General features: G+C 50.4%; 2 protein-coding genes and 1 pseudogene across 2 annotated transcripts in view; all 3 read left to right on the top strand.

The window, feature by feature from the left end:
- The first annotated feature begins 13,870 nt into the window (after positions 1–13,870).
- Positions 13,871–51,412, top strand: Acvr1b (activin A receptor type 1B). The gene is made up of 9 exons (XM_059246956.1): positions 13,871–14,011; positions 33,957–34,196; positions 34,819–35,067; positions 38,349–38,579; positions 41,758–41,925; positions 42,818–42,974; positions 44,433–44,557; positions 48,778–48,908; positions 50,388–51,412. The coding sequence occupies exons 1-9, from the start codon at positions 13,921–13,923 to the stop codon at positions 50,511–50,513; spliced, it is 1,518 nt and encodes a 505-aa protein (XP_059102939.1). The 5' UTR covers positions 13,871–13,920; the 3' UTR covers positions 50,514–51,412.
- Positions 51,413–57,523: 6,111 nt separating this feature from the next.
- On the top strand, positions 57,524–57,958 carry LOC131896351 (peptidyl-prolyl cis-trans isomerase NIMA-interacting 4-like; annotated as a pseudogene).
- Positions 57,959–64,445: 6,487 nt separating this feature from the next.
- The window catches only part of Tamalin (trafficking regulator and scaffold protein tamalin), an 8,370-nt gene continuing 2,625 nt past the window's right edge, over positions 64,446–70,190 (top strand). Inside the window, exons 1-4 of the mRNA XM_059247463.1 lie at positions 64,446–65,229; positions 67,484–67,533; positions 69,479–69,533; positions 69,637–69,739. Of these exons, the coding sequence (XP_059103446.1) occupies positions 64,972–65,229; positions 67,484–67,533; positions 69,479–69,533; positions 69,637–69,739 (466 nt within the window). The 5' untranslated portion in view covers positions 64,446–64,971. The remainder of the gene's footprint in view (positions 65,230–67,483; positions 67,534–69,478; positions 69,534–69,636; positions 69,740–70,190) is intronic.

Genomic DNA, 70,190 nt, shown 5'->3' with positions numbered 1-70,190 from the left:
TTGCACTCTGAGTCTTATGGATGGTAAGTATGAACTCTACCACTGAGCTCTACCCCAGCCCCTGTTAAATACTTTTCTACAGGCCTTTGTTGGGAGGGGTTATACCTTATAGGAACAGTTCTCTCCCTGTGAACATTGACTTGTCTACAGCTTTGGGAGCACGTCTGCTCACAGTATTTCTTCGGGGTGAATTCCCCAAAGTTGCAGGGCCAAGAAGCAAGAGGAGGGGCTGGAGCGATAGCCCAGAGGTTTGGAGCACTGGATGCTCCTCCAGAGGACCTGGGTTCAAGCCAAGCATCTACCTGGTGGCTCACAGTTGTCTGTAGCTCCTACTCCAGGGGTTCTGACACCAGCAGCCTCCACAGGCTCCTGCACTACACTCATGCACATCTATCCATATGCAGGCATGCACACCGACATGCAATTTAAAATCATAAATAAAAATTTTAAAAAGCATGTGGGGAGCCTTGGGAACAATTGTTAGGTGTGAAATTAAGAGGTCCAGATTTTATGAAATTCGTAGAGATTCCTGCTGTATTGCTACTCTACTCCTCCTGAAAGAGGAAGGAAGGAAGGAAGGAAGGAAGGAAGGAAGGAAGGGAGGGAGGAAGGAAGGAAGGAAGAGAGGGGTCGGGGGACCGCCTTGCTTTCAGGAGTGGAATTTTAACAGGAGGAGATGGGCTGGTTTTTTTGTCCTCTTAGACAAGTGGTTCTCAACCTGTGGTTCACGACCCCCTTGGGGCTCAAACAACCCTTTTATAAGGGTCGCATATTAGATATTCTGCATAACAGATATTTATATTTCAAGTCATAACAGTAGCAAAATTGCAGTTATGAAGTAGCACAAAATAGTTTTATGGTTGGGGGTCACCACAACATGTACTAAAGGGTCACAGCGTTAGGAAGGTTGAGAACCACTGACGTAGACTGTCCTCTGAATGGAGAATTAGATGGCATGCACCTGTTCTGGAGACCAGCTCCTGGGTGTGTCCCGTGTCCCATTCCCACCTCCCCGCTTCACCTTGCTTCCATGCGGTCCCCAGCGTTTCTAGGCCATGGCACACTTCAAAGGATGACGCTTCTGTTTTACTGGCTGCATGACTCCGGAAGTCACTTGTGTGTCTGAGGCCTCAGTTTGCCCATCTGTCCCACAAAGCCAAGTGTACACGCTCTGCAGACACGTCCTTGTCTTCTAGGGGAAGAGGGCAGCAGATTAAGTCTGTCTGAAACCCTGCTCCAAGCCCACCAGGAGGCAAGGGTGTTCAGCACCAGCCCTGTCTTTGAAATGAGGAGAGAAGGTGGCAGAGAAAGCCAGGTGTGGGGCACTTACCTGCAATCCCAGCACTCAGGAAATGGAGACTGAAGAGTAAGAGTTCAAGGCCTTACTTAGCTACATAGTGAGCTAGAGGCCAGCCTGGGCTATGGGAGACCCCTTGTCAAGAAAAGCAAAATGGAGGAGAAGGAGGAGGGGAAGGAGGAGGGGGGCTGGAGGGGAAAAGAAATGGAGGCAGAGAAGTTTGAATCAAGGGATTTTGTTCCCTGAGTCACAGCTGCTCACTTCGGGACCCACTGAGCACGGGGCAGCAGGTGGGGTGCGTGGGAACCTCCACAGACAGGCGGCCCCCAGTGGCTGGCTGCATTCTGGAGCTGTGAGAGCTAGCCCCCTATTGTAGTGGCTGGAACAGCAGTGGTGGGATTCTTTGGATTTCATCAACAAGCCCTTTCTCCCCCAGAGCGAGGCAGCCTCTGCAGGTTCCCATGACAACAGCACGCCTGGGAAGGACCAGCTTGGGGAAAAACCAGATTTTACTGTAAGGAAAAAACCTGGCCTGAAGCCACAGGCAGGGCAAGCTGGGACAGGGGCTGTGCAGCAGGACTGGGTCCTGGGATAAGGACCAGAGAAGTGAACACTGGCTCTATGCAAGGTGCTCTGGCCCCCTAGAGAACACTAACCGTGCTGTGGACACTACCTACGTGAGCCTCACGACAATCCTGTGGGGTTGGTGCCTCTGTTACTCCTGCCTTACGGGTGGGAAGACCGAGGTATTGTAAAGTTTAAAACCTGCAGCCTGACTTCAGGACTAGCGTTCTTGGCCTCTCAGAAGGCACAACTGTCATTTCTACAGTCTCTGGCAACTGATAGAGGACAATTTCCTTCTATCCTCACATACATTTTGCAAAAATAAAAATCATTATTTCACCAAGCCTGGTGGTGCACTCCTTCAGTCCCAGCACTTGGAAGGTAGAGGCAGCAGATCTCTGAGTTCAAGGCCAACCATGGCTACAGTGAGACCCTGCCTTGAAAGAAAAAAATATAGAAATTGTATCTATATTACAGATTAGGAGCTTAAATGATGGGCCCCAAATTGCATAGCTCACAAATTATAGATCTGGGGTTTGAACCATGTCTGTCTACATCGGGAGGCCATGGTCCTCCTCTACCATGTTCCCTAAAAATATTTCTTCACTTTTACACTTTCCCATGAATATATTAACCCAAAAGCCTGGGCAGAAACCACGGCTGACTGAGATAGCTCTCGGGGCATGAGCAGGTATAGTTCTGGACCTTAATCTCTGTGCCAATTCTTTCCAACCCATATGCACTAGTACGTTTGCACACGTTTGTACACGTTTGTACACACATGTTCCCACAGGCATAAATGCAGGCCCTGGCAGGCTGACACTGTCCCAGCCAGCCAGGGGCGGATCTACCTACCCCACATAGGCGGGCAACTGTGCCTGCCCACGCCTGCCCGCTTGCTCCACCTGGGAGAGGCTATTCCCAGGCCTGACTCCCCACCCCAACTCATTCTGTGTAATCAGGCTGGGACTTCCCAGGGGAGGGGAAACTTCCGGAGGTGTGTGAAGCCACTTGAACTTTTTGGCTTCTTCTTTCCAAACAGAGCGAGCATTCTAAATATCAGAGTTAGAGGCGGAGGCTACTTGGGGTAGGGAAGGTTGTCATCCTCAAAGGACATTTCCCGTACTGTTCTACCAGTATTCAGTGTGTTTTATTACTTGTACTTTGATTTTACTAGTTTGGGAATGGGGCCCTGTGACTTTTCTGGGTCCCCTACTCCTATGCAGTGCTCTTGGCTCAAACGGTCTATCGCGTCTCCAGCAGATTAGCGAATTAAGTCCTTGAGTCGGATGGTGACATTTGTGGAAGGTAGTCACTCTATGGGGTTGAGCCTCCTGGCATCACCCTAGAAGGCAGGAAATTAAGACAAGTGCTTATGTTTTGTTTTCCTCCTGGGGCGCGTTGAGGATAGAAACCAAGGACTCTTGCACGCGCAGGACAAGCTCTTTTCTCCGGAGCTGTGTTCCCAGTGATCTGAAGAGACCTCTACAGAAGAGTGGAGAGGGCAGGGGAAGGAGGTGGGGGCTGGCAGAGAGGAGGTAGGGAGGTCAGAGTGCGGGACTAAGGCCAAATCCCCTGGCTCTCCTGAGTCCTGGGCCTCCCAGCCAGCTCTCTGCCGGCCCTGTAGTAAGAGCAGGCTAGAGTGGCGGGTATGCATGCGGGCGGGCGGGCGGGATGACGGCGGCGGCGCAGCACTCAGTCTGCGAAGTCCAGACTTCTGTCTCTCCCACCCCCTGGGAATTTCATAAATAAACCCCTGGACCTGTTCCAAGAAGAATTTCAAAGCTTCTCGGCGTGTGGTGTGTTTCCAGAAACACAACAATTTTACATGGTGCCTGGTGTGCAGAGTTCTAAGTGACTGGTGGGGAGGAGCGGCGGCCGGGCGTGCCAAAGAGGAGGTGGGCCTGTCGGGTCGGACCGGGTCGAGTTGGGCCTGAGTGGGCTGGTGAAGTCAAGGGTGCGGAGCGATTTGCGCCCGAACTTTGCAGCTGGCGGTGGTAACCTGGCTTCCCAGACACCCAGCCTGCCCCGGGCTCAGATTGCCCAGCCTCCCCTCCCCCAGCCCGGAGCTTTGGCAGGGTTCTCCACCAGGTTTTTGAAAAGTGATGGGGTCCTAAAATAGTATAAAGTCTCTCTCTCTCTCTCTCTCTCTCTCTCTCTCTCTCTCTCTCTCTCTCTCTCTCTCTCTCTCTCTCTCTCTCTCTCTCTCCACAGAATGACGATCAGAAAGAGAGAGAGCGAGGAGTAGAGAGGACTCCAGGATGATGATGATGGGGGGTGGGGGTAGGGGGTAAGAACCATGAGAAAGAGAAAACAGGAAATAGCCCGTGTCTGCCGTATGTGTCAACGCGACAGGGCCAATCGTCATGTATCTGAGAGGGCAGCTGGGATCATGGCACCAAAGTTTGGCTAGAGGACCTAAGTTTTCCCACCTGGGTTATGAGCTGAAAAGCCTACTCATTCCCAGGACCTAGGCCCAAGGCCCGTCTCACACACTTTCGGTGTGTACGCAAGGAGGAAAAAAATGACAGCCTGCACGTGGATCACTAGACTATGAAATGGCCGTGATAAGGGAAATGGCTTCGAATGACAAAGCTGATAATAAATGTCACCACAAAGCTCAGAGAGCATCAGCCAACGAGACCCGAACCATGGGAGAGAGGAGGCAATGGCTGCTGCCCTGGTCAGGGTGCGAGGGACCTGGAGAAGACACACACACAGAGGAGGAGTCGGTCCTGAGCTGCTAGAATTATGGGACCTGGTGTGCCTGCTGGGTCACAGGCTTCACGGACAAAGACATTGAAATGAGGAGACGTGCAAATCTCAGAGGACCTCACTAGGAAAGGTACCACCCGCCTGGAGGGTGAGGTTGGAGGGGGTGTGTACGCAGACACACCCGTGAGCACGCCCAGGGAGCCTCCCTTTCTGTCTCCTTCACCTCAGCCTTTGCTCACTCCACACTGCTTTCCCAGCTCAGCCTGGCCCAGCGTGGCTTCCAGGCACCTGCCACCATCCAAGTCACTCAGTCTTCTTGCCTTCTTAGTTCAGACACTCGCAAGCTCAGCCAGTCTCTACGCTGCATTTCCTTGGGCCCCGATCGCCAGCCCTGGTACCATCTGCTGTGGTCAGAAGCCTGACCATACAACACCCCCCACCCCTCCCCCACCCCCGCGTGCACACGCCCCTGGATAAACAGGAATTGCTGGCGAGCATGATAGACTCTAGACCGACAGGTGAGCGGGAACCTTCATGTGAGGGATCTTAGGGTTGTGGGAGGGTAGGGAGGAGAAACCAGGACAACAGGAAAACTGATAGACTAGTGTTCGCTGAGTGACCTTGGGCTGGGGGCTCAGTTCCTCTTCTCTACAGGGAGCTGAATGATATCACTACTCGGTGGTTGTGAAAATGATACATGATCTGGGAAATCTCCCTAGGCAAGCTGGTGTTCAGAGACTGTGTCAGAGGTCAGTCTAGATGAGTAGTAAGTTCTCATTGCTAGAGGTATTAACTGCCAATTTGGGCAAGACACTTGTCTCTACTGGGCCTCAGTTTCTCCACCCTAAAATAACAGGATGAAAGCCAGGCATGGTGACGCATGCCTTTAGTCCCAGCACTTGGGAGGCAGAGACAGTCAAGATCCCTGAGTTTGAGGTCAGCCTGGTCTACGTAGGGAGTTCTAGGACAGCCAGCTACGCAGAGAAACCTTGTCTCACCGGAAAACTTAAAAAAGAAAATAACAAGATCAGACACAATGATTTAAAATTCCCTTCCAGATTTAGAGCTTCGTGGTTTTGAGCAACAAAGAAGCCTGTGTGTTCTGGAAAAGAAGCTGACAAAGTGCATGATGGTTTCTAGAGACATGGGTATGCGGTAGTGTGGCCAGAGCACTGAGGAAGGATGACCAGGAAATAAAGAGGCTGTGGTAGCAACAGGTCCACAGGGCTGTGAGGCTCTGGCCTGGAATGTCATGAGGGCATGTGAACAAGGGCACCAGGCAGACAGGAAGAAACTGTGAGGTTCACAACAACAGGGGAATGGCCAGGAGAGCAATCCTGTTTGGCCACTGGGCATGCTCAGGTAGAAACTCAAGTATGAATCATCACGGCTGAGGGCACAGGGCCTGTTTACCAAAGAGGCACTGGGGTGGAACAAGGTCAGGGTGAGAGTTGAAGACAGAAAGCCCGCCTCTAAAGTCATGTGGTAGGCCTCTGGGTGGAGAGGGAGCAAGGAGAGCCTGGAAAGGCATATTCTTCAGGAATGCCACAGCTCAGCTCCTTCCTGTGGGACCACTTGTGCACAAACTTAGGCTGCTGATGCCAAGTGGGGTCTTTAGGCATTTGGGGTAAATAACAGTCCCTCTGGCGGTCTCCATCCTCAGCCACCAGGTATATTACATGCAAGTTCTCTGTATTGTCCGATGAGCCCTCCCTCTGCTCACCTCTCCATCCACCCCACATGCTCTCATCCTCCAGCTCCACCCTTTCTGGCTCTAAGGGACTCATCTGTCCCTACCTTAGGCTGATGAACACTTCCAGAAAAAAATAGTACCATCCGAAAGGGTCCCTTAGGGTTCCTCTTTATGTTTTGTGATTCTTGCTAGACTCCCGGTGCCATTTGGACATCCTTTCTGGTTTTCTGAATCCCTGGATATCCCTCTCATTTTTTTTCCCATGAGAGTGAATTTTTACATACCATTACCACTTTCTCCAAGCACACTCTCTATCATAAGCCATTCATCTATATGAGCAAATTACCTCCAGATGATGGTACCTTGACTGAGAACATAAAGTCTCGTGTGCTTACACACTCACTCTCTTTGCCCACCTCCTTTCTTCTGTCTCTGAGACAGTACTCTTCTCCTCCAGGCCAAAGCTGGCCTCTGTACCTTCGCATGTGGAGCTGATGTTCTTCATCTCTTCTGGGTTCTGGCTGTGTCTTTCACTCCTTCATCTTCCTGTGTGTTTGAACTCTCCTTGGCTCCTTCACTAGAGGTAAGCTAAAACCTCTCTGCTCTTGGGAAAGCAACAGAACCAGGTAAGATCACTCCTTTCACTTTGTGTATCTGACACCTTTCCCCCTCTTGTCCAGTCTGGAAGTCATTCTTTTTAAATTGAATTATTTAGTTCATTTATATTTATTATAACCATGCTTATATCTGGATTTATTTTTACTTATTATGTTCTTTCTATTTGTTGCAATTTCTAGTGTACTTTTCATTGACTTGCTTACTTTCTTCTTGTATTTTTCCCTCCTATTTCCTCTTCTCTTAACCTGGAAGTTATACAATCCATCTTCTCTACTAGTGAATACCTAACTGTGGAAAGTATGCAATGAAGTCAGCAATGACTTACATTTTTCATTTGACTCGTTTTAAGAAGGCATTTTTCTATGAATATATAGTTCTAAGTTGATTTACTTTTCTCTAAGTCCTATTTGATTATGTCTTTTTGACTCTATATTTATTGTAATACTCACTATGAGAATCCCCTATAGTTAAGGGTTGATTTCCTCTAAAGATGATTTATTTCTCTTTTTTTTTTCAATACTACCGTGCATGGTCTAGGTTACTTGAATTTAAATAGTGAGTGGTTCCCCAGCTGTCCAGGTAGGGTAGATTTTGAATGAAAACATACCATGGTGCTGGCTTGCATCTATGAATTCTCCTGGAAGTTTTTGGCCCCCACTTCCACCCAATACCAAAGTTCAAGTCAGGCAAATGTTCTGTGGTGTGGCAAAGGAATGAATTATTTATAGTTGGTTCTTACACTAACTGTGTTACCTTCTGTGGGCCGGGGCTTGTGCAGAGGGTTGCTCATCGGGAGGGACCCAGGCTTCATCTCCTACAAAAACCACACTTCCAGTTATCGGTGTACAAACTCTCCCGAGGTGGAAGGCAGTCACCTGGCTTCCTCCCTGTCTACTTAGGTGTTTGTTTATGCCGCCGGGTGTTGCTGTACTTTTCCTACAAAGCTTATTTCTATTCACCACACATAGAAAAAGCAATGACAAGCTAGAGGAGAGACTCCAGCCAAGCCTAGCTTGGTGAGCTAATGGATTTAACGGGGGTTACTTAAAGGAGCATAGGCCACTCAAAGGCAGATACATCGCGGAACGGTTCCACCCCAGCCTAGAAGACAACTCACAACTTCTGTGAGCGTCCCCACACAACCTGCAGCAACTTCACCACAGAGTCTCCTCTCACCCAGAAATTGTTTAGCGTCTATATAACCTCAGGCAGGGGCCTTGTGCTCCTCACAAATTTTGCTTCTTGGGTCCTGGGAGGCTCCCTCTTCCAGGAGGGACTGTTTCAATTCAGTGGAAGCAGCTAGAGATGGACCCCAAGGCATTCTGGGCAAGTGCTCTACCACTGAGGCACAGACCATCTTCTTCTCGGTTTGTCCGTTCAGTATTTTTCACTTCCTTGCTAGTTTATTGAGTATTTGTAATTGTTTTTCATAGCCAAGTTCTTTCAAAGTGAAAAATGACACGGAAGTCTCCTTAAACCTCTGCCACCCATTCACAGGATGCCCTTCCTCTCCATCCTCCACCGAGTTGGCTCAGGCAGAAGTCACCAATGGGCTTACACACTCAAACTGAAGAGACTCTGTCCTTACATTGTTCCATACTAGACCCTCGAGGCCTGTTAGAAGCCTCTCCTGCCTGTGTCTGTGATTCTGTTCTCTCCAGACCATTTTCCCGCTCCTGTGACTCTCTCTCTCTCTCTCTCTCTCTCTCTCTCTCTCTCTCTCTCTCTCTCTCTCTCTCTCTCTGCTATGTTGCTGTGTTCCTGGCACTCCTGTGCTCCCTTGAGCTGTTTGAACTTGGATGCTGTGCTCCTGGTGTCTGAATCCGCCTCTCTGTGCCTCCAGGTACATGATGCCTATCAAAGTCAGGATGCCCGATAGGGATTTCATTTCTCTTCTCCCATACCCACTCTCCCTAATCTAGGTACCAGTTATCTGTGTCAAATCGACCAGGAATTCTGTCAGACCATCCTCTCCTTCGCTTCCCACATCCATCAGTCTTGATTCCACCTCTCTAAATTAGTCTCTTAAATGCATTTCACGTTTCCCCTTCCAGTGTTACCGCCTGGGATCCGCTCTCCTGCCTCTCCTGTTTCGCCTGCTGAAACTTCCTCCTCTTTGGTTTCCTTGTCAATCTTGCCATGCTCCAATATTCTTCTGTATCGAATTTTAGTTTATTTGGATTAGCAAAGTGATCTTAAAGAAAAAAAAAAGTCATGTATTTTATGTGCATGTATGAGTGTTTGCAGGTATATACGTGCACCACACGTGTGCTCAGTACCTAAAAAGCCGGGAGAGGGCACCAGAGCCCCCATGACTACATTATAAGTGGTTGTGAGATGCCTGATGTGGGTGCTGGGAACTGAACCCAGGTCATCTGCAAGAACAGCACAGGTGCTTCTAACCTCTGAGTCACTCCCCAGCCCTGTTCCACACAGCCCCGTCTGGCTGGGAAGCACTGGCTATCCAAGAACCAACTGTAGTGTGGCCTCTTCCTGGTCACTCCCAGCTCTGCAGCTGCTCCCTGCAGAGCTGACCCGCCCGAAGCCTCAGCACGCCCCGCTGACTCTGCGGCCTGCGCCACAGTGTCCACAAGCCATTGTTGTCTTTCTTCCATGCTTGTCTGCATAAGAGGACAAGTTTCATGGATGCAAGGAGCCAAGACTTAACCATGTACATATGTTGTGTCTGGTGTACAGTATAGGTGCTCTGTAAATGCCCACGCTGCTCGTCAAGGTAAACTGGGATGAGTCCCCTCAACGGTGACTGGGTGAATTGTGACCAAGATGGAAGCTGTAACACTGGGTGATCTAGTCACTGGAGCACAGGGAAGAAGGTTTTTTTCCCCTAGGAGTTCTGAGGGATTGATTGGCTGTCAAAGAGACACAGTAGTAGAGACAAGAAGTTCCTAGACTATGGAAGGGTCTATCCTGCAGTTTGAGGAACTTCAGTGTGGCTGCATGGGTTGTTGGGACAAGACGGGGAAAGATCAATAAACAGTACTAAGTGACAGTTAGATAAGAGATGTTCCAGTGTGCCGCTGAGCAAGAAAGTGACCGCAGATAATGAGAATTTCGTTATTTCAAAAAAGCCAGGGAAAAAGCATTTGAAGGGTTCTACTGTAAAGATGTGATCCACGTCTGAGAAGATCTGTTTACCCTGACTTGACCATTACACAGCATGTACATGTACAGAAAAGTCACGATACCACGAACTACAAGCACTTTTTATAAACCAAAAGAAAGCGAAGACACTTCACTTTTCTTTAGGCATGGTGACGTGATGAGCCCGAGGAGGAGGCATCCTTGGGCCCAGCCACAGGGAGAAGCAAAGGATCATGGGTATGAGCTGGACATTCTGTCACCCTGAAGCCCAGGGCCTTAGAGGGAAGGTAGGTGTGTCATCTAGGAAAGCTGACTGGACAAGACGTCCCACACCCTCACAAAGGGGTGTGAGAAATAGAATTATCCTTTCTCCCCACCCCAGCAAATCTCATTTTTCATCTTCAGCTTGGTTCTGAGGGTTAGTCCTTGGGAAAGCATAAAATGTTGTGGTTTTGGACAAAGTGCAAGAGCAGTGGGCCGTGGCGTTAACAACTAATTATGTGCAAGCTCGGGCAAGTTGTACCTTCTCTAAGGTTCAGTCGCCTCACCTGCAAATGGGGCACACTCGGACACAGACACGCCTCAACCACTCCACAGGACGGTAGCAAAGGCTGTGATACCATCAGCTCTTACACTGTTTCCTGTGTTTGAGAGTCAGCGTTCAGTGCTTTACATACAGTACCCTAACCAATCCTCAGCACACAAATGAGTGAACTGAGGTTTAGGGAGGTAAAACCCCTGGTCACTGTCAGGTTTATCAGACAAGCACGTGATGGGTGGGCTGACCTGGGGACTGACCTAGCATTCAGGTCATCGCTCTGTATGCTTAGGCTGACTTTACCGTCTAGAAGTAAAGCAACTACAGGCTCCCTCTGTGACCACGGGTCTTGAGGTCACCATGGTAGCAAGGCATAAGGGAGGGTGATCTCAGAGTGGCATTCCTGAGGATTGAGTGTCCCCCTCCCAACTGCAGAAGTACTGACTGCACAGATCAACTAGGATTGCCCCCTCAATGTATGAATGTGAGCTTACGAGGAAGTCAGATCTAATGCGACCGAGTTAGGATTACCTGGCCTGCCAGCATGGCAGAGCACACCTGTCATCTCCACACACCTAGGCAGAGGCAGGGGGATCAGGAGTTCAAGGCCATATTCCTATAGATAGTGAAGTCACAGGCAGACTGGGCTACAGGAGAATCTGTTTCAAAATAAATAAAAGGGAAAGAAGGAAGGAAGAATGGAAGGAAGGAAGGGAGGGAGGGAGGGAGGAAGGAAGGAAGAGCTTGAGTTCATACTGGATCAGGGAGGGCCCTGAGTTGATGATGATTGCTAGTCTGATGAGAGATTTTTTTTATTTATTTCTTTACCTTGTGTGTGCTGCATGCACATGTGTGAAGGTGTTGACCTCTGGTCAACAGTGGGCATCTTCTTCTATTGATCTCCACCTTATTTATTTATTTGGGGGTAAAGGTGTACATGCCCTAGTGCATGTACAGAGGTCAGAAAGCAACTTGTGGGGGTCTCTTCCCTCCTTCAACTATGCAAATTCCACAGATGGAACTTGGCTTGTCATCATGCTTGGTGACAAGCACCTTGACCCATGGAGCTGTCTTGCTGGTTCAGCTAGACTGGTTGGCTAGCAAGACTCTGGGGATCTGCCTGTCCCTGCACTCCTAGTGCCTGGGCTACAGACTGGAGCTGTATACTTGGCTTTTATATGGGGGTTGGGGATCTGAACTTAGGCCTCGTGGTAGCGCGGCAAATGCTTTACCATCTGAACCATCTCCCCAGATCTGGATGCAGAGAACCAGACTGGGAGAGAAGGCTTCCATGTAAAGACGGAGGCAGGGACTGGAGTCATGCTGCCAGGTGCTGATGAGCACCAAGAATTCTGGGAACTACCAGAAGCTCAAAGAGGCAGGGGAGGAGTCATTTCTGAAGAGTTTGATGGACCGTGGCCCAGTCAACACCATGGTTTTGGATTGCTAGGCTTCAGAATGGAGGGAGAGAATACGTTTGTTATTTAAAGCCAACTTTGGTCTAGTGGCCTTTAGTTCCATGCCCACTATGGCTGGGGACCCACAGGAGGATGGAACACAGTTGGGGAGGTCAATTAGATAGACTTGGGGAAGCAGGCTACTTCTGAGGGAGCAGATGAGGGTAAAAAGAATAAGAATAATGGTGTTTACTCATCCAGCTACTTACTAGCCCCAGTGTGACTTTACTTGTACTTGTGTGTGTTGTACCCGGGGAGTGAGGTCTGCAGTCCTGTTTTTCCTCAGGTCCTTTGTGATGGAGACAGTTTATAAGGCAAGATGAGGATTACACATCAGAACAGCTCTCTCCCTCCTGACCATCTTCTCTACCCCTAGGTCTCACACATGAGACTACGCCTTAGAAAGGTTAAAAGGTGGCCTGTTTTCCCAGTGGGTTAGTAGAAGCAGAATCCAGACCCCAGAGTCTCTTGACTCTCTGTGCCTTACCCTCTTAATGACGACAAAGTGAACTCTTCAGAAAGATATGGGATCATTTACTTTACCGTTTATAAGCACTTTCCCCTTTTTTTTTTTTTTCTGTTTTTTTGTTTTTTTGTTTTTCGAGACAGGGTTTCTCTGTGTAGTTTTGGTGCGGGTCCTGGATCTCCCTCTGTAGACCAGGCTGGCCTCGAACTCACAGAGATTTGCCTGGCTCTGCCTCCCCTGTGCTGGGATTAAAGGCGTGTGCCACCACTGCCCGGGGCTTTCCCCTAAATTCGAAAGCAATGTTTATCTGGAAAGTACTTAGAAATTACTGGAATATTTAAAAGAAAAGTAAAAAATTATTTCAGCCTGGCACTGTGGCACACACCTTTAGTCTTAGGTGGCAGAAGGAAGCGGTTCTTAGTGAGTTTGAGGCCAGCCTGTGCTACATAGTGAGTCTTTGGGCAGCTAGGGCTACATAGTGAGACCCTGTCTCAAACAAACAAACAAACAAACAAACAAACACAAACAAAACAACAATAAAAACAACAAAAACCCCTAGTGGTAATATTGAGTAATATCTTTTCCTTTTTCTCCTACGAAAACATATCATCCACAAAATTTTAATATCGTAAAGTTTGGTGTTTCGTGTTTCCATTTAACATGGAATACCATTCTCTCATGCCTCGAGTTTTGTAAAAAGATTTTTAATTACTGGTGTTCCCTCACACGGGTGAGCCATAGTTTATCTAAGCTTCTACTACTGCTTCTCTAGTTTCCAGCTTTCCCAACGATAAATAAGCAAAGGAACATTCTGCGTAAATATTTAGCCTCATTATTTCCTGAAGACAGACAGGGTAAATGCCGGGCCAATGCGATGCCTACGGTGAGGCGTTTGATAGGTACCGTCGCGCTGTGCATCCGAAGGGTTCTACCTGCGACAGCACCCTCCCCCAGGCTCTCGGCTGCGCCAAGCCTAGCTACGTTTCCAAAAGACGATCGCACAGGTAGGTGGTTGTGTCTCCGGGAGGGCTGCACCGGGGCGTCTCGCGGGCGCGGGCGCGGGTTCGGGTTCCGAGACCCTGGCGACCGAGGGTCCGGGCTGGGATGGAGGGCGGAGGCCAGCGCCGGCTCCGCCACCGCGCGGCAGCGGGCGGGAGGAGGCCGCGGGACCCCGCCTCCCCGGCCCTCCGCTCGGCTCGGGCTCCGCACCGGCGCGCGAGGTTGGCCGAGGCGAGAACCTCCGCCCCTTTAACAGGGACACTCCCCTTTAAGGCGGGCGCCCGCGCGCACCCGGCCCCGCCCTTTCGGGGGCGCGCGCGGCGGCCGCCGCACCGGCTCCCGGGAGCTCACGTGCCGGCGCGGAGCGAGGGAGCCGGGGGCGCGCGTGCGGGCGGGCGGGCGGAGGGCGGGAGGAGGGAGGCGCCGGGGGCGCGCGCGCGCGCTGGGCGCTGGGCTGCAGCGGCGGTTACTATGGCGGAGTCGGCCGGAGCCTCCTCCTTCTTCCCCCTTGTTGTCCTCCTGCTCGCCGGCAGCGGCGGGTCTGGGCCCCGGGGGAGCCAGGGTGAGTCCCGGGCTGGGGGGTGACGGGGGACGGCGCGGGATGCAGAGGGCCAGGCGAGGCCTCGCGCCCGCCGTGGGGCTCGGGCGCGCCCCCTCCCCAGCCGCTCAACATGGCCGGGCGGGGGGCGCGGAGGGCCGGGGCGGCCGGGGGTCAGCCTTGGGGACCCGCGCGCTCTTCCAGGCGGAGCCCGACCGGGGCGCTCCGGGGGGTCGCGCTTCCAGCACCCTCTCGGCTCCCTCGGCTCCCAGCCCCAGGCTCCCTGGAGATGTGGAGGTCCCCGGCTCCTGCCCTTCAGCACGTCCGTGCAGGGGGGGTTATTCCCTGCCAGCAGATGCTCCTGGGGGCGCCTTTCCTCCCGCCAAGATTGTGGGGTTCGGCGAGGGGGGAGCTTGTTTCTCCGAGGTGACCTGATGCCGAGAGCTCACGCGTACCCTAGGCTACAAGGGTAGGGGGGGGTCTCTAACCTTCCCATCAGCTTGGGGCGCCCCTCCCCTCCCTCCCCTGCCACCCTGATGTTCAAGGCACCGGAGTCACAGTTCCCCTTCCTTCGCTCACTCCCTTGGTTCTGCAGGGCAACCCCCCCCCCCCACCACCACCACCTCGGATATGCATGCCTGTAAAGCTGTTTGGAGGAAATGGGGCGAGCAGGCCCCTAAACCTTTTTGGAGCTTGGCCTCAGAACCACGCCAACCCTGGGAAACCTAGTTTCCCAGCTGTTAATCTGAATCTAGGTGTATTTGTGTTTGCTTTGCTCCTGGCCTCCCCCACCCCGCCCCAGGGGGCCCATTCAGTTAATCACTTTGAGAATGCTTTTCAGGTGAAATCCTGGAACATCTTCCAACCCCCCACCCCACCCCAGTTATTTAAAGACCCCACCACTGGGCCATCTCCCTCGTCCCTGGTTAGTACTTCTGCCGTGGCACACAGTCCCTCCCAGCACCCCCCCCCCCACACACACACCTCCCTTACCTTCCTACCCTCGGGGCCTTGTGCTGGCCAGGCTCACCCCCACCTTTCCCACTACTGAGGTGGAGACAAGTCTCTGGGACACTCCACTGGCTGTGTTGTTTATGAGGCATTTGGGGCTGGGAAGAGCACACGAAACCCTAAAATATTTCATTTGATAGTATCCTCAAATGTGTCTTGGCATTGGGGTTGCAGATGAAGGTTATAGTTGGCAGTGCCATGGAAGCGATTATTGACCCACAGATGGATATGGTGAGGCAGTTAGGATTGGACTGCTCCCATTGTACAAAGCCTGATGCTTTGCCTCTCAGCGGCCCCCAACCTTCCAGCAATGGGAGATCGTGTGTGTGTGTGGGGGGGGGGTCACACACACACACACACACACACACACACACACACACACCACGATTCTCAGGTGGGTCTTGGTTTAGTAACCCAGACCCTCAGGAGAAGACACCATGCTACTTTGGAGTCTCAAAAACAAGTTCATTATCTCCTGCTTGGACGTATTCTCTCCCACAGTGCTGGGGCTTGTGCATCGGGTCTTTGTTCACTGGCTAATGCTTCTGTTAGGCTGTGCTGTGTCCTCTGGGGTTGCTGCTCCGTCATAGGTAACTGTGTGGTGGAGCCTGAGAAACGAGTTGGAGGGTACGAACACTGGTGGGGAGAGAATGGTTTTCATAAATCAGAGTGTTTGCTGGGCCTGATGGGCCATGCGTCTGGAACGTGTACGGTGCTGTTTCTCTAGTTGGAGAGTAAAAACAAGGAGTCTGTCATGTTATGTGTATAAATAAATCTTTAAGTCCCTCCAGTGGAATTCATACCCTGCCTCTGACATCTCCAAGATTTTGAAGCAGTGGTTCCCTACTGATTTGGTGTATCTGTCTGTGGGTTTTTCTTGTTGCTAACGTAGTTAAGAATGTTTAATTGGTAATCCAACTGGTTCTGAATGCAGTAGAATTCAGTTGGTTGTTTTTGTTTTGTACCCTCCCTAAAATGGATGTTTGTTAGGGTGAGTGGGTATGATAGGGAACTGGGTCCTTTTTTTTTTTTTTTTTTTTTTTTTTTTGGTAAATGGGAAATTCAGTTGTGTGTCCAGTAAACATTCTCCAAGGCCTTTAAACTTCTTGGCCAGACACTGTAGTTTTTTCCGGGACACGTTGAGTTGCCAATAGTGCATGCTACAGAGACCACTGTTGCAAAAGTCTTAAAGTAAAACGTCACTTCTGGGAAAGTAGAGGCTGGGATAACAAGTTGATTTTTTCCCCTCCCCTGCATTTCCTATACAGTGCTGCTCTGTGTGGGCTGGGGAAGTGACAGCCAGGCAGTTCTCATGCCTGGGGTGTGGACACCATGTGAGGGCAGCAAGAGATAGGTGTTCTATTAATTAATGAAAGCTGGGGCTTTGTACCAAGCCAGTGATAAGGACAATGATGTCACCCTGAAACAGCATCCATTTGCTAGGTGTATGTGTTTTAAGACCTGTCTTAGGAATTTTCACATTAGTATTATAAAATGTAAAATTAAGTTAGTAGCAGAACATGACATTCATTTTTTAAAGGCAGAAAGCGGCAAGAGAGGCGTTTGAGGTTCTGATAGGAACATTTTGCATTTCTGCGAACAGCCTAAAAATGTAATCCCAATCCAAGCCTTGTAACTTTGTTGAGTGGGCATGGATTTGAAGTGCAGTGGAAGAGATCTTCTGTGGAGGGAAAGGGAGCCTCTGATTAGCTTGTTCAAACAGCTCCTGGGGCAGATGTGATAAAGCACATTAAAATGGTTACTCTGGTTAAAGGTTAGAACCAGATGGAGGGAGGAGGCTGGTGCTCAGAGAACTTTGTTTCCTTACAGGTTGTCCTTGAACAAGTAACTTCACCTGTTACTGCCTCAACTTTTCCCCTGGAAATAAGAAAATACTGTGTGTCACTCTTATTGGGACGTTTGTGAGGCTCTGACTTACTGATAGCCAGTTGGCAGGGAGGTATTTTTAGACACTGTTTCTGACTTTGGTGAATAAGCAATGTTGGGTTACTTTTTATCTTATGGGGCAGAATAACATACTTTGATTGATAGACACACCACATGTCAGTGTGGCTCATTTCTTATTTTGCTTTTTGGTAGCCAGGGTTCATATTTCCTCTAGTTGATTTCTGCCTGTGGCAGGCTTTTTCCTCATAGGCCAGGCGGCATACCTGGGCTAGTCAAAGACAGGCCGAGGGAGTGACCTGCTTTAGGCTTTATTGGTTGGCAATGTTATGCAACTCTGGGTGTGTTTATGGTACTATGTAAATGTTACATAAGAACATGGAGACTGAGAGGTGGCCGGGATGGTGGCTGTGAATACAGGAAGGTTAGACTGAGGACTCCAGCCAGAAGGACCTTGGGAGTCTGCAGGCAGTAGGGGAAGAAGCTGTGCTTCATTTTCCTCCCAAACTCCTTTCAGATGATTGTGCCTTTCAGGGGGACTGCTGTGTTATAAATAGGTTTATTCTCCACCGGTGAGCTAATTGTAACCTTGCTACCAAAATATGATTCAGTAAAGAGGAGCGGGAGAGGAGGGACACACTGCTGCTTCCAGCGTGTCCTGTTGAGGCTGCATGTTGCATTTTGGAACATGAGTTGAATTGCGTTGCAGCCTGTTCTAAGTACCCAGGAGTACAGGGTGTCGTGGGGGAATGGCATTCTCTCTCAGCTCATGACACTTTAGATCCTCTTTATTTTTGAAGGTTAAATTAGAATACTGATATGGTTATTGTATTTTAATTTTAAAATCTGTTTCTGAAGTTTGCCTTGGAACAGCAGTCAACAATAATTCTGAGATCCTGCCTCTTTGTGCTGAGTTCTTGTGTTGTCTGTTATGAGGGCATTATTTCCTTTTCCTCTCCATAGTTACACAGAGTCTTGGCCATCCTCCTCATCAGGCCTACGGTGCTGGCTGAGCTGCAGGTATCCCCAGCCATCAGCCCCACCTAGACTCGGGATGCGCACAGCCTTGGAGCATCTGCTCTCTGGCACTTGGCTTCTGCAGTCTGACTTGAATTTCTCAGTTTGCTCCATGACTGGGTTTGAGTACCTGCTCTCTGTTTCTGCTCATCTCAGTGTTCCCACCCATGCATGGCTTCCCTGAGCCTGGACTCGAGAGGTGCCGTCTCCATCCACTCTTGTCTACCGTGTCCCTTCCGGCTTCCGTCCAGGATAAGTGGGACATGGAGCAAGCTCCTTCCCTTCTCTACACCTGCCAGAGTTTGGTTCAGCAGTGACGTTTTCCACTCCAGCAGGTCTTACTCTCCCTCCAGATTGCAGAGGTAGTATCACTTGAGGCCATGTAGTCGTCTTTTCTTTTTTTTTCTCTTTGAGACAGGGTTTCTCTGTGTAGCCCTGGCTATCTTGAAACTTGCTCCATAGACCAGGCTAGATCTGCCTGCCTCTGCCTCCCGAGTCTGTAATGGTCTCTTCTTCCTCCTCCTCCTCTTCTTTCTATTCAGTCTCAACCTCGAATTTGTCCTACTGAATATTGTGGATTTAACATAATAAAAGTAACAAATATCACATCGCCTCTAATATCTGCATAGTTACATATAGGAGATTTCTTTATTCATTCAGTTGGGTGTGTGCCTAGAACTGCTTTTGGCATGAGGAAATAACACAGAATAAGATGAACAAAAGTTCCCATATCCCTACTGTTGTGGAACTTAAAATCACTGTGGCTTAAACTAAAAATAATTAAGTAGATACAATTACTGGCTGAGTGTTGTGAGGAAGATGGACTAGAGTGTGCCCAGAGTGGCCCTTCCATCCTCTGCTTCACTGTGTGCTCTGTAAAGCCGGCCTGAGACTGCTTGGGAGTTAGGGTCTATAAAGTGGCCAGGGAAGTAGCCTCATCATCAGGTGACCCATAGATAACCTTGTCTTCTGTATAGACACCTTATTTAATACATATTGTTGGGGTATAACATGGAGCTCTTGCCTGAATAGAGATTACGCATGCATCATTCTCTCTAAGGCATACATGTCACTTGTCTTGTGCTTGGGAACACCAGACACCCCTTCAGCACTATGCTTGGGGACCGTTTTACATACAAAGTCATCAATGAAAAGTATGGCAGGATTATCCTGCCAAAGAGGCCATGTGTTTACAGTGTGAGAGCCAGAAGAGCAGAGGGTCGCCTTGTTTGACCTCCAGTGGGAACGCGTGTGTTGGGCTGCTCAGGTCTCACTGCTCTGTATGAGTCCTCAAATGGCCAGGAAAGTGCTGCAAGCATTGCGTTTGGGGTCACAGATAACTTTTAGCAAGTAGGCAAATTCTACGCATAGAATCAGACTCAGGATGATCAATTTCATTAGCTAAATGTTCTAGAGATAAGTTACGTCATGTAAACGTTTAAGGACACCTTTTTGTGTGTATGGTGTACACACATGTGTGAGCAGGCACACTTGTTTGTGCATGTATATATGGGGGCCAGAGATTGATGCCAAGTGTTTTCCCCATCATTGTCCACCTTATTTTTGGAGACAGGGCCTCTCGGATAGACTAGCTGGCCAGCAAGCCCGCAGGGTCTGGCTGTTTCCCTGCCAGTCCTTAGGTTACAGACGTGGCGTTTACGTGGGTGCTGGGTTTCTGAACTCAGGTTCTTATGCGTTCATAGGGAACAGCTGTCACTGAACCGTCTCCCTAGTCCCTAAGGTCCCTCATGGTGTCACTGCCCCTGAGTCTTTATTGGTTTTTGGCAGTGCTGGGGATGGAACCCAGGGTCTCATGAATACTGGTCAAGCACTATACCACTGGGCTACATTCCCAGCCCCCAGAACTGTAAGGCGCATACCTAGATGAAGTACACACCAAGTGTGTCCTGTTGATGCGCACACGCCTTTAGCACTGGGTGACACCTTCAGTGCACCGGGCATTAGCATGGCTGCCTTTCCTCACCATGCCTACCTCTGCCACATGAGATGGACAGTGGACAGCGAAGGGGATTGAGCGTCCTGTAGCCACCCGGTTTCCCGCAGGGCCCTGGGACTTGATGTCTCACCTGTGCCCAGTCACTCTCTAACACTGGTGGTGTTGCTACTACTGCCAACTGGGGACTTGACGGATAGGTCTCAGCTGATGCTCAGGTAGGTGGGCGTGATGATTTCTCAGTCCGTTGCAGAAAGGAAATCAGAGATACTCCAGCTGGCTTGGAAGCCACCACCCATGTTATGAACTTCCCATCCCAACAAGCACGTGGCTGGCAGACAGACTAGGAGTTGAGAGTGAAAACCAGGGCTGAGTCCTGGATTTGCCAGGCAGTGGATCTTACAACAACCATTAAACTTGGAAGAGAACCTCATCTTAGAGGAGAATCCGACCTTAGCTGACACAGTCTCGCTGTGCTTGGACTCTGACCTGTAGAAACTGAAATAGTAAGGAGGTGTTTCTTGTTTTTTTAAATATGTGTGTGGTGAGTCAGACAGCAGTGGGGAAAGGGAGACAATGGGGGTGATGAGAATAGCCAGGATGGGTTCAGTCACCCAGGATGGGTTCAAGGATGTGGCCCAGTAGCTCAGCATCCCATTGCTAAATGTGAAAGTCCTTTCAGTGATGTGCTGGCATATGTCGTACTCCCAGCAGCCAGGAGGCTGAGGCTGGAGGATCACCCTGAGTTCAGGGCTGGCCTAGAATTTATATGGAGCGAAAATGGGATTTGTGTGCTTTCCAGATTAGGTTGCGTTGAATGCTGAGGAGTTTCTAAGAATTTGTGGAGGAGCCCCTCTGCCCCCGTCCCCAGGCCTCCTTAGGATGTGTTTGTGTCCTGCACTTCAGTGCAGCAGTGTTCGTTCCTGGAAACCTGGGCATGCCTGGCCCAGAGCTGAGTTAAGAGGGCTATCCTTGCCCTTCAGCACTTTTCTTCGCTAGTTGGAATTCCAGTGGAACTGCTGTTCAGAGCCTCCTCACTCACTGGGGTGACAGTGGCAATAAAAGCATCTCATCTGCTGGAAGTGCAGCTCCTGGCACTGAGCTGAGCTCCAAGTTGTGTCTTTACTCCATGCACCTTAAGAGGTGGGCAGCGCCCGGGTGGTGGACCCTGGAGCATGTGCCCTGCTGAAGTGCTCTAACCCAGCCCCCCTCGGGCTTCCTCCAGCTTCTGCTGCTGCGGGGTTTTACCTGCTCTGGCCTACGGCCCCCTGCCTCCGTGTTTCGAGGCTCCACCCCAGGCCCCTAGATAGGCATCGTCAGTGCCATCTGGCCCTGGTCTCTGCTGCCCTGGTCTCTAGCTGGAACCCTGACACTGTTATGGGCATTGTCATTCAGTGTAGGCCTAGTATGCCTTGTATTTTTATGGCCCCATGCCCTTCCTGTTCCTTCTCTCCTCTCTCCTTCTCTTCCTAGCTAAATACAACGTTCCAGGGAATTCCATCCTCCTGTGCCTTAATGGTCAGCTCCTTTCCTTATGGTAGTGCTGGTGGGGGCACATGGCTTAGGGTTCTGCTCTCTGACCTTCAAACAGTGGGCCCTTCCGCTGGGCATAGAACCTGGTGGGTTTTAAGTAGTTAATAAATTTGTTTGATTGAATTTGTTCATTTTCCATCCTCTCAGTAAAATCCTAGGTAAATAATTCCAATTCTGTCTTGCTGTAATTTATTCGATTTTAATTCTTGTTTAAGTGTGTGTGGCTGTTGTGCCTGCATGTCTGCGTATGTACTTCAGGTGTGCCTGATATCTTTGGAGGCCAAAAGCGGGTGTTGGAACCCCTGGAACTAGAGTAACAGATGGTGGTGAGCTGCCACGGGGGTGCAGGGAACCAAATCCAGGTCCCCGCAAGGGCAGCGGATGCTCTTCTGAGCCATCTCTCTGGCCCCATGTTCTATTGTGTTTTGTTTTATTTTGTTCTTTCAAACGTCACTCAAAAATGCTGCGGATATTTGTGAGTTACTTGGACATAATCATCTCTCTTCCTACCTCACCTCTGATTCCTGTGTGTGGTATTACACATCCATTTTATTGCAGCCAAATGAACTTAATCTCGGCCTCATTGGTTTCTGCCTGTTGGTTGATTTTGTTGTTTCTCCTGCATTACCCTCGTTGACAGAAACAGTTACCCTCTCGATCCTTCCCTCACAAGTGTGAGGTCGCTGCTCTGCTTACACTGTGGTAAGTGGGTGAGGAAGAGAACACCCGGGATAAATATCCCCCCTGCTCTAATGAGCCAGAAATGTGTCTACGTAAGTGTAGCCAAAACAAACAAACAAAACTCCACTTGCTTTCTGTGTTTGTTGTAAACTAAGTTAAGGAGAAAAACCGAGTTGCTGAATGTTCAACTGCGAGCTGAGTCTGCAGCGTGTTTAGGTCTGGAGCTTTGCGCATGCCCCTCCTAGTCAGGCCTGTGGAGTTTTCTCCTGCCTTCTCCTGGGCAGCAGGTGGGCCCTTGTGTGAAGTTTGGGTATTTACCATCCGTCATAAATTAAACTGCAGTGGCAGGTCTCCTTAGCATAAACATCAAACATCTCTTCTGAGTGAGAACAAAGCTTTCATTCTCTACACCCGAGGCTTAAAGTTGAACTTGTTTAAACAGCTCTCTGGGCTTGGGTTTGTCTCCAAGCAGATCTCAGAAAGGGCAGCTCACAGAGTGGTGTGGTATGGGGCTGCCTTTCCAGACACCTTTCTCTTATGCAAACTCCATTCCAAGATCTTTTCTGAGATCTGGAGTCAAATGCCAAGTTTATTAAACATCTTTATTGTTAAACAGATGGGGTTTGCCCCCAATACAAAAGCTCCCTTTATTAAGCCAGTCACGTTTTTTCATAAGTGGTTTTCTACCAGCGATTCTCTGGATCCCACCAAGTGCATTGTGGCTTTGACTGTGTTGTGTCTCAGCACTCAGAACTTTTTGTCTTGTTTTAAAATTTACTTTTGATGAAAATGAAATTTGGGAGGGGGTAGCCAATAATGTGTAATTGCTTTGCTGATGCAAGATTTTTCTACTCAGTGTAGTTGGAACTTTGGGGCTCAGTGTCTGTCCCCAGTCACTGCCTTCCCACCTTTTTCTCCCCTAAGCAAACCAAACATTACCTCTGTTTGTGACAGTTCAGGGTTGGATACCTCTGTTCAGATTTCCTTATGGTTTTTTCTTTTTAATTATTTATTTGTCAGGGAGGGGCACTTGTTCCCAGGTCTGTATGTGGAGGTGAAAGGACAACCTTCAGGAGGCCATTCTTTCCTTCTACTGTGAGAGTCACAGGCATCAGGCTAGACAAGAAATGCTTGTATCAGCTGAGTCATCCCACTGGCCCCCAGTTCAAGATTTTCATAACTGTTTCGGCAATTGTTTAGATCTGTAGTTATTGTTTTTCGTATTTTAAGCAGTGGGTAAAATGACAGTATAGGGGGCTGGGAGTGTAGGTCAGTTGGTAGAGTCCTTGCCTAATATGGAGAAAGCCTAGCACCTGATAAAACTGCATGTGGTGGGTGGTACATGACTGTAATCCCAGCACTCAAGGCTAGCCTGGAACGTCTGAGATCCTCTCAAAAGTAAAAAGAGCCTGGGTAGGGGATAGCACATGTCCTTAACCCAGCACTCAGGATCAAGTCAGGTGGATCTGTGAGTTCGAGACCATCCTGATCTAAATAGCAAGTTCTGAACCAGACAGGGCTACACAGTGAGACCCTCTCTCAATAAGGGCTGGAGAGATGGCTCAATGTTTAAGAGCACTTGTTGCTCTTAGAAAGGACCTAGGTTCAATTCCCAGTGCCCATGTGATGGTTCACAACCATTTGTAACTCCAGTTATAGTGGATCTGATGTCTTCTTCTGACCTCCATGGCCACCAAGCACGTATTTGGTACACAGATGTGTGTGTGTGTGTGTATGCCAGCAAAATACACATAAAATTAATAAATCTAATATAAATAAATAACATGACAATCTAGAAATGCATGTAACTTACTGGGCTGAAATTTATCAAACATGGTGTTGGTCTGACTTGGTATTACTGAGTTTACCAGATACTGTGCTAGATAGATAGAGAAGGTGACAGGACCCTGGCTGCCCTTCTTGTGGAGGTCAGAGATTCTTGGGACTTGGTAGAAGACCTAGATAACACTTGGAAAAGCACTGTGCCTCAGATATTTTTCCTATGCACACATAAGGATTTTTGTTTTGTTTTGTACCTGAGATTATGTCGCACATTTTGCTTTGGGTGTGTGGATTTATGGTAGTTTTAAATTGTTATCAAATACATATAGCAGAATTCACTTATTTTAACCACTTGAAAGCATACACTTGGTGGCATTAAAGCCTTTTGTAATATCCAAACTATCACCATTATGGGAGTCTCAAAAGTTTTTCATTACTCCGAAAGAAAACTTTTAATGAGAAAACTCATTAATCAGTGCCGCGGTACCCTTACTAACACCTTCCCGCCCCAAGTCCATGTTTGGGCACTTCATCTAATGGAACCACATGCCATGGTTTCTCTTCTCTGCAGTGTTTCCAGGATTCATCCGTATTGTAGTGTGTGTGATTGCTTCCTTCCTGTGGCTGAGTAATGACTCCACTGTATGAATGCACTGCATTGCTTATCCGCTCATCATTTGATGGGCATTTGGAATTTTTTGTGACTATTTGTATACGTAATTTTGTTTTCAGTTTCTTTTCAGTAAATAGCTAAGAATAGACTTGGCTAGGTTATGTGGTAATCTACTGGACTACATGGTGGTTCTGTTTCTCTTACCAAGGAACAATCAGATAGTGTTCTGTAGTGCTGTAATAATACTTGTTTTTTGATTTTTTCCTGTGGGGGTGGGGGTGCACATGTGGAAGTTAGGGCAGTCTTTGGGAGTCAGTGGTCTTCTACTGTGAGGGTCCCGGGAACCAAACTCAGGTGGCTAGCTCCTTTTCTCACGGAGCCATCTTGCTGGCTTGTTTTGATTTGTTTGTTTGCTTGTTTGTTTTTCAAGACAGGGTCTCTCTGTGTAGCCCTGGCTGTCCTGGAACTCCTCTATAGACCAGGCTGGCCTCTGCCTCCCGAGTGCTTTGTTTTGTTTTATGGTTTTAGGCTAGGTCTTGCTATGTAGCCCACACTGACCTGGGATTTACAGCCCTCCTGTCCACCTCCTAAGCACTGGCTTACAAGTGGAGTTAGTTTATTTGTTGGTTTGTTTTTGTTCCCTAGCCTCTCCCCTTTAGTTAATTTGCTGAGGAGACATTTTTTCTTTTGAATGTTCTAGGCACAACTGTTGAAAAGCAGTTGCTCATAGATGTATGGTTTTGTTTCTGGACCCTCAATTTTTTAATCTGTAAATCTGTCCTTGTGCCAGCAGTGGATAAGTATGGATTTGTGGAGAGTGTGAGATTGGGAAATGTGAGTCCTTCAGCTTTGTTCTTTCCTTCTGCCCTCTATGATTGTCTTGACTGTTGAGGATCCCTTGTAATTTATGTGAATTTTGCCATCAGCTTTTCTGTCACTGGGTCGGAGGCATTGCCACTTTGAGTAGTAATTGTACTGTCTCATCTCATGTATCATAAGTTTATATGACACAGGGTAACTGGGGCTGCAGCAGTAGCGAAGAGAACATGCACTGCTCTTGCAGAGGGTGTGGCTCCTTCACCCTCTGCAGGCGGCTCACAAGTGCCTGTAACTCCAGGTCCAGGAGAGCTGATGCCCTCTGCTGGCCTTTGAGGGCACCTGCACTCATGAGCACATACCAACACACAGATACAACTACACATGATTAAAAATAAAATAAATCATATATATATATATATATATGAATGATAGCTAGGCATAGGCTCACGCCTTTAATCCCAGCACTCAGGAGGCAGAGGCAGGTGAGTTCGAGACCAGCCTAATCTACATAGTGAGTTGTAGGACAGCCAGAGCTACGTAGTGAGGCCTTGTCTTGACAAATAAATAAATAAAATGTGTATATGATGATGTATTTAATATACATTATGTAGAATTTATATCTTGGAGGAACAAATTAGATTTCCCAATTTTTTTGTATTACTGAATTTATTTTGAAGATTCCTCTTATAACTACATTACTACATTAAAGAAACCCTGGAGAACTATACCTCAAATCCTTAGTAACTAGAGAGCACGGATTGAAGGGCCCTCCAGCTCTGCACCCTGTACTCAGTGATGTTTAAATCGGTCTCGTTCCTACTGCTCCTGTGCTTCGGGTGCTACGGCTCCTGTTCTGGGAGCCCCCATCTTACCTACACCCTGACAGTTTTAAAGAAGGAAAAAGGGATTGTGTAAAGCAAAGAATAAGACGGCTCTAATCACTAGCCTAGCAGTGGTGCACATCTTCAATCCCAGAGTTCAGGAGGCAGAAGCAAGTGGATCTCCAAGTTCAAGGACAGCCAGGGCTACACAGAGTATAGCCTGTCTCACAGAGAAAAGAAAATGTGCACTGGGTCCAGTGGCATGGCTCAGGGTAAAAGCACTTGCCGTGCAAGCCTGATGCCCTGAGTTGAGTCTCCAGAGCCCATAGTGGAAGAAGACCGAAGATTGCCCTTGGGCATGCACATTCCCGCCTCCCTCACCCACACACACATATAGAATAAAATTTTTCAAAAGACAAAGTGCATTAAAAGACCAAAACATAGCATGCAATGTTTATAATTGCTTTAGTAATTTTTACAGTGATTGGATGTTGTACTAAGTAACTGCAGTACGCAGTACTAGGGTGGGGAGGCTTAGTAGTAAGTGAGGGCTTTGAATAACGGCACAGGGTTCTCAACAGCCAGGAAGGACGACTCAGCGTGGGGTGTCAGACTGCAGACCTGTGGGAAGGCGGGCTACCCTGAGGCACAGCGGGAAGGACCCCGAAGACCTCACAAGATCTCGTCCGTATGTGGAACCACTGGGCTGGGAGGAGGGGTAGGATGCTGACCTCCTGACCAGTGTAATGAGCCGGACAAGCCACAGGATCAGATCAGACATGAATGATTACAGACCTTCATTATCAAAGGAGGAGCCTGTTTGTGGGGACTGGCATGATGTCTCTTGCCACTGAGCATGACAAGCTGAGTTTGATCCACTGAGGTCCACATGGGGAAGAGAGCTGCTGGACGCCCTCGGCTCGTTCTCTCACTTCCACATGCCACTGTGGTGTGAATTCGCTCCAGCATGGGGCAGGCGCTCTCTCTCCCCTCTTACATACACTCACATGCATGCAGGAAGATTCACACACAAACAAGCAGGTATTTTAAAGAGCCCACTCTTAAATCTTAGAGCTACTAAGAAAATACATTGAATCCAATCCTGAGTTTTGAATAGACTCTAGTAGATACATAGTCTGAGAGGGAATGCTTCATCTTTGTCAAAAACTGTGCCTGTTGAACTACTGGAAGACAGTGCTGAGGACATGGTGCTTGCAGTAGGGCCTGTCACAGCAGGGGACACCTAGAAGTTATATGTGTCATTAATATCCTAGTTAAAATTTGGCAGACACTGGGCATGGTGGTGCACACCTGGGCATGGTGGTGCACATCTGGGCATGGTGGTGCACACCTGGGCATGGTGGTGCACACCTGGGCATGGCGGTGCGTACCTGGGCATGGCGGTGCGTACCTGGGCATGTTGGTGCGTACCTGGGCATGTTGGTGCGTACCTGGGCATGGCGGTGCACATCTGGGCATGGTGGTGCACATCTGGGCATGGTGGTGCACATCTGGGCATGGCGGTGCACATCTGGGCATGGAATACCTGGAACCCCATCAGTCAAGAGGCTGAGGCATGGGGTTGGGGATTTAGCTCAGTGATAGAGCACTTGCCTAGCAAGTGCAAGGCCCTGGGTTCGATCCTCAGCTCAAAAAAAGAAAGAGAGGCTGAGACAGAAGGAGTTGAAGGATAGCCAGTGCTCCATAGCAAGACCCTGTCTGGAAAAGCCAAGAGATCAGGGCTGGAGAGACAGCTCAGCTCTTAAGAGCACTGGCTGCTCTTGCAGAGGACCCAGATTTGGTTCCCAGCACCCACATCGCAGCTCACACCCATATCTAACTCCAGTTCCAAAGGATCTGACCCGTTCTGGCCTATACGAGCGCCAGGCACATACGTAGTGTATATACGTCCACAGAGGCAAACACTCACACACACAAAATAATAAAAGTAATAAATCTTAAAAGAAGAGCAGTCCCGTGTGAAGACGCATACCTCCCTAGTGCCTGGAAGGGGGATCAGGAATTCAAGGCCAATATTGGCTGTGTGAAACCCATCTCAAAGAAAGAGAGGGGCGTAAAAAAAAAAAAAAAGTGAATTGGATGCAAATGATACCTTCAGATGTAACTGAGTTTACAGAAACTGCAGAGGCGGTACATCCTAAAAGGACACCACTAGGAGCCAGCAAAATTCAGGGTAAACCACCTGGCTTCCTCAGCAAGTGATTTTCCTAAAAGTAATAACATTGGGGTCTAACAGGTTTAAGAGCTTTTGGCAAAGTGCAGTGAAACTTTTTTGGCCCAGATTTGAACAAACCAACTCTGGAAAGTATCTTTTAAGATGATGGACTTGTGAGCACTGAGCGGCACTGGGAGATGTTAGGAGTGCTGTCATTCGTTTGGGTGTAATAATGACAAAGCTGAGCAGTTTCAGATGTAACTTGTACAAGCTTCTCAGAGCTACCCTGGGACCAGCTGCCCTTCTCTGCCCAAACCCTTGGCTGTTAGACTCCAGGCACAGCAGACAGACAGTTTTGGGGCAGTCCATTAGCACTCCCGGAGTAACTGCTTTTCCTTCTACCTTGAAGGACTTTAGCATGGTTGTGATAAATGGTCATTTATTTTGTGTTGGGGGAGGGTGTTCCACAGAAAGTGTTTAGATCAGAGGACAACTTTCTGGATTCCTCTCCTGAGATGTGGAAGTTCCAGGGATCAAACTTGGGTCATCAGGCTTGGCAGCAAGCACCCTGACCTGCTGAGGCTTCTCACCAGTCCAATGGCCATTGTTTGAGCAAATATTTACTGTGAGCCTACTCATATTCAGTCCTGGAGACACAGAGGTGGATGGAGCATAGTCTGTCTCTTTAAATGGCACTTCAGCCGGAACACTGTTATGACCAGGTCCACCTGTTCATAAAGAGATTCCAGAAGGTGCTAGTTGTTCACTGGATCTGTAGTGAAGTTTAAGCTGTGATGAGAGACGACTGTGGTCTGTGGGGTTTCTCTAAGACACGACAGGTTTGGAGCCGTGTGTGTGAGTGTGTGTGTGTGTGTGTGTGTGTGTGTGTGTGTGTATGAGAGAGAGAGAGAGAGAGAAGACAGACAGACAGACAGACAGAGACAGGGTTTCTCCTTGTAGACCTGGCCACCCTGGAACTCGTTCTGTAGACCAAGCTGGTCTTGAACTTAGAGATCTTCCTGCCTCTGCCTCCCAAGTGCTGGGATTAAAGGTGTGCACCACCACTGCCTGACTGATTTGGAGCTTTTTAAGAAGGTAAAGATGTCTATGAACAAAAAGAGTGAGGTGACGGAATAGGAACTGTCATAGACATGCCTTTGAAAAGTAGGGATGGCCAGCTGCAGTGATGTACTTGGAAGGCAGGCGGCTCAGGCTGGAGGCAAGCTGCAGGAAGACTTGGTAAGGTTCTCTGCTCAGGAAAACGAGCAGATTTGACCTAGTGGGGTGAGAATACATTTGCAGGATGGTGAGTTTAACTGGGAAGGTGTTTCCCATGGTCCTGAAAGTTAAGAGTCCTGGTCATTGCCAAGGGGACATTGGAGAATACTGGGGAACTCCTGGTTTGTAAAGTCTGGAGACTGGAGATGTGGCACTATCTCTTTCTTGCTTGTATACTGTTTGTGAGCCCCTTACTTTCTCTAAGGCCTTGTTCTTCATACAGTGGAACAGCTACCCCTGCCTCAGCCCTGAGTTCTGTGGAGACCATGTAAGAGAATGAGGATAACATGGGATAATGGAATCAGTCTGTGTCGTGTGCACTTGGAGCAGCAACAGCTGAAAGCATCACACTGTGCTAGAAAGCTGGTGTCTGTCTGTCTTAATTTTATTGAACTTACTCGCATGGCTCGACAGTGAAGCTCTTTCCTAGCATGCCTGAGGCCCTGGATTCTAAAAGTATAAAGTACCAGCCTATCAGAAAAGAGCACCCACCAGACACAACCCCTCCTGGTTGCTCTAGCTTTGGAACTGTTTAGGTGTGTTCATGGCCGATTCCCAGACAGAACAGGCTGCTGTGCAGCATGCTTCTGACTCTGAGGTTGTTTTGTGGGCATCCCCTAGTAATGGCTTGTGAGGTTGTAAGGCTAAGCTCCTGGTGATTCCTGAGGCTTCCCGGCTGAGCACAGCCTTGAGCATCTTTGTCCTCCTGAGGCTCTGCAGAACCCCAGCCGCCAGAGCCTGCCCAAGCTGAGACTTGGCTTTTCTCAAAACAGCTTTTCTTCTGAATCAAATTTGCATTGACATCCCACCACAAACCACCTTCCAGTCAGACAGACTTTGAACTGTGCTCCCGTCTTGCCGCGGCAGCTTTGTCTTTAGTTCAGGTTTGACTAATTAGAAGACTCGTTAATAAGAAAAAGTCTGTCCATGGAGGGCTGCTCGCGTTCTGACTGCTTTCTTTTCTTTCTTTTTTTTAATTTGCAGTGCTGGGGACCAAACCCAGGGCCTTGCACATGTAGATAAACCTCTACTGCTGAGTGGCATCCTGGCCCTGACTTGTTTACACACACAGTGAGCTGGTACCGCCTCTGTGGTTGCCGCTCCTCGTATATCATGCTTAGTGGTAGAGTAAGGAGCGTTTAGGTGTGCCGTGTTGTCTACACATGTGCAGACTTTGACCCGATGAGTCATCACGAAACATTACAAGGGGCTGTTGTCATTAGCCCAGATTTAGCTTTTCAGGAAGAATTAAATTTAGGACACTAAGTTTATAGTAAGTTCAGAGCATGCTTATACTTTTATTATTGTTTCTTTTGTTTCAGTGAAAAATATTAGCAGGCGAGTAGCCAAGACATGTGTCTTTAAAGGCGTTGGGGAAAGGGCTAGGATGGAGCAGAGCAGGTAGAAACACACAGTGTGCTCTGAAGAGTGACCTGGAAGAGAAGTTGTCACTGGAAAGGCTTGAGAAGACGTCTTGTTCAGTTCCCTTTTCTGGTTAATCATGAGGAAAGTGAGGTTGAGAGAGGTTAGGTGACTTACCCAGAGCCACATAAGCCACAGGACTAGTGAGCAGTTTCTTCCTGAGACTGTGACTTGACATTTCCTAGTTAGTGTAAGAGGCATTTTCCTTGTTTGTGTCTTTTTTTATTTCAATTTTTACATTCAAAGGAGAGTTGGTGTTTATTGAGTACATCCTACCACAAGTTCTTTTACAGTATATTAGTTTATATAGTCCTGAGGTCCTGCTCTACAGTGTCAGCCTAGTACAGTGGGTGGTACAGGAGGCCAGCTGAGTTCAGTCGTGTGGCCAGTGTTAGGACTGGCGTGCAGGCTTCAGGTCTCTGTGACCTGTTACTCCGTGATACCCACTGTTGCTCCTGGTGATGGAAAGTCAGATATTTCAGAGTGTGGGTGGTGGTGATGGTTATCTTCAGAGTGTGGCTGTTGGGACTCGTCACTTGCTCTGCAGAAGGCAGAGATGTCCACAGTGGGTGGAGGGAGCCTTGCTGGGGAGCCCCAGCACTTAGCAGGCCATTGCCTAACTTCCCTCTTGTCTCTGTAAGATAAGTGGTGTTTGTTGGTTGGCTGGTTGAGGCCCAGATAGACTCAGGGACTTGCCCAGCTCCTTATCACAGACCCACGTGGTCATTTTCTAGCTCATCTCGGCCCCTTCTAGCCTAGATTTCCACTTCTCCTCTTTTCTGTCTTACATCGAGATCGTCTAAGTACTTCCCAAAAATAATGAGCCACGTGTGGGCGTGTTCATTCTCCAGAATGAATCACTGTGAACAAGGCCAGCACCAACGAGAAAAGAATAACTCTCAGGAATCAGGGGCTCCTGACTACTTGGCCCACTAATTGATGGACTCTGAAGGGACTGCTTTTTAGAAGGCGGCTGTGGGCTTGGCTGTGTCTCACCAGGCTCAGAATAGTCATCTCTTGAAGTTGTTAATTTCCTTTTCTTGCGTCCCCAAATAGACCCAATGCTGTTCTCTTTGCTGGACGTCACAACATGGGTACTGAGAGGTGTGCTCCCTGTAGGGAACCCCTAAGGGACACAAAAGAGAATCATCAAAGGCGCCTTCTTGGGTTAGCAGGACTCTTGGAGGAAGAAAAGGGGGTCCTGCCAAGTTTTGTGAGACTTGAATAAATTTTAAGTTCTTAAGAGGAGTAAGACAGACAGAGCCTGGCTTGGAGGCCCAGGCCTGTGATCCCAGTACTGTAGAGACAGGAGGGCGGAGGGTTCAAGGCCAGCTGGGCTATGGAGTGAACCAGTCTCAAACAAACAGAAACAGAATGAGAGAATTTGCAACCCAAGTTTGGGAGGAAAGTTTGAAGTTTTCTTTGTCTTGAGACTAGAAGGTTAGCACCGAGGTCCAGGGAAACTTTCTGGAAAAGCTCCTTTTATGACGAGTCCTTGTCTCTCAGCTGCACACTTCAAACGCACTGCCGTAAGAAATAGTGTAGCCTAAGCAGGTAGCTGCATGTTTGGGAATTCGTCTCAGAAGATGGAAATCTCATCAAACACTGTAAAAATACACAGGCCCTATGTGGAAGGGCCCTCTGTCTGCTTGCCTGCTCTCATCTCCCCTCCCCAGTACCTTGTGCCTTATTTACAGTCTGGGGTAGGTTGGGTAGTCTTTGGATTTGTAAAGCTAAGGGATAACTTTGAGAGAGTGGATGAAGAGATGAAGAGGAACTCTTTGTAGCCTAGGCTTTCCTTTGGATTGGCTACAAGCCCTTTTGCTCTAGAGGCTCAGTGTGCAGGTCTTCCCACAGCGTGTGCCATGGAGGTCTCGCGCCCTTTCCCTCCAGCCCCTGGTGAGTGAGTGCCTGCCTCATTCAGCACAGCCAATGCCGGCTTCAGTCTTTAGCTAAGGCTACACTCCTGCCCGTCCCAGGAGGTCAGGGCGAGGTTAGGCTTGGGGAGACAGTAGAGGAGTACCAACTGTCTGTGCTATTCTTGTTAGTCAGATAAATAAAGGATTGCAGATTCCAGGGCTGCTGAACAGCTTTCAGAGGCGCCAAATTCATTGACGGTGATTTCCTGTTGGTGGCACACACTTATGTGTGGTATATACCCAGCAAAACTCACTAATCCTAGTGGGGATTTTGTATACTGCGTAGTTGAAAAAGGGGAAAGGGAGAGAGAGTATGTGTGTGTTGCACACACATGAGTACATGAGTGTACATATGCATGCCAAGTGCTGCCTGAGGCCTTTTGGTATGGGTTAAATTTATTACACACTTTATATGCATGATCTCATTTCTTCCTCACAATAACTTTATGAAGTGGACATTCAAATTCTCTAAGGAGAACATCTTCCTTGGCCCTCATGAGCTGGGTACCAAACATGGACTAAAGGGAGGAGGTGATAATGGAAAGCTTCTCAATGGAAGTGGTAATTGAGCAGAATTTTGAAGGATTTAGGCAGGAAAAAGCCAACAACATTGCAGTGAAAGGCTGTTTGAGAGCATGCATGCCATGTCCTGGAAACTGGGGTGCCTGGTGCCCAAGAAGAGATGGAATGAGACTGGCCCCAAGGAATCTTGGGCAGCTTTGTATGGAATGTGGGGAGCACCTGTTCTCCAAAGGGAAGACTCCATCTACCTTGCAGGATCATTTGGAAAGAGTGGGTGCTTCATCTCTCTTTCACTGGCAGAGAACAAAGCAGTTAGGAATGGTAGGACCTACAGAGCCTTGTCTCTGAGCTAAATGAGGTGCAGAGGTGCCTGCTGAGGCGTCTTTCTGGCCCCAGTTCCATAAAAGCTGCTTATTTGGGGGATATAAGTATGGGGGGGTGTCATTCTGAGTTTGGAAAAGGACCTGAAGGAAGATCTTACATTCCTGTTGATATCTGCTCCTCTGTGTCCTATAGCTCTGCTGTGTGCGTGCACCAGCTGCCTACAGACCAACTACACGTGTGAGACAGATGGGGCCTGCATGGTCTCCATCTTCAACCTGGATGGCATGGAGCACCATGTGCGCACCTGCATCCCCAAGGTGGAGCTGGTCCCTGCTGGAAAGCCCTTCTACTGTCTGAGCTCCGAGGATCTGCGCAACACCCACTGCTGCTATACTGACTTCTGCAACAAGATTGACCTCAGGGTGCCCAGCGGTGAGTGGACACAGTGATTGTCTCACTGTGGAGGTAGAGCACTTCGTCCTTCCGTTCTGCTGCTCAGTGATGGCGAGAGGTGGTTTTTAGATGCTCCCTGAGGTGATGGCAAAGGCTAGACTTCTTTCCTAGTCAGGCTTTTTGCTCAGAAGGTGAGAAGAGCACATTTCCCAGTCAGTCCCAGAGCTGACAGCTACTTGTGGGATAGAGGACATCTGCAGCAGAGCCATGTGAAGGAAGGGCTCTGCTCTGGGGACAGGATGAATCGGTGTGAGGAAGGCTAGAGTTAGGAAGGGTGGTGGTCACGGAGGCAGTGTTGGACACCTCCTTGGGCAGGTCTGCCATTTAGCAGGTCTTTCTGAGGAGAGGCTGACCAGAGCCTGGAGCAGCCCGCAGCTTGCAATTCTGACATGCCTTGAACTTCCGGAGTGGGTTTGGTTCCACTGTTGGAAGCTGTTGACTGAGAGAAGGGTGGCATTCGAGAGCATCGAGCATAGGCTAGCCCAGGAAGACCAGGGAATCCCGCAACTGAGGTCTTTACATGAGGTGCAGTTTCAGGGGAAGTGGAACCCAGCGCTCTCTGTTTTCACTGTTTCTCCCCTCCTCCCGCTCGCTTTCCCAGGGCACCTCAAGGAGCCTGAGCACCCCTCCATGTGGGGCCCTGTGGAGCTGGTGGGCATTATTGCCGGCCCGGTCTTCCTCCTGTTTCTCATCATCATCATCGTTTTCCTTGTCATCAATTACCACCAGCGTGTCTACCACAACCGCCAGAGACTGGACATGGAGGACCCCTCATGCGAGATGTGTCTCTCCAAAGACAAGACACTCCAGGATCTTGTCTACGATCTCTCCACGTCAGGGTCTGGCTCAGGTACTAGGTTCTCCAGGCACTGTGTTTGTTGGCCCTCACAACTGGTTCCCAGCAGGAGAGAGTGTTTATGAGGAAGGCCAGGGGCCCTGCTGTGTTGAGTCATTTGGTTTCATAATTCTCCTCATCTGGAGTCTGACATGTAATAAGATATGATAATGGCTACACCAAAATCTCATTCCCCAAGATTCCAGAGGTCAAGTGCAAAACTTTCTCTTGCAGAAACTCTGCCTCTCTCCAGCTTTTGTAGCTGTGTGTCTGAAAATTGAGCTGGTTCCATCGACATGCTCAGTTTCAGGGCTCCTTTTGAGAAACCAGAGTGTGCCGGATTCCTGTGAGGTGCTGACAGCTAATCACTGATCTCTGAGGACACTGAGCAAAGCTTAGACTGGAGACTTGGTGAATCATTGACTTGTTCCACAGCCCGTGGGCTTTGGTAAGAGTTATCGGAAAGGCAGCCTGGGCTTCCAGCATAGTTGGCCTCCATTTCCTGGAGGGCCTGTTGTTGTCCAAGGCTTTCTTAGATGAGGCATTGAACTCAGCACTGGGCCTTGACATGAAACCAGAACTCAGGCTGGAGAGAGTGAGGTTGCTCAGGTCTCGGGAAATAGCTCAGCTAACAAAAACAGAAAAAGTTAAATATGTGGGTATGGAAGAGCACAGCTGAGATAGTCTATAATAGCTATCTATCTATATCTATATCTATATCTATATCTATATATATATCATTAGCACTGGGGAAGCTGAGGCAGGACAATTGCCTCAAGTTCAAGGCCAGCACAGACTGCTTAGCAAGTATCAGGCCAACCAGGACTACATAGTGAGTCCCTGTCTCAAAAACCCAGCTCAGCTAACTATTAGATGCAAATATGCTGTTGTAATGAAGATAAACGATCATTTCAGAGCTAGTCCATTCTTCTGAACGTAGAAAGAGCATCCAGAGGGCAGTGCTGCCGTGAGCTGGAACACAGGTCTCACTGTGACTCTGTTTCCCTGCCGTGGGTTAGACTGGTTATGCAAGGAAGCTGTGCCATCAGTCATAGCCAGATGCCCTCCTGTGAGCGCTGACATCTTCTCCATGTCAGTGGCTTTGCCTTAGGGAGCTCAGCAGCAGAGAGCACCAGCATGAATATATTTAAAAGCTGCATATTTTTAGAAACCTAGAAAATATGATCTGGCATGTGCTTTCCCACCAAAGGCAGGGCAGTGGCTGGAAGTGCCTGGGAGAGTCTTAGTGTCCTAGGGTTTTCAGATCCAAGCCAGCTGAGATTGGGGAGTCTTGGTAGACATTTTGTCTAGACTGAAACAGTTAATGAGTATTCCTCCTTGGGTAATTCAGTCCATTTTTGGTACAGAGTGTGCAGGGCTTCCAAGGTGTTGGTCTTGTTTTTAGTTGTGTTTTTTAAATTATGTGTGTGTTAGGGGCAGGTATGTCCAGGTGAGTAGGTGCCCCTGGAGGCCAGAGGTGATCTGTTGGAGCTGTACTTTGTGAACCATCTGACAGAGTGCTGGGCACTGAAGTCGGGTTCTCTGGAAGAATGGTTGTCCTTTCATCCTTCCTTCCTTTTTTCTTTCTTTCTTTTCTTTTGACAAGCTCTCACTATGTAATTTTGGCAAGCCTGGAACTCACTACGTAGACCAGGTTAACCTCAAACTCACAGAGATCCACCTGCCTTTGCCTCCCAAGCGCTATGATTAAAGGTGTGCGCCACCACTGCCTGGCTCAGTATATGCTCTTAACCATTAAACCATCTCTCTAGCCTGGGTATTTAATAATGCTGTCTTTAAAGTATTAAGTTCATGTTATGGCTATGACATCTGGGTCTTTGTAATAAATGCATACTGAATGCCCTCTGGAAACAAAGATTGAAAAGAAGCTGGCCTGTGACTGGATAGGCTGACGGGATTGTTGAAGAATCTTACAGAGGCACGTACATTTGAGGGAGTCTTGAAGAACAGGTTGAGATTGTAAGTGAGGTAAACAGGCAGGGAACATTCCAGGCCACAGAACAGACTGAATGCAAAGAGCAAAAACCCATGAAGGCTCACAGTGTGTTTAAAGACTCACGATGATGATTCTGGCATGATGTGCCTAGAGCAGGCAGAGGCAGGCTGGCCAGGTATACAGGGCTTTGGGGCCACACTTTGTCTTGCAGGGCAGAGCTGCTGCTGCAAGTTTTCACATGGACAAATAAATGCTTTTTTCCCCTTTGTATGCACTGAGATTTTGGCAGTGACGTGGAGGATGGATCCGTTCACTTGCCGGTCTCCTGTTAGAAAGGGCAGGGTGAAGCAGGGCTGTGTGGGTGTGTAGGACAATGGCAGGTGAGATGAGGTGGGGACCGGTTTGGAAGTCTTTAGAAAGGGACAGGATAGGACAGGGCACAAGCGTGAGGGAAGGGTGGGCCTGTCTAGGAAACTTGGGGCAGAGTTTAATTCCTGCTTTGCTCTTTGCTGTTTGCATTCATTTGAGCGAGTTATAGAACATTCCCTTTTGAGCCTTCCTAGTGTTCTTGTCTGTACAATGGGGATAATAGCAACGCCTGCCTTACTAAACATGAAGAAACGAGGTGATTTATGTAAAACCCCTAGCGTAGAGCCTCATGCGTATTAAGCACACAGTAAATCCACCAAACCCAGGGATTACCAACAGCTGTTATTTGGTCCAGGGCGGGAATGTGAAGATAAAGTCAGTCATGATGAGAAGGGTGATTGGATAGACAGACAGACAGACACTGAGTGAGTCAAATGAAGCAATGATGAGCCCTACAAGACGCTAAAATGAGTCATGAATTAGTGTGGGTAGTCTCCAGTCTACACCTGGAGCCTTCCTGTGAATAGCTCTCTAGAGAGCTGGGAACCCTATGAGCTTAGACCGGAGGTCCTGTTGGCCACACAGCATCGCCCTCTAGTGGTTAGTGAGCAGGGTGGCCAGGAGGCCGTGCCCGCCTCAGGAGCCCGGCTTGCTTTTTTTTCTGTGACCATCAGAATACAGCAGACACTGGTGAGGGTGAGTGTGGTCAAAGATTTACATGCAAGTTTCTCATTCACATAGACCAGAGGAGAAATTCTCGGCTACGGGGCAGCTGATCACATGACTTGCTCTTAGCCCGCTGTGGTGAACCTAGCATGGCTCAGGCCTTGCTGTGACACTCTGGCTCCTGGGCCAGGGGAGGGTGGAGGGACATTTCGTTGAGGGCCTTTCTGGAGACACACACTGAGTGGCAGACCCGGAGTTTAGTGGATTTGCAGTGTCAGACTTCTCTTCACTCTTTGGCCCACAGGCTTACCCCTTTTTGTCCAGCGCACGGTGGCCCGAACCATTGTTTTACAAGAGATTATCGGCAAGGGCCGATTTGGGGAAGTGTGGCGTGGCCGCTGGAGAGGTGGTGACGTGGCTGTGAAAATCTTCTCTTCTCGTGAAGAACGATCTTGGTTCCGGGAAGCAGAGATCTACCAGACAGTCATGTTGCGCCATGAAAACATCCTTGGATTCATTGCTGCTGACAATAAAGGTATGGGTGTCCCAGAGTCAGGGGCCCTGGGGCTGGGGGCACTGGAGAGACCTCCCTGAGTCAGGGGCCCTGGGCTGGGGCACTGGAGAGACCTCCCCGAGTCAGGGGCCCTGGAGAGACCTCCCCGAGTCAGGGGCCCTGGGCTGGGGCACTGGAGAGACCTCCCTGAGTCAGGGGCACTGGAGAGACCTCCCCGAGTCAGGGGCCCTGGGCTGGGGCACTGGAGAGAGCCGGCTGCTCTTATCCAGAGGAAATCTGGATAAGAACAGTTTCAAACCCTTTTAAAAATGTGGAGCCTTGTATGCCGAGAGAAACCCACACGGAACCTGGGTTACTAGGCAGGTAAGAAGGCACTCGCCCTCACCCTGCAGGCCCTTCCTCCTCTTGGTTGGCTCTCAGACCTGCACATGGTATGGTCCCTGTCAGGCTCCTTTTTATTTATTTTGAAAATCCCTACAATAAGGAATTACAGTTTCACCCTCCCGGGAAAGAATAGTGACAACAATGTGTACAGTCACATTCTGCAACACAGCCAGCACTTGTGGCGGCGGCAGCCACCAAGGAACTGAGACCTGCTGTCCCAGAGTGTGACCTTGTGGCTGTGAAGCTCGGTTTTTGGTCTGTTCAACCCTAAGGCCCCTGAGTTGCTGCTGCTGATCCTTCCCTCTCCCCCCACTCTTTTTGTGCTTCTTTGTTAGGGAGGGTGGGAGTTGAGGCAGAGACTCGGTGTGCAGTACGCCCGACCTCACAGGTGGTCTGTGTCTCAGCCTCTCAGGGGTGTGGACCACACCGAGCTGTCTTGTGCAGTTTGGAGGCTTTTGCTTGTGCCTAGGCACATCCCTGTTTTGAGGACCTCGTTGATGGGTAAACTAACAGCTGATGGGAGGAGGCAAGCGCGAGCCAGTCTAGGATGAGTGATGCGAAGGCAGGTCACAGATGAGCTTGACAGAGGTGGCAGAACCGGACAGAGGGAAGTCTGTGTGCGCATGTGCACAGGTGGGGTGTGTTTGGGTTCTGCAGATAGCAAGGGGGAAGTAATGGAGGGGTGGGCAGAGACCAGGTTATGCTGGGCTTTGTGTGTGTGTGTGTGTGTGTGTGTGTTCCCAAGTGTGTGAAGTCAGTGTCTTTGTCTTCCTGTATTGTTCTCTGCCCTATTTTTTGAAATAGTCTCTCACAGAATCCAGAGCTCACTTATCAGCTGGACTAACTGCCAGTAAGTCCCTGTGATCCTCCTGTCTCCACCTCAGTCCAATGCTAGTGTTACGGGAACATGTGCCATGCCTGGTTTTTACATGAGTGATGGGAACAAACGCAGGTCCTCGTGCTTGCACAGCGGACATTTTAAGGGAACACTGAAAGGCCTGTGTTTGATACTGAGCACAGAGGTAGTGATTAGAATGCTGTTCATTGATTTAATAGCCTTTACTGGTCACTGTGGGCCAGGGCCTCTACCAGTCTTCCAAACCATCTTACATAAAAACAAACTACACAGAGATCCCAGGGGAAGAGGGGACAGACAGCTGGCAGAGAATATCCCTGGAACACAGAAATGGTGAGGTAGCCGGGCCATGTTTTAGAAGTCTCTGGCAGTTGTGACACAGCTTACTCGGTGGCGTGCGTCCACTGAGCCTGTGGGAAATGCTGAAACAACAGACGCTCATTCCTCACAGAGCTGTGGGGTTACTGATGGCCCAGCTGCCCCTAAGCTGAAGAGTTCTGGGTTCAAATACAGGGGAAGAAGAGAGTCTCAGCCCTCTGAGGAAGCGGCGCTCTTGCAAACATCTTAGAATCCTTGGAAGGCTCAAACCATCCTCTTGTAACAAATCAGTGGGCCCTCAAGAAGTAGTTGCTGGTTAGAGTGTGGCCCTTGTTGGGATCAGAGGTGCCACGGTTCAGACCTTTCCAGCAGTTGCTCTCTGTTGATTCTGGCAGCTTCTGTGAGTTGGGGTCTGGCTGGGGACACCCACACAGGGCCAGGGAGGAGGGGTTAGGCTCTTTGCTCTTGCCTTTTTACCGTGGTCTGTTCAGTATGATGCTGTGGAACTAGCACCAGCCTAGACTTCGGGAGCTCTCAGTCCAGTTTCTAGTCTTCCCAGTGACAGCAGCATAGTCTAATTTGATTCCTGGCCTTTTTCTTCTCTCCCTTCCTCTCCCGTCCTCCTTCCTGCTACCCCATGTGAAAAAGAGGGAAAATACAGTGCATGTTTCCCACCTTCCACTGCTTCTCTGAAAGGCAAGATGAGCTTTCTGGGAATACTTCACAGTGGGCTGTTCATGCATGGAAAAGCATCTTTGGTTCTGTAACAGTGATGCACAAAGGAGGTCGTCATGTTCCCATCCCAACTCCTAGCCTGAGGATGACCACAGGCTGAAAACACTTCCAGTGAGGCAGGTGCTGGGCTGGGTTAAGATCCAAAGGTCTCACAGCATTCAGGGAGGGGAGAGACCTTTGAGGTGTTCCTCCTTGGCAGTGGTGAGTGTAGCCTTGTGAGTCTCACAAAGTCAGGGCTGAAACAAAATGGAACCTGTTGCTTTCCCTAAGTGTATATTGTTCTCTGGCTACCCCACATTGCAGATTTGGCAGTAAAATGGGTATTGTTTAGAATTGTCCTCAGTCCTTTTCAGTGTTCCTGATGTCTCAGCCAACTTGTGTGTTGCTGTATAAAACACCACAGCCAAAGCAGCTTACAAAAGAGTTGACTTTGTGCTCACTCTTCAGAGGTTGAGTCCATGATGGTAACGCAGAGGCAGCAGGCAGTGGGCTGCGGGAACAGCAGCTGAGAACTCACATCTTGAACCACAAGCAGAAGGGATGGCTCAGGCCTTTTGAACCCTCAAAGCCCGCCCCCAGTAACACACTTCCTCTAGCAAGGCTCCACCTCCTAGGCTTCCCAAACAGCCACCGACTGGGGGCTCAAGTAGTCAGACGCCCAAGACTGTTAGGGGACCTCGTTCAAACCGCCACACTCACGTGGACAACGGAGCAGTTCTAAAAGAGAAATGCTCTTCCCTGTCCTCCCTGGGGGTGGCTGTAGGGAAGCGGGGTCAAGGGACAGCCAGAGTTGACAGGCAAGAAGTGTCGATGCAGGTCTTCCTGAGCCTGGCGTTCGTTTGCAGTGCACACCGCCTCCTTGCTGCTCACAGTTCCTTCTGTTCAGACCGCCTCTGTTTTCTGCAGATAACGGCACCTGGACCCAGCTGTGGCTTGTCTCTGACTATCACGAGCATGGTTCCCTGTTTGATTATCTGAACCGATACACAGTGACCATTGAGGGGATGATTAAGCTGGCCCTGTCCGCAGCCAGTGGGTTGGCGCACCTGCACATGGAGATTGTGGGCACTCAAGGTGGGTAGTGAACTCGGCTAAAGAGCAGGAAGCTTGAGACAGAGGCCTGTCCATCGCCGTCTGGTCCTCCTCACTGAGGGAGCTGGGCCAAACTTTGGGAGTGGTGGTTCATCTGAGGAACAGAGCACCAAACTATCTGAGCAGGAACAAAAGCTGAACAGGGCTTCTTCATTGGCTGTCGTTAGCCCTTCCCTAGGGAAGATCTGAGGTGAGGGCTTGCCTGCTGTTAACACAGGCTCAGTGGTTTGCTAAGCATTTTGGGGTGCGCTGTGGAAGAGTGGAACTAAGAAGAGACCAGCACCCCAGAAGAAGGAGTGTAGTAATCTCCTGCTGAGGTTGGGCACTGCTATGCACATTTCATGGTGGCAAGACATGGAGCCCACCTGTCTGCGGCTTTCCGGGAAGAGGACCCAGACTTTGCTAGACTGTCCTGTTGGCTCTGGAGCCCGGGCTCACCCCAGCAGCAGGTGTGAACACTGGGGCTTGCGTGGCGCTGGGCAGCGGCTCTCACTGCATGTGGTAGGAAACCAGCCTGACAGTCAGGCTCCAGTGTTGTAGGACCAATGGCAGTCCCAGGCCTCAGAGCCACCGTGTGCTCAGTTGTCCACCTGACCCACCTGTGCTCTTGAGGGCTGCTGAGTGCTGGTATTTTAATGTTCAGCAATAATCATGTCATTCTAGGCATGTCAGGTACTTCTGGGAATGCTTTTATCCTCTCCACATCCCCATGAAGTGCCATTATTCTAATTGTCCAGAGGAGAAGGCTGAGCTTCTCATGGGATCACTGGCTTGTGGGAGGCAAAGCCAGGAGGCAGCCCACAGTCTGGCTCAGAACCCGTGCGTGTTCCATGCATACATCTTCCTTAAGTGTGCCTGGTTTTGTCTCTGCCAGGGAAGCCTGGAATCGCTCATCGAGACTTAAAGTCCAAGAACATCCTGGTGAAGAAGAATGGCATGTGTGCCATTGCAGACCTGGGCCTGGCTGTCCGTCATGACGCAGTCACAGACACCATCGACATCGCTCCAAATCAGAGGGTGGGGACCAAACGGTAGGAAGGCCCTGGGCTCCGGCCCCACTCTTCAGCACCCCCCACACTCTTCACCTCCACCCACACAGGAGGAACCGGGAGGAGACATCTTCTTGTCCTTGAGTGGCAGATGTTGATCTCCCCCTCACACTGGACACTGCAGAACAGTGCCTGACAAGTGCCATACCAGGAGCTCTGCCCCACAGCATGTGTGTGCTCTGGCCCTCACAAAGGGCAGTGGAGGAAGAGTTTGGAGCAGGAGGCCTGGCTTGGTGGCTCATGCATTTAGTCCCAGCACTCAGGAGGCAGATCCATGCAGATCTCTGTGAGTTCAAATACACAGTGAGACCCTGTCTCCAAAAATGGAATAAGGATTACTGGAGAAATGACTCAGTGATTAAGAGCATATACTGCTTTTGCAGAGGACCCAAATTTGGTTCCCAACATCCATATTAAGTTGTTTGGCTCACAACCACCTATAATTCCAGCTCCAGGAGATCCAAAGTCCTCTTCTGACCCCATTGGCACACGCGCGCGCACACACACACACACACACACACACACACACACACACACAAATAAAAAAAATGAAGATAACTATTTAAAAATGAAAAAGAAACTGGCCTGTGGTGGCACATGCTTTTAATACCAGCACTTGGAGGCAGAGGCAGGTGGATCCCTGAGTTTGAGGACAGCCTGGTCTACAGAGCGAAGATACAGGACAGCTAGAGCTACACAGAGAAACCCTGTCTTAAGAAAATAAACTACAAAGCATTCTGGAGCAGAGTTTGGGAGGGTAGGCAGCAGACCTGGCTAGGGGCAGGGGCGACAGTGCGGTGCAGGGGTGGCTGGCGGAACCCCTTGAAGGAGACGGGAATGGATCCTGTCTGAACCTGCAGAGTGGGGGTGCCAGCCTGAGCAGAGCTAATGAAGGCTGGCGTCTGGCTACCTGAAGGGGTATGGCCTGCTCTCCACTTCACTGAGAAGTGAAGGAACTAGATAGCTGGCATCATACGATGGAGGGTGGGAGAGAGGGCCTGTGCTGGATCTGAGTGAATTAATCATGCTGTTCCTTTTTGTCCTTTTGACCTGAGATTGCATCTACCCAGGCTCCAAAGTGTGGGTGGGGCGTCTTACATCATATAATTACACACAGTTACTGCTCAGAGTCACTAAGTGTGATTTTGATCACCTCTAGAATGGGTTTCACCTATCTGAAATCAGGTAAGATGAAGAAATTCAGAATGAATTTAAGCTCACTCCATTGCTGTGTCTCCCCTGTGAAGTGATGACTGCAGCAGCGATCCACCATCTCTGCGGTGTAGTCCCACAACACAGGCCACCCCAAAATCCAGAAGCTGAGACCTTCAGCTCTGGATCAAAGCAGGCTGTGTGGTGGAAGACAAGCTGCGATGGAGCAGCGTTCTCACATGCGCAGACTTCATGTGGTGTGCATGACCGTGTTTCTCTGCATTCCAGATACATGGCTCCGGAAGTACTGGACGAAACCATCAACATGAAGCACTTTGACTCCTTCAAGTGTGCCGACATCTATGCCCTGGGGCTTGTATACTGGGAGATTGCTCGAAGATGTAACTCTGGAGGTACCGTCTCCTCTTGTTCCCAACGGTGCTGGCACCCCACTTCTCCACAGCCTGCGGGGTGTTCGGGGCCAGAGTCCTGGAGGCGCTGTGCTGAGAGGCCAGCTGGGTGTCATATTCGTTTGCTGGGCTAGGGATGAACTAACTCAGGGCTTTGTTCATGCTGGACAAGATTCCTCCATACTCTAAGCCCTGGGACCAGTTTGTTGAATAGGTTGTTCTTTGTGGTGATCATTTTGATAGCTTTAGACGTGTGACACACACACACTCTTTCCCTCCCTCCCTCCCTGTCTTTATCTTTAACCCACAGTGGAGGAGAATTCCTAGGATGCAGTGGGCCAGGGTTAGGACGGGGTCTTAGGAGAAGGAGGCAGTTGGTTCTAACATGGTCTCCCGGGCACACTCCTGGCCACGTCTCTGGGGGACCCTTGGGTTTCCTTCTTTCACCAGGAGCAGAACTTTCCTAGTTGGCAAGAGTGCTCAGGACCTTCTTAAAAAGATTTTCTTCTCTCATAATTGAAAAACTAAAACCCGACAGTTACAGTTGCTTGTTCATGTCAGAACTTGGAGAAGATTAGCAGGAACATTTTTATTGTTAGCTTGTGTGAGTGTTTTATGACGCCTCCAAATATTCCACCATGTGCTCAGGTTCCAGAGCCTCCAGAGCCCTCCCCTCAGCCTTTGGTCTGGTGAAAGGTCCTGGGCAGTGGAAGGAGCTGAATTAAAAATAGCTGTTAGATGTTCCAGCGGGACCCTCTTTCTGTTCCTGCCCTTTTCTGGCCGTGATGTATGTAGTTAGACACGGGCAATGGAGGAGATACTCGGGTACTCATGGGCTTGGGCCTCCTTTTTTTTTTTTTTTTTTTTTAAATTATTTAACTTTATTATATGTGCTTTGGTGTAAAGGTGTCAGGTCCACTGGAACTGGAGTTGCAGACAGTTGTGAGCTGCCATGTGGGTGCTGGGAATTGAACCCAGGTCCTCTGGAAGAACAGTCAGTGCTCTTAACCGCTGAGCCATCTCTCCAGCCCTGGGCTTGGGCCTCTTTAATTTTGATCAGTATAACTAAGAAAAGTTGATTAGGAAAATTACGGCACTGTAGTGTAATTCAGTGGTACTGCTAGAATGTAATACACATACACACGTATATACGTACGTGTATATATGTATACATATGTGTGTGTATGTGTTTATATATGTATGTATGTATGTATCGTGTAAGCTCAGCATCCCTCTTTCCACAAAGAAAATTGTCATGGGTCTTTTTAAAAATCACTGTGTGTGTTTGATGTATGTACATGTACATGTTCCCTTAGGTATGTGCATTTGTGTGTGCATGTGGAGGCCATAGGTTCACCTCATGTTTTTGAGACAGGGTGTCTCACCACTCCTGGAGCTCATGAGTTAGACTGATGGCTTGGCTGAGGTGTCCTGGGATCTCGTTGTCTCCGTCTCTCCTCCTGCCCTGGGGTCACAGATGTGTCCTGGCTTTTACCTGAGTCAGGTCCTTGTGCTCACACACAGGCCCGTTACCTCCTCAGCTGTCTCCCTGGCCCTGTCGTACAACGTTCAAACTGTGAAGAAGTTCCTGTCTTCTTTCTAGTGACGACCAGGAACTAGGGCTGAATCTGTAACAACCGCAGCGTCTCTTAGCACTTGCTGCGTGTGTACGCTCAGTGTCCTGACTGCAGACCTGTGACGGCAGACATGAGTCTTTCCCTCATTTTGTAGATGAAAAAAATGAGTCAGAGAAAGGTGAAGTAATGTGTGCAAGGTCATGTGGCTGGAACTGTAGCAGGCCGAGGCATGAGCCTCAGCTCCCGACTGCCCCTTAGATAATGACTACCAGGTCCAGTCCTCTGTTTAAAAATCTCACCTCACAGGGCTGGCGAGATGCTCAGTGGGAAAGAGCACCTGCTGCTCTTGCAGAGGACTGGGTTCCCAGCATTCCTGGAGTAGCCTACAACATCCCTAACTTTAGTTCCGGGAGATCTGAATCCTCCTTCCTACCTCTGCCGGCACCAGGCACACACGTGGTGCACGTGCATAAATACATCAATCTTTTTTTCATTTTTGGTTTTTTAAGACAGGATTTCTCTGTGTAGCCCTGGCTGTCCTGGATCTTGAACTAGCTAGCCTTGAACTCACAGAGATCCGCCTGCCTCTGCCTCCTGAGTGCTGGGATTAAAGGTGTGTGCCACCACCGCCCTGCACTTAACTCTGGATTCTTTTTTTTTTTTTTTTTTTGGTTTTTCGAGACAGAGTTTCTCTGTGTAGCTTTGCGCCTTTCCTGGAACTCGTTTTGGAGACCAGGCTGGCCTCGAACTCACAGAGATCCGCCTGACTCTGCCTCCCGAGTGTTGGGATTAAAGGCGTGCGCCACCACTGCCCGGCTAACTCTGGATTCTTATGTGTAAATCTAAAGGATAAGAATTTAAAACACCACAGTTACTTCGCTCTTAAAAGTGAATCATGGGATGTGGAAGCAAGAGGACTCCCTGTTGAAGCCCCTGTGAAATTAGTGAGACCCTGTCAGGAGGGGGAGGGGGAGTTTAGGATGTAGTTCAGTGGTAGAGCACTTGCGTGTGGCCTGGGGGTAGTGGTGGAGACCTATAATCCTAGTACCCAGGAGGATTGAAATTTTGAGGCAAGCATGGGGCAGGCCATATGTCCGCAGTAGAGTGCTTGCCCAGTGTGTGTGAGGCTTTGGGTCTGACAACCCACACGAGTTCCAGTCAGAGTGCAGATGCTGTCACTGTGGATCTGAACACACCTCTGAAGTCTCTCTACTCCCATTGTCTCCCTTCTTCACCTTACCGGAGAATTCAAGTGTCCTCTGGTCTCACTTTCGGCCTCCGTGCACTCCATGCGGCCTCCTGTTCCTGACATTTCCTGTGAATTGGTAGTTTGGTATATCTACCAAAGTATTATGTGTTCGAATATTTCATGGGCATTAGTCTGGGCTTCTAATACAAAGTACAGAATATTGGTCTGACCCTTTATGATGTTGACAGCCAGAGGTTAAAAATCCAACATGCCAGCATTCATTCAAGGTCTTTACCCCCTGTGAGTCAGCTGTGTTTGTTCTTGTGAAGGAAGGCTTCAGGGGTATGCCGGCCCTTCCCGTGGCCACCTCAGAGACTGAGGCTGAGGGCCATGGGTTCAAGGCCAACCATGTGAGACCCTGTCTCGAACCACGAAAGGGAAAAAAAGTGAGGTACAGGTCCGCCCACTTACTGTTGGCTCGCCACATGTGTGCTCGCAGTAGGAAGCACAGGAGCCGTGCGCTGCTTCCCAGCCCCAGGGCTTCCAGGAGACCTGCTTCACCCTCGGCACCCGGCAAGATGGAGCTTTCTTTTTCTAGCGTTACTGTGAACTGATGAGTTCAAAAGTACTGTTCCCTCCTGGCGGGTAGTGCATGCTTGAGGCAGGAGGATCTGTGAGTTCAAAGCCAACTTGGTCTCCTTAGTGAGTTCCAGGACAGCTAGGACTATGTAGAGAGGCCCTGTCTCAAAAGACAAGAGCAGGACCTTGAGAGCCTGTTTGGAGGTCCTAGCAGGGGAGAACAGCTACTCGTGTACCCTTGACCGAAGACCAGTCCTCCTCCATTTGGGGAAGGCGAGCAGCTTCGGAGGGACGCACGTGGAGTGGTGAGGGTGGAAGCGGACACCCGCCTGGCCAGCCCTGTCACCCAATTAACCCTGGCATCAATGGGGTAACAGATGTCACAGCCAGATCGCCCTCACATCCAGTGAAATAAAATGGTGCCCCATCAGACTCCATAGTCTGTTCAGATGTTACCAACTTGGTCCATTGGAAAATGCTCACGTGACTCTAGTAGTCCAACATTTTCTGCGTCTTTTTTTTTCTTTTTTCTTTTTTTAATGAATAAAGACTTTCTTGGCTATGCTTGTCAGTTTTTGGTTTTGCCTTGTTGCTGTTTGAGATGGGATTATGAGACTAGCTTGAACTCACAGCAGTCCTGCCCCAGCCTCCCATGCCAGAACTAGAGGCCCAGACTGTGTGTGTTGGGGGGGGGGGGGGGGCGGGGGTATGCTCCTGGTGCTCCTGGTGCTCCTTGTTAGCATGCCTGGAAGCAGCAGCCTCGTCCAGAGGAACTGAGCTCGTTGTAGTGAGAAATCATGGCTCAAAGCATGGCTGTCATTGGGTTTGAAGGAACTCACCCTTCCTTCTGTTGGTGACTAGGTTTTCTTTTTTCCTAGGAGTCCATGAAGAATATCAACTGCCGTATTATGACTTAGTACCCTCCGACCCTTCCATTGAGGAAATGAGAAAGGTCGTCTGTGACCAGAAGTTACGGCCCAACATCCCCAACTGGTGGCAGAGTTACGAGGTAGGGAGTTTGTTTGACACCTGAGACTTCCTCGTCTGCCAAGGGAGGGTTTGTCTGTCTCTTAATGGGCCACCTCCCAGGTCTGCCTTTTGAGTATATCTTTGTCTGTAAACCCAAAATACAAAACTTTTTGATCTTTAACGTAGTGTTACAACTAGGAAATCCCACACCTGGCCTCGTGTGACACCTGGCCTCAGGTGACGGGTCATAGTCATATGCAGGCACACTGAAAACATTACACAGAGTCACTTTGAGACTGAGTTTAAGGTGGATAAGAAGTGTGAGTGAGTTTCTTGTTCAGAGGTGGCTCTAGTCCCTCTCTGTGTAAATGTATATGCAGATATTATAGACAGAGAGGATCCAAAGTCCATAGCACCTCCTGTCCCAGGCATTTCAGATATGGGGTATTCAGTTTGTGCCTTTCTACACACAAGTCCTTTGCGGTTATAGTCATTTTCCTGGCGTTATACAGTGTCCCTTTGGAAATGATAACGTACAAGAAAAGGAAGTCCCTGCCATGAGGGAGGTAGTCAGGAAAAGACAGAAATAAAAATAAACAGATTACTGTTGGTCTATCAAAATTGTCTGCGGGTGTCGCCCAGTGCAAGGCCTGGGTTCCAGCGTCAGTATGGCTCTTAGAGAACTGTCACACTAGAAAAGTGGCCCTGTAGCCACAGGCCAGGGAGGCTCAGCCATGGTTCAGGCTGGGTACCAGAAAGAGGCAGGCCTGAGACAGTGGCCTTTGTGGAAACTGCAGATAAAAGGGGTTGAGGGAAGAGTGTGAATCGGATGGAGAATCTGAGTTTCAGTCTAGGGTACTTGGAATGGGAGGTAGTTGAAATGTGGGGGGTTTTGTGATAGACCCCTAACTAACGTGGAGACTTGAGGGAATGTGTCTGCCTCGCTGAGGACACAGGCCCATCACTCCCGCGTTGCTTTTCTTGGTGCTGTTTTATTTATTTATGTAGCTTCATTGTAACAAACAAACTTACATTGAGGTTCACTGTGCTGATATCGCATCCGGAGTAGGTGTGAACAGTACCACAGTCGAGCCAGTTAACATACCTGTCCTTTATTCCCTTGCCTTTACGGCTATGCTAATAACCTCTGAGGTACATCCTGGGCAGATGTCAGGGTAAGGCACAGCTCTGCTGATTCTGGAAACCGGGAGTAGGGAGAGCTCGCCTCTACTGTTAAAGAGCCTGGCCGCTAGGGGGCGATTCCTCACCTAGGAACCTTCCTGCTGTGTAGGAGAACAGCATTTCCCAAAATGTACCCTGGGCACCTTGAAGTGGATTTAGTTGAGTGTGAGGCCTTCCGATGCCGCCCTTCCCTCCCTTGTACACTCGCCCCTTAGGGAAGGAAAAGCTGGGGAGGAAAGCATGCAAACATCATGGGTGGATCCAACCTGACTGCCAGGGAGGCGGCGCTGAGCCAATGGCCAAGGCTCCTGGGGTCACTGTGGGTCTCTCTGCGCAGGCGTTGCGGGTGATGGGGAAGATGATGCGGGAGTGCTGGTACGCCAACGGCGCTGCCCGCCTGACGGCGCTGCGCATCAAGAAGACGCTGTCCCAGCTGAGCGTGCAGGAAGACGTGAAAATCTAAGCTGCTCCTCTGCCTACACACCGAACCTGGGCAGTGAAGACGACTGCAGCCGCCGTGCTCAGTGTCCTGGAGGCCTACCTCTTGTTTCTGCCCAGCCCTCTGACCAGAGCCCTAGTCTGTAAGAGGGACAGAGCCCGGGAGACTCCGACACTCCCATATTGGGTTTGAGACACAGACACTTTTATATTTACCTCCTGATGGCGTGGAGACTCTGAGAGCAAGTTATGTAGAGAACTCAATGCCGAAAGTCAACTGCTCGCAGTGGGAAGTACACGAAGCCCAGCGCATCCGGCCTGTCGCCGGCAATGGTGAAGGGGAGCTGGGCTCTCGCCGGAGCAGGAGCAGTCCCTGTACCTTGTGGTCTGCTGGTCTGCAGGTTTCCTCCAGGGACCAGTCAACCTGGCACCGAGGTATTCAGAGGAACCGGAAGTGTAGCCGCTCTCACAGGCAGTCCTGAGCCACACCACCCCTTCTCATGGACATCTGGAGGGACTGCCATTAGAGATACCACCTGCTGCCTGTCTGTCCAGCCAAGTGTGCATGTGCCGAGGTGTGTCCCACATTGTGCCTGGTCTGTGCCACGCCCTTACGTGTGTGTGTGTGTGTGTGTGTGTGTGTGTGTGTGCACTTACCTGCTTGAGCTTTCTGTGCATGTGCAGGCCAGGGTGTGGTGGCCATACTGTCTCCGAGTGCTGGCACCGCTGTCACAGTGAGCAGCATCTGTTCACCTGGTGCCCTCCTCAAGGTCTCTCCTGTCCCCAGCCCCTGTCGGGGTGGCCCTTTTCTCAGCAGGCTGCTTGCCCACCCTGTGCCACAGGCCCTCCTCTTCCATTTCAGACCAGAACCAAAGCTGGCCCACTTGTCCATGGTATGAGAGGCTTTTGGGTCAGAATTGGGGGGGGGGGTGAGCAGAGAAAGAATGTCGTGCAAGTCTTGGGTGTTGTGTTTCCGCATCAGCCATGGGAGATGAGCCGGCCCAAGGGCAGCTTCCTCAGCAGCAGTAAGGAAGGGCCAAGGAATCTGAAGCCAGGTCTTGGGACTCAGATTGGAATGTAACATCTGTTTGTCCCACCCCAGATTCTGCAGACTGCAGTGTATATTTTTGGTGGTGGTGGTGGTGGTGGGTTTGGGGTGGGAAGGGATGGGCTGCAGGGGGTGGGGAGGGAGGCAAGGTCGGGAGGGAGGCAGCTGCATGAGCCTCTTGTACTGGATTCTCTGAGGAGGGTAGAGGGAAGAGGAGAGATTCGCATCCACTTCAGGGTCCCTACTGAAGGGAGCAATCTGGGTTGAATATGGTGTTTAACCTAAGCGTAGTATTTAATGAGTTCTAGAAGCCTGCTGTGGTGGTGATTTGGTCAGCATATCTTAGGTATATCATAACTTTGAAGCCATAACTTGTAACTGGAGTGGTTTGTTTTAATTCATTTTATTTTATTTTATTTTATTTTATTGGGAGGGTCAAGATTTTAACTTTAATACTGTTAAGTTTTTGTAAAAGGAAAACCATCTCTATGTGACAATTACCTCTTAGTATGTTTGTTTTTAAAGAAATCCCAAAAACAAACAAAACACCACAGAAACATTCTCTAGAATCAAACGCACATAGTTCAGTCACTGGAAACGTTTGTCTGTGCGCCTGAGCCGGTTCCCACTCAGCAGTGAGAGCTCCTCCCGGACTTGGTGTCTTGTGTCCCATGCACACCCCTCCCCCAGCAGCCTCAGCCCTCCGTGCACTGCCACCTGGCTGCACTTTGCCGACATTTGCTCCGCAGTTTGAGTTGAGTGCCTGCTGAGTGCTAGACCTGGGAGGACCTCTGGGAAGGAGACAGTCTGGGGCGTCTGGGGCGCTAGAGGAGCTGCATCGCGGGAGCGGGTAAGCACCCGCTTGGAGACCAGAAGGGCCTATGGCTGGTTCCGAGAGCCTTTATGAGCCTAGGATTCCTGTTCTTAAGACCACTGAGGGAAGAGGATACTGCATCCCCTCAGGCAGAGGACGGTGAGGCCTGGAGTTTAGAAACCCAGGTGAGACCCCAAAGCACTGCCTTCCTTGTGTGCCCTTCCTGCCCCAGGGGAGGCATGAGTACATGCAGGGGAACTGCCTCCAGCCCAGCTTCTCCTGCCTTGGTCTCCCCATGTTCTTAGCCTTTCTATTTATTTCCTGGTTTGTAACTTCTTTCCTTGCATTAAAGGGGATCTTCCTTTAATTCTTTGGGCCAATTTACTGGCCATTGAACTATTTCCCTTGAGTCCCAATTGTGTCATTGGGGGAACCTCTTAACCCACCCCTGCTGACGTCCCACCCCCACCCTGCAGCTGCACCTTCGTGATTTCAGGTGACGATGGAACTGTAGAGTCCTGCTGTCTGCCAGCATATACCCACAGTGACTCCCGCACCACTACCCTACTCCCAGGAGCTCGTCCGCCTCTCAGGAAGACTTGAGCAGGTTCGGGGGAAACTCCACCCCTGTCCCACTACTCTTTACATTAAGCTGAGAGTTGGGAGAAACTGAAACTGTGTTTTAGCTCCCTGAGGCTACCCTGATCCACAGGGCTACCTGCACCTCTGGATTCTGGATTCACAGACCAAGTCCAAGCCCGTTCTTAGGGCACCATCCAGGCCCCGAACGGCATCCTCGGTACTTCTGTTTGTTTTTTGTACAATTTATTAGAAAGGACTGTAAAATAGCCACTTAGACACTTTACCTCTTCAGTATGCAAATGTAAATATATTGTAATATAGGAAATTTTTGTTTTAATATAAGAGCGAGCCTGTCCAGTTTCTGCTGTACATTATTAAAGTTTTATTCACAGAGTTGCTCTGCTGCCCTCTGCTTCTCATGTGTAATGACTGCCCAGGGTTTGCCCAGGGTGGGGATGGGGGTGGGTGCCTTGTGTGGCTCTTGAACATGTTCAGAGGTGCTGACCTGCATGTCAGGTCTTCTAGGACTTACTGTGTTACAGAGCAGCCTGAGGTAGCAGAGGCTGCTTTGTGTTGTCTTCTAGCATTTTGGTCTGTTTACAGAAGAAGGACATTGATTCTGGTTAATCACAGGCCACTGGCTCCCCAAGGCACAGTAAGAGCTTGCCCAGTTTTATGTCCGTCCCTCACCTAGACTGACGTGTAACTGAGTTCTGGGGTTCTTAGGAAACTCAAGTCTGAGTCAATGGTTTTGCTGGAGTTTTCAGAGTATGGCTGGAATTCATCACTCTGGTTGGTAGTTGGACCCAGGAAAGTGGGGCCTAAAAATGAGACAGAGTAAAGTCTCATGCAATAAAAGCCAACTTTATTCAGAGCATCAGACAGTTCATATCCTGAGGGTAAAAGAAAGGTCACCTGAGTAACATTCTCATGAGCTCCAGCTGTGTACAGTCACAAGGACAAGCTCCAAGTGGTAAAACATGTTTTTCTCTAGAGGCCTGTAAACAAATAGCAATAGCCAGTCATGATGGGTAATCTGAGTTAAATCTCTCGGTTGTACCCGGAAGGGGCATGTAAACTCATTCCAAGAACAGTTCTGGGTTTTTGAAGAAACTGAGGTCATAAGACTCCTGTCTTGTTTTTTTTTTAGAAGCACTCAGAATTCTCCTCACACAACTCCATTCTTGGACCTAGTTCCGGCAGGCTGGGTTCTGTACCTCTGAGCCAAGGGGACCCCAGATAACAAGTGGTAGAAGGATAGTCTCAGGTTTAGAGGGGGTCCCCAGGATTCCTTCCACCAGGCACCAGTTCTCCTGCAGATGACTGTGGCATCGTGTCCTAACATCCGGGGCTACGACGTCCATCTGCGGACTGCTGTCGGGGAGGACTTGCCGCTCCTGTGTGCCTTCTGCAGAGTGTGTGTTCTCCCTCCCACTTAAGTAAAGGCCCATAAGAACGGTTAAAGGGCTGGGCCGGTGCTGGTGCACGCCTTTAATCCCAGCACTCGGAGGCAGAGGCAGGCGGACCTCTGTGAGTTCAAGGCCAGCCTGGTCTACGAAGAGAGTTCCAGTACAGCCAGGGCTGTTACACAGAAAAACCCTGTCTCAAAAAAAAAAAAAAAAAAAAAAGGAGTAGAAGAGAAGAAGAGGAAGAAGGAGGAGGAGGAGAAGAAGAAGAAAATGTTTGAAGGTAGCTGTCATATTGTTCAATTAATACTAGCAAAGGCCTATTGAAAACTTACTGTGTAGCAGGGAAGTGGCTCTGTTGGTAAAAGCATTTCCACGGTGAGGTAGGAGATTGAAACAGGAGAATCCATCCTCTAACCACCTCCTATAGGCTGTGGCACACACACACACACACAAACACACACACACACACACACACACATAATAAAGTAATTTAAATTTATAAAAAAATTATAAAAAACTTAAAACACTGCTAAAGCTGAGTGTGGTGGCACATGCCTTTAATCCCAGCACTCAGGAGGCAGAGGCAGGAGAATCTCTGGGTTCAAGGCCATCCTAGTCTTTATAACAAGTTCCAGAACAGCTGGGACTTCATAGACCCTGTCTCAAAACAAAACAAAAGTTGCCAATCGTTGTTTGTGCCAGATCCAAATATTGCTTTCTGTACTAACTATTTAGCCCTAAAAACAGCCACATGAAGTAGGTATTATTGTCATTACGGCTTATGAAGTGGGTGGTTATTAGAGAAGTCAGATGGATTGACCGAGACCATGTAGCTCACGGCTGGGGAAGACCTTGGATCTAAGAGTGTTGTTTGCGGCCCTGTGGCACCCACTGTCTCCTGCCTCCACACGTCTGTCTTCTTTACCCAAGATGGCTGCTTTCCTGATCCTCACTAGAGCCAGAGGCTGGCCAGGGTGAAAAATGCCCCAAGTAGTCAGTGACAGGAGAGCAGGACATACAGACTCGATTCCCAAGGTCATTGCTGAGCTCCAGCTCATCTCTTGACAAGCCAGCCCTCTCCCCAGCCTGTGTGTAGCTAGCTCCCTATCTTCACTACAGTGTCCTGCAGAGCTTACCCACTGCTCTCACGGGAACGGAGTTCCGGTTCTCACCCATGGTTTTCTGGTGGTCTCCCACCTGTGACTGCTAAGCTGAAAATCAACCAACAGATCTCTAGAAGATTGCTTTAAGTTTGACACATGCCCCAATAACCCAGATTAATCTGTCCTTATATACTGGCCATACTTCCCTTGTCTAAGGTCATGGCACAAGCCAAGGCCCTTGCTGAGGTTCATGTGGTCTGACCTATTCTAGAAGGAAAGACAGAGGTTTATGTGAACTCAATCCTGGCCTCACGCAAGTTCCTTGCAGCCCATCCCATGGCTGATTGGTCTCTTGCCCATCTGGGACCTAGGCATGGTTTGCAGGGTCAGCTTCGCCAGCCTGCCTGATCACCAGAGTGCAGACATCCCAGCACGTCTTCCCATACTCTCGGAAGTCGCTGCGTCGGCACTGGAAGGCCTGTGACACTGAAGACATTAAATTCATCTGGAGGGGGCATCCCTTGGTGTTCGGTTTCACATTTTTACAGTCCTGGGAATATGCTTGCTAAACGCAAAGCAAAATTAGGAGTCATTGCAGTTCAAGCCTCTGACTGGGGGAACATAAGAGGGTGTGACGGAAGCGAGTGAAAGGCCTGAATTAAGCCAGAAATGGCGGAACGAGGGTCCTGCAGGAAAACAACCAATATGATAACCGGAAGTTTCTAGAGGCGTGTGTGTGTGTGTGTGTGTGTGTGTGTGTGTGTGTGTGTGTAAGAGAGAGAGAGACAGACAGGAAGAGAGACAGACAGACACGGACTGAGGCACTGAGTTAGTTGTGAGGGCTAGCAAATAAAAAATTTGAAAAATGACCAACAGACCAGAGCCCCCAAGGGAGAATTGGCCCTGCAGTCTTGAATCTAAAGGCAGAGTCCTTCCTTCCGCACCTCACTTCAAGGCCTTCATCTGTAGAAAACCCACATTTGTAGGAATGCTGTTGTTTAGGTAAGTGTCCCCTAAAGATCCACGCTCAAAGCTTGGTCTCCAGTCCCAGCGCCACTGGGACGTGAGGGACTTAAGGACTTTAGGTCATTGGGAATATGTCCTTGTGTTAATTACATTTTCTTAGTCATAAAATACCGACAGATGCAACCTTAAGGTTGTCAGGGTTCACGGTGGGAGAGTACAGTCTATCCCGATGGCAGGAGCTTGGAGATGCAACTGGTGTCATTGCTCACTCGGGAACCACAATAACGGCTCATGCTCAGCTTTGTTTCTCCTTTTAATGCAGTCCAAGACCCCAGTGCATGGGATGGTGCCACCCACATTTGAGGGGGGACTCTCCCACCTCAGCATAATCTAGATAATCCCTCACAGACATTAGAGGCTAACCTAATCTAGACAATCCTTCACGGGCCTGCTCGGTCTTATTTCCTAGGTGACTGTAGATCCTGTTAACTTTACAGCGTCAGTCTGCACAGCCTCCGTAACGGATTGTGGGACCCACTCTTTTGCAGCCTTCCAGGACACCAAACTGCTTGAAAGCTGGAAGGTGATGAGATGAAGGACTTGACAGAAATTAGGTTGGGATGGTCATCCTCTCACTGAGTTGAGGGGCTTTGCTCCTCATGGACCCATCATGATGTCCTGCCTCCCAGACTCAAGGTAGCAAGGCTGTCAGTCACAGACTGAATCGTCCAAAACTGTGATCACACATGTATCAAGGTTGTTTTGTTGGCTGGTTTTTTCGAGACTGTTTCTCTATGTAGCCCTGACTGTCCTGGGCTGTGCTGTAGACCAGGGTGGCCTTAAACTCACAGAGATCCACCTGCGTTTGCCTCCAGAGTGCTGGGATTAAAGGCGTGCGTCACCACCACCCAGCTTTGTTACAATAATACAAAAACAATAATAGAGGTCATTTTGCTTTATTCAAAGTCTACTGATTTAGTCCAGCATGGTGGCTCACACCTGTAATCCGGGCACTCAGGAAACTGTGGCAGGAGAATCGCCATAGATTGGAAGCCATCCTGGCTACAGAGTGAGTTCCAAACCAGTGTGGGCTGTAGTGTTAAGACTCCATACCAGCAAGCTTAGGAGATGCCGCCGCCGAAGGGGAAAAGTGGTTCTGGAAAAGGGGTAAAGGAGGTGCGGCCTCTGGGAGTGACAGTGCTGACAAGAAGGCTCAGGGCCCTAGAGGTGGTGGCAATGCAGTAAAGATCAGACACGTTCTGTGTGGAAAACACGGCAAAAGCATGGACGCCATGGAAAAGTTAAAATCTGGAATGAGATTCGGTGAAGTGGCTACACAATACAGTGAAGATAAAGCCAGGCAAGGGGGTGACTTGGGATGGATGACCAGAGGGTCCATGGTAGGACCGTTTCAAGAAGCTGCATTTGCCTTGCCTGTAAGTGGGATGAATAAGCCTGTGTTTACAGACCCACCTGTTAAGACAAAATTTGGATATCATATTATTATGGTTGAAGGGAGAAAATAAAATCACACGAAAGACTGAAAAAAAAAAAAAAAGACTCCATACCAAACAAACACAAGCCCACTGACTTCCATGTTAATCATGTCTAAAACATTCTTTTACAGCAACATCTGTGTTGATACTTGACCAAACAACTGGGCACTGCAGCTTGTTAATACTATGGGTCGTCCCAGGACCATGGAGGGTGGCAGCCAAAACCGGATCCTTTTGAGGATGCTCCTTGGAAGCCAAAGATGGGTGTGTGGGCTCTGGGGGTCTCAGGAACAGATGAGCTTTTAGCTATTTCCTGAGTATCCTTAGGACTTAAAATACAGGCAGAACACAGGCATGTCAGCCAGGCCCCTGACTTCAAGGACTGCTTGATCTAGAGAGGTCACATTTGTACAAATATAAGGCAGATTAGGGCAAGCCCCATTACAGAGCAATACTGGGCATCCCAGAGCCACAGGTGAGATGTCTAGGGAGAGAAGGACAGAGCTCTCCAGGGCCTTCCCTCCTTGAGAACAGATGGCTGCTGAGGGGCCGGGGGAGTACCATGGTAAGAACACACAGGACAGTGGAGACTATGGAAGAGAGAGGAGGTTGGGGTAAAGGAGACATATATTTTGAAATGGGCACTGGCCTACTGACTGAGCAAGAGAGGGGCTCTGGTCAAAGGATGTTACCGGGGTTTGGGGATTTAACTCAGTGGTAGAGTGCTTGCCTAGCAAGCACAAGGTCCTGGGTTCAGTCCTCAGCTCCAGAAAAAAAAAAAAAAAAAAAAAAAAAAAAAGGATGTTACCGTCCAAGATCCACAAGTGTGTAAGAGAAGGTCATAGGGGGAGAGGGGGAGGATGTGACTGAAATATATGCCTGTATGAAACTGTAAAAGAATAAAATTTTAAAAACCAAGCAGAGATACTACATGCCTGTAGCTGAAGTTTTCCTGGTCCTGCCCAGCCCATGGTCAGGACAAATCTCTCTCACCTGCCAGTCCTGCAGCCAAGTAAACACACAGAGACTTATATTACTTATAGACTGTATGACCGTGGCAGGCTTCTTGTTATCTGTTCTTAAATCTTAAATTAACCCATTTCTGTTAATCTATAAGTTGTCACATTGCTTGTGGCTTACTGGTACTTTTACATCTCGCTTCCTCTGTGTCTGGCTGGCAACTCCTGACTCAGCCTTCCTGTTCCCAGAATTCTCTTCTCTGCTTGTCCCGCCTATACTTCCTGCCTGGCTACTGGCCAATCAGCATTTTATTTATCAACCAATCAGAGCAACACATTCACAGCATACAGAACATATCCACAGCACGTGCCTCGTGTACACCTATAATTCCAGCACAAGAAAGAGGCTGAGGTAATCTGGAGGCCAGCCTGAGCTACAGAACACCTGTCTCTAAAGACAAGGGGGCCCTGAAGGGTGGAGATTGCCTTCAATCCCAGAACCTGGGAGGCAGAGGGCCAGCCTGGTCTACATAATGAATCCAAGCCAGCCAGGGATACACAATGAGACCCTGTCTAAAAACAAAACAAACAAAAAAAAAACAAGGGACCTGGTGAGACAGCCCAACATGTAAAGACTCTTGCCTTGATGATGTGTTTGGTCCCTGATACCCACATAATGGGAGGAGAGAACCAGTTCCCACAAGTTGTCCTCTGACCTTCACACTCACACTGTGGTGCTAAGACATACCCACACACACATACAATAAATAAACATGAGGCTGGAGAGATGAATCAGTAGTTAAAAGCACTTGTTGCCCTTGGAAAGGACTGGGGTTCCATTCCCAGTGCCCACCTGGCAGCTCACAACTGTCACTCCAGTCCTGGGAGAATCCAGCGTCCTCTTCCGGCCTCTGTGGGCAACACGCATGCGCTTGCATACATGTAGGCAAAACACTCATAAAATAAAGATACATCCTGACAACAACGACACAAATCCAGAGATGATCATTCTGTTCACATCAAGGAAGCCAGGAATATAAGGAGGGGGAGTCAGCTGAAGCTGTTCCTGGGTTGAGAAGGGAGGCGGGACAGCAGAATCATCACCTATAGAACACAATTACCTCTGCTGGGACAACTCCCTCTGCGGATCAGTAAATTTCCCTCTTGTGTTGGTCTCCAAACTTTTCTTTTATTAATTACTAATTTTTATTTTATGTGCACATTTGTTTGTGTGAGGGTGTCAGGTCTTGGAGTTACAGACAGCTGTGAGCCACCATATGGGTCCTGGGAATTGAACCCGGGTCCTCTGGAAGAGCAGCCAATGCTCTTAACCGCTGAGCCGTCTCTCCAGCCCCCAAACTTTCCTTAATAGCTAGCATGCCTACTGTCCCATAAGTTAAAACCTACTAGAGGTGGGAATATAGTTGCGCTGGTGGTGCACATTGATTCTCAGCGATTTATAAAACTGGGTGTGTGGCGATGCATAGGTCTCAGCAGAGAGGCAGGAAACAGCGGCTCGAGGTTATTGTTGGCTATATACCGATTTCAAGACCCTGTGATGAGACCCTTCTGAAAACCAAAATCATCAAAGCAAACAAACAAACAGTGTCTTAGTTTGTTCCTGTTGCTAATCAGTCGGGGCCAGATAGGGCAAGCCTTTAATCTCAGCATTTTTTTTTTGGAGGTGGAGACAGGCAGATCTCTTGAGTTTAAGGCCAGCCTGGTTTACAGAGTGAGTTTCAGGTGAGTGAGGGTTACATACATAGTGAGACACTTGGCATTTTCTCAACTGAGGCTTCCTCCTTTCATATAACTCCAGCCTATGTCAAGTTGACGTAAAAACCAGCCAGCACCGGTCCCATTCATGAAGACAGAGCCCTGCAGACCGACCACCTCCTAAAGACCTTGTCACAGCGAGGGCTGAGTCTGTGGGACACCAGCATTCAGACACAGCAGAGGACTGTAGTCAGGGAAGTGGTGTGGCCCTGCTGTAGGGAAAGTCTGTACTGACCTTGAGCGGCACCTGCAGGGGGAGCCGGTGGGCAGGAGACACAGATTCGGACATGATCAGAGACAACCATGGCAGGAAGGGGAAGCTGGCTTCTGTCAGGAGTCAGCGGCAGAGCCTTGGCCTGAAGGTCCAGCATATGTGTTTTGGGGGTTGGGAGCCTGATGCACAATGCTGTCCGGGAGAGGAAGCCAGGGATTACACTATGAATAGGTGTGCATTTGCCCACAGGTGTGCATTTGCCCACAGGGAAGAGCTCTGTGGAACCCGGCCTGAGAGCTCTTACTACTTCCTGCTTTCCCCATGAGTACCTGTGCTGAAGTGAGGGGTAAGATAATGCTACTCCAGGTCTTAGGAGTGAGGTGTTGCTGCTCTGAGGAAAACCCTTCCGACACTCCAACCGACCAATCAAGAGGCAGATGGCCCTTGGCCTCTGGATGGGACCAGACCATGAGACACCCATATCCAACACACACTGTCCCGTCTCCTAGGAGTCATGTCGCCGAGCTGTACTGGATCGGGCTGCTGCTGGAACCCTCCCTGGCGGGGCCCAGCACCAGCACTCGCCCATGAACGTTGTTAGGCAATGGGAGCCATTAAGAGAACAAGCGTTCCCTGCCCAGCCAGCTGCCCACCGGCTGTTCGAGGCCTCCTGTGAGCAGCCATGTCATGCAGCCGAGGCCCAGCCCCTCATTCCTGGTGGACCAGCAGGCCAGCTGAACCCCAGGCCTTGTCCTGCTGACACTCACCCCCACCCCCACCCCCAGTGCAGACGCGGGGCGGCATCCACAGAGCTATTCATTCATCCTTGCCAGTTCTGGGTCCTGGCGTAAGTGCTTCACTGAGGCTCTAGAAGGCCCGAACTCCACAGCGCTAGTGTTCCAACTTCCTGAGGGTACCCCAGGGTTTAAGCAGGTCTGTGAGGTCACAGGAGGTGATTGTGGGTTGGTGGGAGACTTGGCAAAGGGTTGTCCTAAAGAAGTGAGAAGGGAGCCGGGCCGTGGTGATGCACGCCTTTAATCCCAGCACTCCAGAGGCAGAGGCAGGCGGATCTTTGTGAGTTCGAGGCCAGCCTGGGCTACAGAGCAAGTTCCAGGAAAGGTGCAAAGCTACACAGAGAAACCCTGTCTCGAAAAAACAAACAAACAAACAAACAAAAAAGTGAGAAGGGGCTTTGTCCATTGGACAGCCCCTACTAATCCCACACTATCCAGGTCCCTCCTTAGACCCAGCCCATCTCAGCCAGGGCAGCTGGAGCCAAAGGTCTGGGAAACCTGAACTCCCTGGGAACAAGACACCTGCTTCTGCAGAAGTTGCAGACAGAGTATAGATTTCCCAGGAGCAGATCCACAGGGGATTTGCTGGGAGGCACGAGGGGGTAAGGGACATTCTGGAGTGCCAGAAGGCCTGCTGAAGGCTGCAGCAGATTGGAGGAAGAGAACAGATGCTAGACAAGGGGTGTGGTTTCTGAGGAGGTCGGGGAGAGCAGCAGAAGGCTGAGCTCTGGAGCTGTGCTGTGAAGGGAGGTTACTGTCCCCAGAAAACCCAGCAACTGCTCGTCTCCAGTGCAATTCACCTGCATCATCTCCCTCCTCACAAGTCCCTCGCTGTGACCTCAGTGACCAGCCAAGCACAGAGCCTCCTGAGAGGGACAAAGGCCGTGTGGGATCCGAAAACACCGCTGGGTGTCCCGGGGGTGCAGTCACCAGGCCACCTTTGAGTCCAGACATTTTCCACCTCAAGGCTCATGACCAGCAGAGGGCGTCACCATCCCACAGGGAGGCACCTAGGACTACCCATCCCTCCCTGGAGACACGAGGGGCGGGGAAGCAGGCAGGGATGGGGCGGTCTCCTGCAGCTGCCAGCTACAGCCTTCATCAAGAGTCCTGGGTGCCTCAGCCCATTCTGGGGTCGTCTTTCCTCTCTGGCTGCTGTTACAGGCAGGAGGGCTTGGACCACACACATCTTTTCCAGAACGTGAGGCCCCTTCCAGCTCTGAAATCCTAGGATTTGAGGAAATCACGCCAATGACTTATAGAAATTGCCTTTTTCTGGGTTCACACTTGCTGTGGGTTTTCCAGCACCTTCCTTCTTAGGGGGGAACTTCAGTTCCCTGTGCTGGCTTCTCACTGAGAGGCCAGAGGCTGCCACACTTGCACAAACTGGGAGCGTGGGGAGGGACGTCTGCCTCTGCGTCTGCCCATGTCAACGGGGCTGTTAGGCATAAACTGAGCAAGTAATCCTCTGGAGTACGGAGGTGGCTCCTTCATAGAAGAAGTTGTGCAGGGTCCTCTTGGGGAGGGTCCTTTCATGGATAAGCACTGGAATGAATATAACAGAAACTCTTGGACCTTCTGCCTTTATAACCCCCCTCCCTACAGATGCAGTCTGTCAGGGGCAGGCCACAGACGGTCCAGGGGCCCATCTGTGTTAATGCTCCCAGTAGAGACACGCTTCTCCACTAACACTCCCTTGGCCCCTCAACTAATGGCCGCTCGGTGGTTAAAGGGGGGTGGTGGGGAGAAAAGCATTAAAGGTAGCTAGACCCTAGCTCTAAAGGCACCCCCACCCCCACCCCACAAAGCATCCTGCCATCTGGACTTGTGCAGTTTCTGAGTGTGGAGGCCCACCCCTCCCCTCCCACCTCCCTGTTGTATGGTGGGGCGCAGGGGCCTGGGGGTGGGCAAGATGCAGGGAGATAGCCAGAGTGGTGAACCCAAACAGGTAGAAGACCGCCTCGCCTGGCCTTCGGGCCTTTGCTTCCCCCTCCCCCCTCTCCCCCACAGTAGGTGTCTTACACGGCACATGTACAGCATGCTGCCCCCGCCTGACCAAGCTCCTCCGTTACACCAGTGTCTAGCCAGCCCCTGGTACAGAGTGGGGCTCAAACTCAGGTTGAAGAACTGAAGTCACTAGAGTAGGTAGGCCGGAGCCCTAGAACCAGGCTGCCTTGTTTGGGACCTCAGCTTTGCCTCTGAGTGATCCTCCCAGCAAGGTGCTTTCTGCCTGGGTCTCAGTTTCCTCCTCTGTACCTACTTCACACGGCTGTTGTGATGTATGTAAAGCACACATGTAATGGCGCGTGTCCGAACGTGGAGCCCCAGGCTCTCTGTGGTGGCTAGACACTGACCACTTCCCTCTCTCGCTTCTTATTTGGGAATCACTGACGACAGACATGGGCTGGGTCATCCGCCTCTCCTGCAGCCTGGCAGCCATGGTAACAAAGAGTGTCTAAGTCAGGATTAGGGAATGGCTCAGCACCGCCATGCCCCAACACTGAGCACCTTCTCTGGGCGTATTCCAAGCCCCACGTGGGGAAAGGGAGGCTGAACTCCAGCATGGGGGGTGGGGGGGACGACTCCAAATTAAATCTTTTACTTGCAGGTTTCCACAGTCTACCTTCTTCCCCCTGGCTTTGGGAAAGGAAGGTAACCTTAGCTCTTCTAGGATGCAGGTGGACGGTGAAACCCTCAGCCCCTCAGTCCCCAGGGGCTTCTGCGAGGTCTGTTCAGAGATTTCTCCCTGTTCCTTCCTCAAAAACCACAACCCTCCCCCCCCCCCGGTCCAGGGCCTCCTGCAGTCTCTCCCCACCGCGTCTGACCCCCCACCACCTTCCCGGATCTCAAAGCCTCCCTCAGCTCATTTGCCACGACTCCTCACTGCGCCCCCCATCTCCACGAACCACTATGGCCATCGTTCGTTCCTTCCCAAACTTCAGCTCTCCACCAACGCGCTCTCACAGACTGCTTCCAGGTAGCGCGCAAACCCCCGCTCGCCCCAGATGTCCCGTCCCTCCCGCTGCCGTGGGCGCCTAGGTTTCCCCCACGGAGCGCCCGAGTCCCCCCAAGAGTTTCCCGAGTCCGGCGGTCCACGGCGCGCTGTGGGCGGGGCTCGCCATCGCGGGGTCCCCCCTCCCCGGGGGGAGGGGGCGGTGCCAGCGTGTCGGGGGGCGAGGCCACCGGAGGCCGCTCCCCTACGCCTCCCGGGAGTCTATAAAGCCGGGCTACACGCGGCCCGCTCGGCTGGACTCCCCCAGCCGAAGCCATCCCCGCCGAGCGGAGCGAGCGCAGCCTCCTAGGGGCGCCGGGCGCCGGAGCCATGACCCTCCGCCGACTCAGGAAGCTGCAGCAGAAGGAGGAGGCGGCGGCCGCGCCGGACCCCGCTGGCCGGGCTCCCGACTCGGAAGCGGCTCGTGCCGCCCCGGCCCCGGCCCCGGCCCCCGCGGGCCCCCCAGCGGCCGCCGCTCCGCCGGGAGCCAACCCGGGAGACGAGCTGTACGCGGCGCTGGAGGACTACCACCCGGCGGAGCTGTACCGTGCGCTCGCGGTGTCCGGGGGCACGCTGCCCCGCCGAAAGGTGCGTTCCCTAACCTGCGTCCCTTCGGCAGGACCTACTCCGCCGCAGCAGCGCCCTGATGACTGCCACATTTCAGCACACCCCACCCCACCCCAACCCCCCCGACCCTGGGCCACCCGCCTGGCTCGGCCCTGTCCCCCCAAAAGGCGCAAACCTACCCACTCCCAGCTCGGAAAGCTGTGGCCCCCGCCGCCACGACGCCCCCGGTTCGGCTGGCTCTCCACTCCACTCCGCTCCCCACGCGCAGACGCCCCACCTCCTCCCACTCTCCGGCCTTGACTCCGCCCCAGCACCCCCTTTCCCCGGCTCGCTCCATCTGGCTTTCTGCCGCCTCCCGCTCAGCCTGCCGGTGTCCAGAAGTCTAGAACTCCCAGGACCCCCCTGACCCAAGCACCTCCTGAAGTTGGAGCAGGAAGGGCTAAGGAAGGAATTCTGCCGCTTGCCTCAGACAAGTTGAGGGTCCGGGAGCCCTGGGCGGGAGAGAAGCTAATGGCTCGGTGGAAGTAGTGCCGCGAATTCCCGAGAACACCCCCTCCGCTAGGACGCCCGGCTTCCTGGGCTCAGGGCCTCACGCTTGGTCCCGCATCTGAGATGCGGGCTGCGAGAGCGCGGCCCTCTTGAGTTCGGCCAGGACCGGACGCGGTGGGAGAGGTCACAGGGCAGGAAGGATGCCGGCCGCACCCGCTCTCTGCGTGTCCCCGTTAGTGTGAGGCTGTTCCTCTGGCCTGGGAGGACCTGAGTGCTCAGATGCTGAGACCCAAGACCCAGGTTAAGGAGAAGGGATGGGTGGCCTTTCCACGCGGCCCCCTCCTTCTCTCCTAGGTCCCCGGCTCCCCACTACACACAATGAACAGCTTGTTGAGAATTTGCATTTTATGAAAATCGGGTTGAAAAACAAAGGGGTCTCTCTGTGCTGCCCAGTCCTTCCTCCTTGGCCTATTTGGGTACTGTCCCCACCCTGAGGCTAAGCTTTGGCTCTGGAGGATGAGGGGTCCCCTTCTCCTCCTTGCTTTGAGGCAGCTTGGCGGTTAGGGAGTATTAACCAGAACACAACCCAGGAAGGCCTCAAGTTGTTTTGGCACTTTGGGAAAGGGCTGGTCCCGGATGGGACTTCCTCCAAGAACCAAAATCTTAGGAGGGACAGAGATTGCTTTAGGCTCTCTAGAGCCCTAGAGAGTTAGGGGCCTTCTCCTCCAAAAAAGAGCCCCCAGTTTCTCAACTATAGTGTGAGACAGGTTTGACTCGGATTTTTTGTTTGTTTAGTTATAAACTTTGTCTCAGAAAAAAAATGCACGGCAGTATCAAGAGGTTCGGGTCTGGAGGACACAGCCAGCTGCAGCTGGAGTCCACAGCCAGCCCCCAGGCAACCTGTTCTTAGGAGCTTTGACCCCTCTACCACGTTCTGGCTGGTGTTGACAGCCTCCTGCACGGCCCCTGACTCTCTGCTCTCTCAAACTACTGTCTGCCTGAACTAATGGGCAGACCCAGCTGGCAGGGACCCTGGAGTTAGTACCTTAAGCCCAGTGGCTTCCTACCCTGCACGGCCCCTGACTCTCTGCTCTCTCAAACTACTGTCTGCCTGAACTAATGGGCAGACCCAGCTGGCAGGGACCCTGGAGTTAGTACCTTAAGCCCAGTGGCTTCCTACCCTTCTTTCTCTTCAATTAGGGGAAAGCTCCTGCCTCAGCTTTTGGAGCCTCGAAGGCCTGGGCTGTCAGACATGATCCCAGTGGTGAAGCTCATTCTAGAGTCACAATCTTCCCCAAGCTAACCAGTAGAGGCTAAGAGTTCACCTGTCTAGGGGCTGGAGAGATGGCTCAGCAGTTAAGAGCACTGACTGCTCTTCCAGAGGACCCGGGTTCAATTCCCAGCAACCACAGAGCAGCTCACAACTGTCTACAACTCCAAGATCTGACACCCTCACACAGACATGCATGCAGGCAAAACACCAATGCACATAAAATAAAAATAAATGAACTCTTTTTTTAAAAAAAAAAAAAGTTCGCCCGTCTAGAACCCAGGACAGATGTGCCCTAGAGGTCCCAGGGGTGGCTTGAACTCTGGGAGTGATGGTAGTGCACTTGGGGTACTGCACTTGGCACATAGTCACACCAGCAAAGCAGAGGTGGAGCTGGTAGGGAAGACGGGCAGCAGGAAGTGGGGCTCAGGTCAGAGTCCCCCCAGAGAGAGTTTCTCAGCACGTGTTCGAGGCTAGCCCTCCTTCTCATTGTCTTCTGGCCGTTTTCCCACCAAGGGCTCAGGATTCCGTTGGAAGAATTTCAGCCAGAGTCCTGAGCAGCAGCGGTGAGTCACCCCCACCCAAAGCCCCTGCTGTGGTCCAGAAAAGTGAGGTGCTGGGGGAGGGGGGCACCACACAGCATCTCAGCCCAGCCCCCTGGGAGGCATCTCCCATCCTTGAGCATGACTCCCCTGCTGGGATTGAGGGGCAGGTGGGGGTGTGGGCTGTATGAAGGGGCGGCAGAATAAGGGGGGGCACTTTTGAGTCATTAGGTGCTCCTTAACCACCCCCAATCTCTGTCAGTTGCCTCTTCCTGGGAAGAGCTGGATTAATGAGAGGTGGAGGGTGGGAAGTAGGAGGCACCATGGGAGTGTCCTCATGTCCTCTATGGCTTCCCTAAGCCCAACCCAGCCCACCTCAGTGGACCCAGACACTCTATAACCAGATGTTTGAGTCTGACACCCCAAACCTTTAGTCTTGTGTGGGTCCGATCACGTGGTCTTATCCCGTAGCTGCACTTGGATCTGAGATGTGGACAGGACTAGGTGCTCACCCTAGACCTGGAGCTCAGGTTCCCTTTTGCCCACATCTCATGCCTGATTTGGGCCTGGCTTCCTTTGAAATGGGCCAGCAAACGGTTGCCTACTGGCCAGATTGGCTTGTTTGACTCTTCAACTAAGAAAATATATATGCACACACTTACAAACTTAATCTAATTTTTTTTTTTTTTTTTTTTTTTTTTTTTTTTTTTTTGCTTTGTTTTTCTTGTTCTTTTGAGACAGAGTCTCTCTATAGACCCCTGCCTGGAACTGTCCTGGAACTCATTACGTAGACCAGGCTGTCTTTGAATTCACAGAGATGCCCCTGCCTCCACCTCCCAGGTGCTGGGATTAAAGGCGTACACCACCATGCCCGGCTTATTTTAATATTTTAAAGGGTTGTAAAAACAAAGAATAATACATGACAGAGGCCATATGGGGCCCACAAAACCTGAAATATTTACCATCTGGCTCTGTGCAGTAAAAGTTTGCAGACCCTTCCAGGAACCCAGAAAGCACTGGGGCAGACACAGGGCTTCCAGGCCCCTGCTCCTGCCCCAGAACGCACGGGGCTAAAAGCTCCTTTCAAAGAAGGGGAGTGTGCCACACAGCATTAGGTGGCAGGGGGTGTGACTCAGGCTAGGAGCTGCATGGAGGCCTGCTCTCCAGGGCCTTTTTGAGGCTGCCAGACTCAAAGGGGCCTTAGGAGCCACTTTATTCTGCCTCTGGCTGGCGGGAAGGAAGGGAGGGGGTGGGCAGAGGAAACTCTGGGCTCCCCCAGCAGGCTAGGATCTGGAGCGGTTCCAGACCATTGTGTCCTGCAGGCAGCCTTCAGTTCGGGAAGGGGTGGCCCCAGGCTCCCCTCCCCCAGCCTTCACATCTGGTGGGCTGGCCACACCACAGCTGGGAGGAGCGGCTGTGGTCTGCGCCCAGCCTCGTGACTGGCCCCTGGGGGTGGGGCTGTCTTCTCCCCAAAGCAGAGGAGCCAGGATGCTCCAACCCTGGGGCCAAATTGGGGGCCTCAGTGAGTGAGTGGGTCTATGGCCAGGCTCACCCGAAGGCTAGGGTGCTGCTAGGCTCGTCCTTTCTCAGGGCCAGCCTTTCCTGATGCCTCCCTCCCCTTATAGGAGGCTGTTTTAATTCTGTGCAGCTCCCTGAGGCCAATTTCATTTGGGTTTGGGAAGGGCATTCCAAAAATCTGTGAAGAATGAGCTGTCGCTGGAGACTCTGGGTCCTTCTGGAATGTTCTAGATCAGACTTCTACATCCTTGAGAGCTAAGCCGTGGGGCTGCCACACTCCTGTTTTTGTTACTGCATTTTTAGACAGGGCCTCACTATGTAACTCATACTCAAATGGGACATCCTCCTGCCTCAGTCTCTCAAGTGCCAGGGTTACAGATATGGACCACCACAGCCAGCTCTTCCATTCTTTCCTGACTTCTCGTAATCTCGACGTCCATGTCTTCTGCAGGAAGGTGCTGACTTTGGAGAAGACGGACAACCAGACCTTCGGCTTTGAAATCCAGGTAGGAAGAGCTGGGCACGGAGGGGCAAGGGGTCAGGAGGCCAGTCCGGAGGGTGGGCCGAGCTGCATGCCTCTGTTTCGAGTGTCCCCTTGCTTGTTCCCAGACTTATGGCCTTCACCACCGGGAGGAGCAGCGCGTAGAGATGGTGACCTTCGTCTGCCGAGTTCACGAGTCCAGCCCTGCCCAGCTGGCTGGGCTCACACCAGGTAGACCCTGAACCCAGAATACAGGGCTCTGGGACAGGGTATATATAACTACTCCTAAGCAGAGGCATATATTTTTTTTTCTTCCTTCAACTTGGAGAAAGCCAGAAGAATGAACAGAGTCTGGACTCTGGATTCGGGCACACTGGCCATTATTTAGTGTGGGACCCTGTGTACTTCTTTTGCAAAACGAGACAGAACACAGTGTGGGGAGGTGGTTCCCCGAGCACGGAGCGGGTCCCGGAGAAGGAGACGCTACTGCTGTGCAGCTCTTGTGCCTCCTGGCAGCTGGGCAGTCCAGCTGGGCAGAATCTGGTAGAGAGATTCTTCCAGGTCTGCCTCAAAAGGGTCCACGAGGACCTGTCTTCCCCGCTCCAGCTGGGGCACCCGTGCTATGTCCTTGATGGAGGAAATGACACTCCAGCGGGAGACCCTGAAATTAGGGTCCCAGTCG

The sequence above is a fragment of the Peromyscus eremicus genome, chromosome 20 (assembly GCF_949786415.1).
Source record: "Peromyscus eremicus chromosome 20, PerEre_H2_v1, whole genome shotgun sequence".
Taxonomy (NCBI): Eukaryota; Metazoa; Chordata; class Mammalia; order Rodentia; family Cricetidae; genus Peromyscus; species Peromyscus eremicus.
This window is presented reverse-complemented; position numbering and strand designations above follow the sequence as displayed.

What these genes read in the sequence shown, in the direction of transcription:
- Acvr1b (XM_059246956.1), top strand. Translation starts at nt 13,921, where the DNA reads ATGGCGGAGTCGGCCGGAGCCTCCTCCTTCTTCCCCCTTGTTGTCCTC. An exon ending in TGGGCCCCGGGGGAGCCAGG is followed by an intron (nt 14,012 to 33,956) that starts GTGAGTCCCGGG and finishes TGTGTCCTATAG; the next exon opens with CTCTGCTGTGTGCGTGCACC. An exon ending in ACTGGTGGCAGAGTTACGAG is followed by an intron (nt 48,909 to 50,387) that starts GTAGGGAGTTTG and finishes CTCTCTGCGCAG; the next exon opens with GCGTTGCGGGTGATGGGGAA.